The 51,876-nt window shown below is 35.7% G+C and overlaps 5 protein-coding genes across 7 annotated transcripts; all 5 read right to left on the reverse strand.

Annotated features, from left to right (window-relative positions):
• Nucleotides 1–331: 331 nt before the first annotated feature.
• LOC110809826 (GTP-binding family protein) lies at nucleotides 332–11,777 on the reverse strand. The gene is made up of 8 exons (XM_088213700.1): nucleotides 11,053–11,777; nucleotides 10,595–10,684; nucleotides 4,662–4,807; nucleotides 2,430–2,588; nucleotides 2,222–2,292; nucleotides 1,231–1,334; nucleotides 981–1,120; nucleotides 332–754 (listed from the first exon to the last, which is right to left on the reverse strand). Exons 1-8 carry the CDS (start codon nucleotides 11,533–11,535, stop codon nucleotides 670–672), a joined length of 1,278 nt encoding a protein of 425 aa, XP_088069826.1. The 5' UTR covers nucleotides 11,536–11,777; the 3' UTR covers nucleotides 332–669.
• Nucleotides 11,778–12,993: 1,216 nt separating this feature from the next.
• On the reverse strand, nucleotides 12,994–19,231 carry SUF4 (zinc finger (C2H2 type) family protein). 2 transcript variants are annotated; one of them, XM_022045893.2, is made up of 7 exons: nucleotides 18,845–19,231; nucleotides 17,593–17,693; nucleotides 16,777–16,897; nucleotides 15,132–15,535; nucleotides 14,227–14,378; nucleotides 14,084–14,137; nucleotides 12,994–13,371 (listed from the first exon to the last, which is right to left on the reverse strand). In XM_022045893.2, exons 1-7 carry the CDS (start codon nucleotides 19,036–19,038, stop codon nucleotides 13,300–13,302), a joined length of 1,098 nt encoding a protein of 365 aa, XP_021901585.1. In that variant the 5' UTR covers nucleotides 19,039–19,231; the 3' UTR covers nucleotides 12,994–13,299. The 2 variants fall into 2 exon arrangements, with proteins under 2 accessions (XP_021901585.1, XP_021901584.1); XM_022045892.2 differs by having other exon boundaries at nucleotides 12,994–14,137.
• Nucleotides 19,232–22,894: 3,663 nt separating this feature from the next.
• Nucleotides 22,895–24,208, reverse strand: LOC110817344 (zinc transporter 8-like). The gene is made up of 2 exons (XM_022045839.2): nucleotides 23,537–24,208; nucleotides 22,895–23,464 (listed from the first exon to the last, which is right to left on the reverse strand). The coding sequence occupies exons 1-2, from the start codon at nucleotides 24,143–24,145 to the stop codon at nucleotides 23,009–23,011; spliced, it is 1,065 nt and encodes a 354-aa protein (XP_021901531.1). The 5' UTR covers nucleotides 24,146–24,208; the 3' UTR covers nucleotides 22,895–23,008.
• Nucleotides 24,209–35,988: 11,780 nt separating this feature from the next.
• Nucleotides 35,989–38,953, reverse strand: LOC148268866 (Calcium-dependent lipid-binding (CaLB domain) plant phosphoribosyltransferase family protein). Its single transcript, XM_088213701.1, has 2 exons — nucleotides 38,792–38,953; nucleotides 35,989–38,487 (listed from the first exon to the last, which is right to left on the reverse strand). The coding sequence occupies exon 2, from the start codon at nucleotides 38,418–38,420 to the stop codon at nucleotides 36,099–36,101; it is 2,322 nt and encodes a 773-aa protein (XP_088069827.1). The 5' UTR covers nucleotides 38,421–38,487; nucleotides 38,792–38,953; the 3' UTR covers nucleotides 35,989–36,098.
• A 2,183-nt stretch (nucleotides 38,954–41,136) lies between these two features.
• Nucleotides 41,137–51,050, reverse strand: AAH (allantoate amidohydrolase). Of its 2 annotated transcripts, none has more exons than XM_088213702.1 (12): nucleotides 50,763–51,050; nucleotides 50,171–50,259; nucleotides 49,507–49,610; nucleotides 49,346–49,430; nucleotides 49,111–49,227; nucleotides 48,271–48,380; nucleotides 48,081–48,186; nucleotides 47,881–47,967; nucleotides 42,035–42,268; nucleotides 41,822–41,947; nucleotides 41,534–41,695; nucleotides 41,137–41,448 (listed from the first exon to the last, which is right to left on the reverse strand). In XM_088213702.1, exons 1-12 carry the CDS (start codon nucleotides 50,935–50,937, stop codon nucleotides 41,326–41,328), a joined length of 1,518 nt encoding a protein of 505 aa, XP_088069828.1. In that variant the 5' UTR covers nucleotides 50,938–51,050; the 3' UTR covers nucleotides 41,137–41,325. The 2 variants fall into 2 exon arrangements, with proteins under 2 accessions (XP_088069828.1, XP_088069829.1); XM_088213703.1 differs by having other exon boundaries at nucleotides 50,831–51,022.
• Nucleotides 51,051–51,876: the final 826 nt, after the last annotated feature.

Raw genomic sequence — 51,876 nt, forward strand, 5'->3', positions numbered from 1 at the left:
TATTATTATCCTTATGATTTAAATAATTAAATAAATCAATTGTTTTCATTAAATTTATTAAAATTAATTCTAATTGCTATAATTTTTAAGTTTAATAGAATATAAAATATGGAAAAACATAGCTAATAGTTTAGTAATTAAATTGATAGATTATTCCAATTGAAAAAACTCATTAGTTTTTATTTTCTAAAATTTATATACTATGAGTGTAAATAAAAAGTTCTACTTGGAATTTATACACATAGTTAATAGAAAACAAGAACAAGTATAACACTCCTGTCTAGTTCACTCCTTGGACTAAAAGTCTGAGTGATAAATAACAATATGACAATTTATGAATTAGTACACTGCTTGAATAAATTAAATGTATAATAAACAACATTTATATATTACAGCTTTTCGTGTATCTTAAAACTCCGAAGTTCATATGAGAATCTTTTCAACGTAAAAGGGATCTTCTTACTAGATTCCCTAAGCTTTGCTTGCTCAGCAGACCAAATACAGTGATTCACTACCACATGTGTGATCTACTAGGCATTAAGTGTTTAATTTAACAAGCAAGAAAAAGTATGAACCTGAAAGACTTTCATATATACAAATACCCAGATGCTTAGGAGCACAAGAAGGTGACAATGCTTGACATTCAGACTTCAAACTGTCCACATTGCATCATTTTTGCCTAACCTGGAGGATGAGATGCACGTCTCTCTTGAAGATGGATCTTAGCTCCTGATTAGCTTCAACTCCTATTCTCCTGCATTAATAATATCAGCAACAAGAAGCAGCTCAACTTGGTGAATGGGTATTCTGAGATGTATTTTTCAGAAATAAAAAGCAAGAGAGCCATATTCTCATATCATTCCGATGCAAATTTTCCCTGACAATAATGCTTACATCAACACAAAACCCTATATTATTCCTAATACAATCACCAAATATAAGAGCTGGAAGAAAAAAAGGCAATGGAAGAAGTAGATTACCCTATTTTAGACCCATTTTTGCCCACAAGAATTTTCCGCTGACTTAGTTTAGGAGTAATTAAATGTTGCTCAATCCTCAGAGAACCATCTCGTAATTCTTTCCAGTCCATCAAACGATGCTCAATACCATACGGGATTTCCTGCAGTCAAAAAATTATTTGTTGTTATCCAAAACCTCCCTAAATGATCATCTGAAAGAACTTCTCTTCTGCCCCTATCGTGAAGTCAAAAAGAAAAAAGAGAATGATACCTGATGGACATGGTCTAGTAATCTTTCTCGAACAACTTCTAAAGCAATATTTTTCATTACTTCTTCGCTAATGTTTACAGGATCTTCATCCCAAGGTCTTTTAACTGCCTATGTATGAGAATGCATTTAAACACCAGGGTTAGATATATATAAAAGAACAGTCAAGTGTTATCATAGAATTACAATTTCAAAGCAATTCATTGTCTCATGGAGCATGTGCCAAATTCAGGCATTGAAAAGAGCTGGTCAATATACGTCTCTTCATTTCAAGGAAAAATATTCTTTATTTCAGGAAAAAGGAACCAAAAAAAGGCATGTAATCTATACAGGGATGAAACCCAAAACTGATGTTCTAGAAATTTGTTTAAAATGAAAATTCAGTGGGAAAAAGATGGATACTAAAACAAAACAATGGAGAAAAATGTGGACATAAAATGTAACTGACATTTCTCACTAAAAAATGTCTTACATAAGCTAAAGCATATTAAGTTAATTTTGAGCTGCCTCCCAAAAGAAAGTAAATTTTTGAGCCAGGGTTTACCCTAGCAACAGACGGAAAATGGGGTTCAATAGACAAAAACCTTTTGAAAATCTACAACTGATAATAATAATTTTAGCAAGAAAACTTGCATTTGGATGTGATGGTTCACCAAATGAAAGTTAAACCCTCTCCCTCCCTCTAAACAGGGGCTTGACAACTCTGCCAAGCAGGAAACCCCAAAATTCTGCAGAATAAACAACTTATTATTACTTAGTGAGCATTATGTGCGTGCAGATGTGGATTAATTAACAAAATTATTTGATGAAGGTCGCATCTTTAATAAGAAAACTTTGTACAAGGAACATAACTCCATACTTCTTCTACTTGTCACTGCAGCAATCTACTTGAGTTTGAATGGAAAGATACCCTAAAGCAAAACATCTAGTGATCACTCCAAAATGGAACAGTGTCAAGTCCAATTCCAAGTATAAGCCATTTTCAACTAGATACATGCCTGCTCCATCAAATATTGAGTCAGATCCTTCACTCCAGAGCCTTTCATTCCCGAGATCATGAAAACCCTACAAAAGAATGAGACCAGGCCTTCAGAAGCGATTGTAGATTTTTCTTTTAAATCTAAGAAAAAGGCACCAAGGGCATTCAGAATCTATCATGGATAATATATTCCATCTGAAAAGAAGTAATATCAGTCCTCTACCTTTCATATCCAGAAAGATCTTTGAACTGCTCAGCAACCTTTAACAAGTCTTTCTTTTTTGGAATTAAATCAATCTTGTTCATACATAATAGCCGCTTCTGTTTTGGGTGTGCTTGTGCACCCATTCGTTCAATCAGCCTTACCACCCTCGAATCAGGCCTGAATAAATTAAAAATATATATGAAGCAGGGAAATGACAGGGATTATTAAGCACCTAAGGAAATTAAGAAACAAGATTGTATCTCATATAAATTCACAGAGAAAAATGGCCTACAGGTGATATAATAGATTCCATTGTACTCAAAATCTTTTGAGCCAAGTATTAATATGAATGAAGGAATAGGGTATCCAAGTGCGCAAAAAGGCACCTGATTAACATGCCAAATAAAATGTACTTGCAGGATTTTCAGCAAATGCCCCTGAAGCAATACATGCCTGCTTTTTTACTCATGAACATAGAGGATATAACTTTGAGTACATCATAACCAAGTCCTTGGGTAAAGAAGAGTTTCCAAGCTATATAGTTCTTTTTTTGGCTCTTGTTGAAAAATTATCTTTCATTGAACAATCCTATCACCACTACTAACTTAATATAGAGGCACAGAAGATGCCTTACTGTAGATATTCTCAATAACATGCAGTTGGACCACATCTAAGTCAGTAAGTCATGAAGCACATAGAACACTTCTACATCATAATGTGTTCAGAAGAAGCAAACAAGTTACTACCTTTGTTATCAATATCATTTCTTTTCGAAAAAGTTACATTAAAAAAAAACCGTAAGTTTTAGGCAAACTAAAACCTGAGCCCCAAGAATCTTGAAGAGAAGCTGGAAACTCTAAGCAATAGTCAAGCCATTATAAGACAAAAGCTCATGAAAATAAAAATGAGAAATGAGAGGCATGAAAATTGTATCATAAGAGAAACAAGAGAATCTCTGAACTGGAGGCAGATTGAACTCACTCCAGAGATAGAAATCCATGCATTGAACTCATTCCTTGAAAAGGATAAATACTTTGTGCTCAAATTGATTTCCTGGAAACTAACTAATTGAAAAAAACTCAGATACCCGTTGGGTGATCTCCTTGAAAAAGACTTGTTTTAGAAGCTTTCTACCATGAGAAAGCACCAGGTGCCACAACTTACCTATTTCTACAGCGCAAGATGATCTCACAATCATTAATGATCAAACATGTGAGAACAAATTAATAAATGAGGTAATTGAAGAGATCACTATTGACCACCCAACTAATAATAGTAAGTTAATAGGTAAGACAACCAAAGAGATTGTGAAAGATGATGCAAGTTCTATTATACAATGAATCATCTCTCTCAATTTAGTTGCATATGGTGATATTGTCAAGGTTAAAAACTGTAAATTCTCGTTGATTTTAAAGCCTCTTAAGAGGCCTCACCTAAAAACACTATTTCAAAAATTTATTTGGCTCCTGACAGCAATGAGAAAAGTTTGACTATTATTCTTTTTATGAATCTCATATTCCTAGTTGGTTTATTAGGTCTTCAGAACCCTTTAGATTTTAGAAGTATTCATGTCTTCTAACGAAAATCTCAAGTTTCGAAAACTTCAATTATTAAGAAGACAAGTCCCAAATTTGATATTTTTTCGATTTCAACATTTTAAAGCTGAGGCTTTTCCGATTCGGGTAGAATGATGCTGAAAAGGAAGGTCCTAAATTAGACATATTTCTAAAATAAGATACACTTATGTAATTATAACGTTTATGCATTGATAAGATACTTAGATTATTCAGAAATTAGTATCTATATAGAATAAGTTTATTACTTTGGATTTTATTTACCTCTTTGCTACTGTAGGTTATTCTACTTAGCTTATTTTCTTATTTCATGGAATTCTTAAATAGACATAAAAATCACATTTTGATTGTATTTTGGTACCTAAAAATAAGGTACCTTACCTTCGTTATTCAATAAATCATTATGATTATCATTCAAATATTAAAACATTGCTTTCATTATTGAGATATGAGATCCATAAATTTAGTTTTTACCAAATTTTTTCCAAGTTTTGTCTTCAACTCTCTTTCTCCTATATCAAACTCTCTCTTCATAGCAAATATTTTCCTTATGAGGGTTCCAGGACTTTCAACCCAAATCATAAAAGAAAGAAACTTGGTCAGAAAATTTTACCTGGGAGTTGATCAATGCACACTACAATGAACTTTGATATTGTAAACACAAAAAGTTACTTACTTTGTTAGATGTCTATGCACATCAAAAATGACCATGAGCACATCATATAGCTCAACTGAACTCCGGACATTTTCCACACGAGCCTTCATATCTTTGTAAGGGTATCCATTGTTCTTAAGTGTAATCCCAGGGGTGTCAAAGAAACACTGCACATACATGATTGCAATTAGTATAAGAATATCTTAAGATGGCAAAATTATCTGGATTGCTCAAGTGAAAACAAAATTCCTTCACAGACTCAAGTTACATAATTTTAGACTTCAATTTGTTTCCCTTGTGCGATAAGAACAAAAGGTCCATAATAATTTACTTGAAGAGACCATGGCAGTTTCCATTTACTAGAAAAAGGCAACTTCTGCTCAGGGGAAACTATAAACTATGTAGTCCATAATGGCTTTGTTATAGACCATGTTTCCAGTTACTGAATACTGATGAAAAATAGGGTAAGGAAAAAAGGTTTTTAGAGACTCTTTTTGTAAAATACATCCCATAAACACGCACGCCCCAATACATACAACTATATATATTGTCGATTCAGAAGCATAAAGAAAGTGTTTAGGTTAAATTAGGATTTAGGGTTATTTTGGTAGCTTGTTGCTGGATATGCAGAATTTGTTGTTTAGGTATCATCTAATTTCTATCACTTAGGATTTTTACTTATCTCAAAAAAATCACTTAGGATTTTTACAATCTTATTTTGGTTAGTATTGGTTGTCTTTTCTAGTTTGATTTTCTAAGTTATTTATTTCAGTATAATATTCTTATACAAAATGAATCAGCAAGCATTTAAATATTTATGTCATCTGTTGAAAAATGAGATTATCTAGACAGAACAAAAATATTCCAGAAGAAATATTCTCTGTATTTTCCAGGAAAACCAGAATTAAATATCCAGCAATTCGAATTTTCAATCCTGAAATCTATTTTAGAAGTCCATAACCACTTACCCAAAAGCCTCTATTGAAGCTCGAAAAGGACCTAATATTGCGGGCATCCCTTTGCACAGGCTGTTTAACCACACCCTAATCCACCAACTTAGCACCTTCTTTAAATCTCAAAACCCCCAATTCCCCAACTCCTCCCTGCCACGGGAAAAAGAAAAAACTTTGAAAAAAAGCAAACAATGAATGGCTTCTTCCAATCAACTAATGATACCAGCCAAGTTCCAAAATAGAGACGCATATTATAGAGACAAATGAGGCAGAATACTCTTAGTAACAATAAAGCTATCCTCGTCAGATAAGAAGCCTGTTTTCCAACCTACAAGTCTTCTCTCAATTTTAGCCACCACCAGTCCACAAAATAAATGGATCCTTAAACTTTGAACCTAGCAGCAAGCCTTAGTACTTTAAAGGTAAAGACGAGCCTTTACATCCCATTAATGCTACAAGCCTGTCCACGCCACCCCCAAGAGCCACGAGCTCCCATATTAATATTCAGACTAGAAAAAAACTTGAGAACAAAGCAAACTTCATCTGGTATTAAGAATGGATACCCTATAAGGCATATGTAAAAAAGAGAGAACAAACTTCATCTGGTATTAAGAATGGATTCCCTATTAGGCATATATAAAAAAGGAGCGTCCCATAACCACTGAGAAAAACGAGCTCATATTTGCCAATATTAATATTCAGACCATAAATAACACTGAAACCATGGCAAACTTCATCTAGTTTTAAGAATGGGTTCCTGATTAAGCTTGTATAAAAAGAGTTTGCTGTCAGCCCTGAGAGGAAGGAGGTCAAATTTTCTCATATTAATATTCAAATTTATTAAAGAAAGTGTAAATTAAATTAAAGGGTATAAGGTTAAGAATGTTCGGGTGTATTTTATTGAATATCATAGCTATATATAAAACTTGAATCCTAAGTTAAACAAATCCTACACTATTTTACAAACTTTATTTGGCCTTCATTGTCAAAATAGAAAAGAAAGGCCCCTAAACAGGTTAGGCTAGCCTTCATAACTGGTCACTTTTGTCACAACTGCCGGCCACCAGTAGAAGCCAAATTGGGCTTCACCACCAGCACCAGAATCCTCCAGCCGGCCTCCAGTCGCATGGGTTCCTACCCGGCTGCTTCTCCACCATCTATCTACTCACTGTTCATCCCACTCTGCTGCTACTGCTGCCGTTGCCCCAGCCTGACCTTCATCACCGACAGTAACTAGAGTAAGCATAGTTGCAGTCTCCTATGTCATCAGCTGTGCCACCCACTTCTGCCAGTCCTGGAGTTGCACAGTACAACCGCACGAGTAGTTCTGTGTCCCCCCATAGTGTAGTGCTATCCAGTCTCACTGTCTACCAATAGTTGCATAGTCTATCATCCGTCCGCTACTCGAATGAGGTCACGCCACTAGATGCAAGACGCGAGATACCAGACGTGGTTGTGAACTGGCTTACCAATGGCATCAGATCCCGTGGCCACCGCAGATACCATTATCAATAAATGCCATGGCCACCGCTACAGCACGAAATGGTCGAGCGATTCAAGCCATAGAGACCGTTTGATTTAATTGCTTTAAAACCTATAAAAAGCTCCATTGATGTGCTTGTAATCATCAACGAAGAAATAAAATTACCTTATCTGTTTCTCCTCTCTTTCTCTCTTCTTCCTCTTTTTATTTCTCAAGTTTAGCCACCATGTCTAAGGGTGCTGACAAGGTGTTATGAGAGCCAAAGCCGGACAAACCCTACGCCGGTGTCACCTTGTGTTCTAGATCCAAGGGAAAGGCAGTACCTGTGGTAGAACAAACGGAGCCGAGGGTGAAGGAGCTGGACAAATGGTTGGCCATCCTCGTGGCCTAAGTTCGCGAGAATTAGAAAAGACCTCAACTACAATTTGAGTTTCTGGTGGAGATGTTGCGTGGCGGCACACTACAACAGGTGATGGTAAGCTCGGCGTCACTGACCGCAGCCGTCACGAGCAAGCAGCAGGGAGTTCTACCAACTTCCCACGCGCACGAAGAAGAAGAAGTTAAAAAAATCGGGTTGACTAATTCTGAAGGTAAAACAAGTGACGCGAACGGAATCGACCCCAACCGACCCAATTTGTTTCTTGAATCAAACCAAACCCCCAATTTCACCATAAACCTGACCAGTTCACCCCTCTTTAGTCAACTGCCCAACATGCCCAAGGTGGAAATTCCACTTTTTGATGGAACTAATCCCTGCGCTTGGATTCGGAGATATAATAAATATTTTTTAGTCACCGGAAGAACAAAAGATAGAGGTTGCTTCATTTCTTCTAGGTGACATAGCAGACATTTGGTACGACGGATGGTTGACATAAGTGGAAAAGCTTGAATGGAATTTTTTCATAATGGAACTTTGTCAAAGATTTGAGAGTGCTTCACAAAAAATTTTGTTGAAGAATTTAATAAGATAACGCATACCAGAACCGTCATTGAATATAAAAAACGTCTGGAATAATTTCGCGCATTAATGAATGCTGACAACCCCACTCTTTTCGAGAGATTTTTTATTTTCAGTTTTATCAGCAGACTCAAACCAAAACTGCAACCAATGATAAGGCTGCTTAATCCACTATCCCTCAACTAAGCATTTGAACAAGCCTTACTTCAAGAACAATTTATGATAGCAATGTCTCAAACTTCATATTTTTCTAACAAAGTTGTCCAATTTTTGGAAGGATCCGAAATAAAAAATTATGAACAACCGTCCCAAGTTGCGGGAAGAGAGATGAAATCTATAAGAGCAACAACAGTTTGCTACAAGTGTGGAGACCGATATTTCCCAAGACACCATTGCTCAAGTAACACAGTAATAGCCTTGGAAGAGATTGTTACAAAATGAACTCTCCAACAAAAAGTTTCCACAACTCAACTTTGAAGACGAGATTATGCTCAAGGGAAGGGTATTATCACGAAACCCTTAATTGTATATTATAGAAAAAGGGGTAAATGAGGGGCAAATTTGTAAAAAATCGAAGTCAGCTAGGATTAGGGTTGACAAACCCTAACCAACTCCATCAGATCCCGTGGCTGCCGCGGATGTCATTACCAATAAATCCCACCGCTACTGCTGCAACATGAAACGACCACACGATTCTGACCATAGAAGCCGTTTGATTTTACTGCTTTAAAGCCTATAAAATGCTCCATGTGCTTGTAATCATCAACGAAGAAATAAAATTACCCCTCAAATTTCTCTTCTCTGTTTCTCCCCTCTTTCTCTCTTCTTCTTCCTCTTCTTTTTCTCAAGTTCAGTCACCATGTCTAAGGGTGCTGACATAGACCAGTACCACAGCGTTACCATAAATTGCAGTAAGAAATACAACATGTTTCAAGAAGTTTTCAGAAAAAAAAAACTGTGCATATCAATTTCTAGCAGGACTAAATCCTGAATATGATAAAGTACGAGTTAAAATCTTGGGAAAATACAAAATGTCATCACTTAATGAGGTAATTTTCATTGTAATTGCAGAAGAGAGTAGAAAAGGGATCATGCTAGAATCTCGCTCCGCATAGTTCAGCCATGGGCTCATGAGGTTCCAAACCTCACTAACAAAGGACGTGGATCAATCTGGGAACTCAACTCCAGGAGCGGATAATGGGGACAATCTTTGACATATCTTTCTTATTTTGATGTATTTGCTACCTATAAATAAGGTACTTATCTTTGTTTTTAGGTAAACTATTTATAATTATTATTCGAATATTGAGATATTGCTTTAATTATTAAGATACATGATCTCCTACTTCGCTTCTTAATAAAATTTTCTAAGTTTTGATTTCAAACTTTTTTGTTCTACATCACTTAAACTCTGTTTTATCAAGAATATTGTGCCTCTAGTGGACTGTCAATGCCATGAAAAAATCAAGTATTCCTTTCACCCTCCTTAATCACCTCAATTTGTCTCCGCCATACTTCCACTAGAAAACTTAACTTAGCCAAGTTTGATCTCTTTCTGAATTTGCTTGCAAGATTGCAATACCAAAAAGACCAGTTTGAAGTTACTGTGCCATAAGTCTCAAAATGTATTGATTGTGTTCCATTACAATATGAAGCTCAAGGAAGTGAAGATGTGGTAGCTTTTCCTAACCACAAAAAATTAGAGACATTATGAGGCGCCCCAACAATCAAAGTTCACAACCACCTTTCTAAAGAAGATGCAAATGAACGCAGAAGGTTTTAAGGAGTTTGTTCTTGTAACCAAGTTATCATTTATCTAAGGAAAGAACAGTTTCATAAAGGGAATTATCAACACGTTAAGTTCAAAAAGGTTGATCCTTGCAAAGCTGAAAGAAGATCAATTCTACTGCCTTTTACAGTTGATTTACTAGTAACCTGTTCCTTTCTTTCCACTTAACCACCTTGAAGTCTCTCTATTATTGAGGTTCAGTAAATACACTTAACTCTTTGCAAATTTGAAAACATGAACTAACCTCATATTTAGAAAAGAAAATAGAAGCATATACTGAATATCCTCAAACAACAAAGGTTTGGCTGTAATAAGCCCTTACAGTTTTAGACAGAAGTTGCTTTTGTCACTTGAACATGCATTGCTTTTGTCATGTGAACATGCACAACATGGGGAAAAATCAAAGGTGTATCCTTAAAAAGGCCGAACTAAAAACCAGAAGATCACTGTTATTCAGTTGAAGTAAAAAACAACTATCAGGTCTGATGAAATTAAACTATCACACTGTTAACTACGACATAATATCAAACATTTTTTACCTTAAAGATGCTCAAATTAATATTTAATAGAACACCAAATGTCATAACAAACGCTTGAGAAAAACACAGAATTGTAAAGGACATACACGATTCATCTGCCATTACCTCTGTGGTAATTGCATAAACTTCGGGTTTTTTCCAGACCATACATTTCATGCATAACATCAGGACCATTATATAAATTGCACATAAAACAGTGTCAATATATGAAGAAAATCATTAGTGAACATACGATTTGAGTGTCGCCTTTTGTCATTACTCCTAATACTTCGTGAGTGGTTGTATTGGTCTTCCGTGAAACAGCAGCAACCTTTGTCTCAACCTATAATAACAAGGAAACTTACTGAGACATCTGAACAAAAATCATGAGACATCTGAACAAAAATCATGAGACATCATATTTTCTTCATAGGGAGAGGGGAAGCAAAATGAATTTTGGGAATTAGGATTATCAAAAGCCACAGTTACAATTCAAGTTTCTTTCTTTTTAGGGAAAAGAGTTCTAAATAAACTATGTGAACTTTGTGTATTTATTATGTATTCCAGGGACAAAACAGCATCAATATCGCTAAATTCAAAATTAACATCTTCAATACTATAAATAATCGTAACAACAAAAATAATTAAGCCAAAAACAAAAAAGAAGGTAAATACAAAACTAAAGGAGGAAAATTTGGAAAAGAAACAAACCAGGAAATTAGTCAGAGACGACTTCCCGGCATTTGGCGCCCCAATAATCCCTACATTAAGCGACTTCTGGTATTCTTCCTTCACCTCGCCTTCCCCCACTTCATCATCTGCTTTCTCCAGCGCCGCCTGGAGCAAGGCCTTAGCAAGAGCTCTTCTTCTCTCCTCGTCCTCATTCTCCGCAACTCTCAATTTCCGTTTCTGGGTCTCCTCCCCAAAGATCATTCTATCAGCTCTTGCTCTGTATTTCTCATCCCAAGTGGGTTGCTGAGAGTTTTTATCAGAGTCATGTAAATCAATGTCAGGAACTGAGTACTGGGAGCTGTCGAAGACAGAGTTATTGGTACCAAAATCATGGGCAGTGGTAGGATCATCTTCCTGGGGTTGGGCGGAGTAGAATCGATGGAAAAGAGTTGGGTTTAGACGGGCTTTGCGGGATGTTGTTGACAGGACTGTCAGGGCTCTTAAAGTTCTCAAAGCTTTCATATCAGATTTTATAATTTGTAGAAAACATGCAATATAAAGATCGAGAGAGAGAGAGAGAGGAGGGTTGTGTTGGTATGAAGCTTGTGAAAGAAAGCGGCAACAGTTTTCTAGCAGGGACGAGATTGCAGGCTGTTTTTGGGGTTTTGCTTGGGTTGAGGTTTTAGGATTAAGGGGGAGGGGGGGGTTCAGGGGTTGCTTGGGTTGGGGTTTTGAAGTTGGACTTTTTTTTCTCGGATTTCATTTCGTTCCGATTAGTGAGACTCCAGCGGAAAGAGTATTCTTGTCATATTTTATTAGTTTAATTTTATAAATTAAAATATATATTCATTATTAAAAAAAGTATAACAAGAGATGGATAGACATTTAAAAAAAAAAAAAAAAATTCTAACTTTAAAGAAATTAAAAAATTACATATCGGTTAATTTATTTGGTGAAATAGAATTGTAATTTGATAACTATTCAGTAATAATACAAACAGATTGTATCATTAAATTATATTGTTTGGTTTTCCAAATAAGAATAACTCATAATAATATTAGTTATTAATATTAGAATAGATATATAAATAGTTATGAATGTATAAATTTTTTTTATTTTATTTTATTTGATTGAAAATGTACTTAAATTTAATTTTATTATTGAACAGTAAATTTAAATTTGAAAAGATAAGGCTCCTCTTCAGTTTTTAATACATAAGTAAGTGAGATTTTGCATTTTTTATTAACAAAAAATATAAATTATCATATACATTCCACTGTCCCAATCGTAATTATAAGAATGATGTAAATTGGAAAAATAATTGACTCACTCGAAATAAATAAATATGTACTTACACAGTGCTCTTGATTCATAACCTCCTAAGCATTAATGGTTATTAAAGCATATGTGATAATCATAATCTTACTAGGAGTATGATTCAACAAACCAAACCACTAAATTAGTGTTGAATATAATCATACCTAATAAGCTAACCAATCAACCTTCATGGCAGTCTTAATCTCCCTAATCTAATAATAATAATAATAATAATAATGTGTATAAGCCAAACTTTCAAAAATGTTTTTTTGAGTACCTTCTTTACTTGCAGTCTCAAGAGTACCCCCTTTTTTTCTTTTTTTTCTTTTTTTTTTTCAACTCGACCACATCCTTTCTTAATGTAAATATAAAATAAAAAATACCTCTTGTTGGATAAATACTGAAATGCTTAAATTTATAAAAAATTTCTTCCCCCTTTTTACCTTATGGCTCATTTTTTCTCCTTTTTTCTCCACCTTTCAAACAAAAGGACGAAACTATAACACCACCTCCTTTTTCTTCCTTCCCTTTCCTAGCTCCCAAACATGGCTTTCAGGATTAGACAGCAGAATGTGGTAGAGCAGATTCTGGCAACAAACAGTGACACTAATGAGAACAAGTTACTGGGGTAACATTGTTTCTAAGCTAAGATTTAACTCCAGGTACAACGCAAAAACTGTTCTCTAACATGTTATTAAAACAATGAAATCCACAAAAACCTAATAATATCCAAAGGTCTTTTGCTCCTGACAACCCTCCATTTTTTCTTGGGTCGGGGGAAGGGAGGAATAGAAAGATTAATCCTCCAATCTCCAATCTTTCAAAAAAATAATGACTCCCCTACCTCACTTCTTCAAAGAATAACAACAAAAACTCCTAAACATCTGGACTCTCTATTGTAAGGTTCCTGCTGAGGAATGAGCATCTCTGCAAACCCCTAGCATCTCTGCAAACCCCTCCAGTGTTAAACTAAAATGCCATTCGACCAGCAAGCCTGCTTTCTGATATCCTTCTATCAATAGCTGCATCAATTGAGCTCATCTGAAACAGGACCATACATACATTATGATCAGAAAGGAATTATTGAAGCTTCACTGTCGGCATGTAATAAACTTTGATCCTATGCAGGAGATAGCAAACTTATGCAGAAGAAGCTGACCTGGGCCAAGTCTGATTTCACTGTGCGATCATAAAAATAATTTGCAAATGCAACGGGTGGACAAAAATCTTTCTATGATCTTGTTCCAACCCAAAAATCCCACACTTTTTGAATCAAGCATAGGGAGAATAAGAAATCATTCCAAATTTTAAGAGCAAATACATACAGTTGCGTCTTTACTGAGTGTCATGATAGACGGGAGAATCCCTCAGGTCGATTCCAGCAAGCTTGTCAAAATTGTAAATGACTACTAATTACCAGCAAAAATAAAGTAAATACCTACTTGAATCTTTTCACGCGCACACAGTTGAAGGCATTGCGTGCAAACCGGAGATATGGCAGTTTTAATTAAACAGCATGCCCATCAACATCAGTTTGAAATCAAAAGAAACTTTATTGAAACGCTCAAATATTCCACTCTATTTGTTTTCATTTTGAAAAAAGGATGAAACAAATGGGAATTCATATAGAAATACCTCTCTAATAATGCACTGAACTTAAACAATTGTATCTGAGAACACAAAGCATAACACCTACCCATCTGGTTAGATGCTCAAAGCAACTCCATACTTTAAAGAGGTAGTTATAACTTACCTGGCTAGTTTCATCATGCACCTGATACTTGGATAACGACATTCTTCTTTCTTCCTGAAAACAAAGTACAACATATTAGAACCAGAAGTAACAGGTTTGCCAAATTGCTAGGGGGCCCTCTTGCACATCATTAAATAACTAACCATGGACATTGCCTCATCATCCCATACTAAATAGACCTCATTGACAGCAGGTTGAGTAGCAGGAGCTTTGTTTGCAATCACAGGGGGTGGTCCAATTGAAGGACCACCTGTATTTGGACCCGAAGCATAAGAATGTGAGTTGACTAATGTACCTGCAGTAAGTGAAAGCATAGAGAATATTAGTGAAAATAACTATAAATATCAAATAATTGGAATGAAAGGAGAAAAAAGGTGCAAATTATAGAAAAATAAAAAAAAGCACTTTTTTATTGAACAAAAGAAGGCACTTACTAATACCACAAAAACCATTAAACATATTGCAGTAAGTGCAAGGAAAACTATTAGTTCATGAAAGCACTTATTTTTATTCTCAAAAAGAGTGCAAGGAATAATGAAGAAAAGATGATATCCACAGCTGTGATCAGTTGATGACATCCTTTTTTTCCCAGAGTAGGGGATAATGCAACTGGAGGGAGGTGCATCAGAGACACCACTCACAAAAGGAAGCCAAGAGAGCTGTTTGTTTTTGCGATTGACTAAGCCATAAATGAGAGTACTTTGAAAGATTACTCAAGAAAGTACTTCAAAAGATAACTCAAGAAAGATATCACTAATTTTTCCTTTCCCTTCTCTCCCTCTCCCTTTACTGAAAATAGCTATGGAAAAGTTCCATTTAATCCATTTCTAATATTTAGGACTCTACAAATACAGAAAATCAGTTCTCCACTGTATTCCTGTCGCTAACCACCCTCCTACCTGATTTCAAGGGGACACCATATCCAAAAATATACACACATATATCTATATATGAATTCTAAAACATCTCCAAAAGTTTAAGAGTAAACAAACACATGACAAAAAAGAATATTTGCATAAAGCAGTTACTTGAATCAAACCTTAAATACCTGGGGTATGGTAGCCACTTGTGACAGTAAAGTTAACCGAATGCAGATCAACTGAGACTTTGACTTCTGCAAGTGAGTTTGGTGGAACAGTTGTCGGCAAAGGAGCTGAAAATGGTGAACTTTGAGTAGGTATACTGTTGCTAACAACAGGGAACAATGGTTGTGCCACAGGAGCAGGAGGTGTAGATGAGGGCAGTCCAGGAGGAGTAACTTGTGAAGGTTGGACTGCAGGTGAAGAAGTTGATGGAGGTGGAGCTCTAACATTTTGAACAGGAAACAATGGTTGTTGAGCATATCCTATTGGAGCAGGTGGAGGAACAGAAATTGTTGGAGGCTGTGGGTACCATGGTGGACGAGGAGGAACTGGCCAACCTGCAGGGGGCACAGGTACTGTAGAACCATAACTGCAACAAAGCATCTAAGAAAAAGTTTTAGTGCCTGCCCATACGTTTCCCATAAAACAACCAGAAGAGATATCCAACAAAGCAAGCATGCAAAAACATGTACGCGAATGTAGTGTCTAGAGAAACAAATGTGCCCACCTTCTGAGGTTCTGTTTGGCAAGTAATGGTAAAGAACAGAACAAAAAATTTAAACTGCAAAGAATTAAATGAAACAAAAAGGTGATTGGAGTGCATGCATCAGACAAAACAAATACGTTATGTTTAGGACATATATATTGTATAATTACCTAGATACTCTAATAATGTTTGAGGCTAATTTATGTGTTTCTAAGAGTTCTAAATTCAAATTTGCATAGTTTTAAACAATAAAATTAACTTAAACGCAATTGTTTAATTAACTATCTAATAAAAATATAAATTAATAAATGTAATTTGTTCGAATTTATAATGATAAACTAATAATTAATGCTTGAAATAAATTTAAGTTTATTGATCGATAAAACTGTTTATGAATTAGTTGTTAATTTCTAAGAAACTAAATTAAAATATAATCTTAAAAACACTTACTTAAAATAGTAAGAAAGAATCAAATGCATTATGGTAATGATGGAGGTAATCTTGGAAAAACTTTGCATTTTGATGTGGTACAAAATAGTCCCACCATTTTTTAGCAGCAAATTTGTTCCTTGAAAGTGTTTTTTGTGATGTTTTGTCCCTTCCTTTTGCCACTAAACAAAGGGCTTACACTACTTTCTAGAGTCCAGCCTTACAACTTTTAGGAAGCCAAATGCTACATAAGTCTTGAGTTGGCACACATATCCCAACAGGAATTCTTTTTTGTTTCAGGTGGGGAGGGAAATAGTGGGAACGACAATAACAACATGTGCTACAGCATAAAAGCCCATTCCATACTCTAATGAAAAATATGAAGACATATTAAATTGGAGATAAAAGGAGGTAACTAGATTTGCTAACTTGACTCCCCAATATCTGTTTAACATTCAACTCCAGGGACAACTTGGATCAGAAGCCCCTGAACTTTACACATTAAGATAATTCCCTGAAAAGCAAAATGAAGGTGATAATGATGCAATAGGAATTCACTTCATATCTTCTGTCAGAATCTTCAGGTAAAAAAAATTTAAGAGTTGACAGTTGGACATGGATTTCCTTTTGGAAGACACCAATTCAGTGTGAACGCAAAAGTGAGTTTCAAATAACGATATGTGATGAAAACATACATTGGTTGCACTGCAGCAAAAGTTGATTGAGGATATGCAACACCAAGTCCTGGCACTGCACCACCGATGAGCTGAGCAGATGGAAAATCCACTTTGGGAACTTTTGCTGGTGCATCTTCATCTGCAAGAAACTTTAATGTTGTAAACCTTGGAAAGTTGAATATGCACAAATCCACAATAGAGGTACTGTTTTTCATTAAACATCATCCAGACAACGTGCAATAACTCCATTATGACTAGTTTAATTTAAACCTATATGAAACCAGAACTGAAAAGCAACTAGTAACAGTTTTCACTACCTAGCAAAAATTCTTTCATGAATATAACCTGACAACCATTGACACAGACCAAAAAAAAGAAAACACACACAATAATAAACATAAAATTTTATCATGATTTCATATGACATGAAGTTCAGCTTGATAGACAATTGGCAAGGAGGCTGATATTTAACTCTCTTCTTTTTTGCAAACACTTTGTCCTCCATCATTTATTAAGACAGAAAAATTTATCATTCTAACTTAAAGATCATGCTACCTAATCCATTATTCAACCAAAAAAAAGGGAGAGAAAAGATCAATTTTACTATTTACAATGAATTGGAAAAGGAAGATTCTAGGTTAATTTAATAATGTGACAGTGTTTTTTCAACAAAATAATGTGTCATCTTTCACATCCAACATAAAAATATAATTTGGGTCCACCCAAGAAGCAACTAATTTGCAAAGTGTTGTTCACACTGCCTCAGATATGTTTCCATTTTACATCAACTGACAAGAAGCATTGAGGAATAATTGAAAAATAGCGAGGTCCTACCTTCTTCTCCATAATGAGCAGCCAAGATATCGGGTGGGATTCCTTGCATTCCATATATTTCAATATCGGTTGACTCTCTACCAGGTTTTGCATTAGGAACCCTGTAATATCACATTTATAAAATCAGTAGGATCCAGTAATCATCAAAACAAAAACATAATGGTTCCGATCATAATCTAAATAATGATCTCTCCCGGAAAATTTCCAAAACTAAACAAAATAAACCTAGAAATGGAGGACCTCATTACTAACTTAAACAGTAGCAACACAAGTGAAGGATACCAACAACATTATAGCATGCATTATTTTATAATTTTACAAAGCGACTCCGACACTCATTCTCAATAAATAGTTTGAACGAACATGACCTTAATCACAAACTTGTACATCATCCAACCCCCTTCCACCTTTCTCGTTCCAGAAGACACCACAAGACAGCACCACGTCCAAATAGAGATCATAGAGAAAATTTTAAAGTAGTAATCCTCTCTTTGGGTTAGAAATTATTAGTAAGATAATTATCACATTTCATGCAGGCCCAGACCAGTGCCTAACTAGATGGCAACTGATGCCAAACATATATGACTAGGCCCCCTAGAGTTAACAGTTGATTAGATTTTTTAAAAAAAGTTAACATTTCATTAGATGATCCACAGATATTAAACAGGGTTTATATTACTTGATTTTGCAACGAGATGCAGAAAAGATATTTGCAAACAATAACTAAACAAAGAATATCCACAATTCGTGTTATATGTAGAGTAAACCCACCCTTCATTTTTATTATAGTCTTAATATCCTCATTAAAATATAAGCTTTCATGTTTGAGCTACTCACATTCCCAAATTGAATTCCATGTTTAGCTCTTCTCATTCCCACATTGAATTCCTTCATCTAGAAATTCAGATTCAACTTCTCAAAAATGTAAATTATGTTCACATATCACGACTGTTATGAAGATGAACGATTGGAAGCAGTGAGGACTTGAGTGAGAAGTGAGTGAGTTATCACTAAAAAGAATTTGCAATGACACTAACCCCCAGAGCAATCGAGCGTGTTTAACTTAATTATTTCAATAAAACGAAAAATAAATAACACAAAATTATTCCCTACCAAAAAGACGAAGCTTGGAATCAAATTAGATTTAACAAGTCCAAACTGACCGAAAGAATCATTAAAAAAAAAAAGATAGAGACACAGGTGCGTATATATATATAGGTTAGGGTTTTTCGAAAGAGGGATAGAGAGATACTTGTTAACGGCCTCTTTATGGACCTGGAGGACGTGGATGGCCATGCCACCGGCCGTGGAGAGCTTCTTGTGGCAGACATGGCACTTGAAGTGCTTGGCCTTCTGGTGCTGCACCAGAATCTTCTCGTCGTCGAATTCCCTGTCGCAGTAATAGCACCAAACCTTGGAGGACACTCTCTTCTTCTTCTTCCCCATTTAGCTTCCCTGGGTATCAACCTCTCGACGGTCCTAAAATTAATAGCTTGTATAATTCTCTCTTATATTGGGATGGGTGATCTAAAATTTCATTACTAGGGTTTCTGTTTCTCTGAATCCTGAGGCTGGATCTCTGAATTTGCTTTTATTTATTTATTTTATTCCGTTGGTCACGATTGGCTTTGAATGACCGTAGGGTGATCAAAGTTGGGTACTTATAGTGGGGTTTCTCTGCCCAGTCGGATGCCACGTAATCCTCTTGTGGGAACCACTTAAAAAAAGAAAATTATATTATAAATTATCTACCAACATATTATTTTTTTTTCTTTTTTCCTCTTTCTTCTCGCTTTTTTTTTTAATAATAATAATTATTATAATGTGATTGTTAATTTTGATAAATTAAAAAGTATAAAAATTGAAGAAAAAAAATGGTGGTTTGAGTTGCCAAATAAATAGACTTAACACATGTAAATACATTGGCATATAATTAGTATTTAGCTTTTTATTCTGTTTTTTGTTTTATTTATTTATTAAATGCTTAACGTTTATGATTATATACAAATTTTTAAATATCTAATATGTATCATTCACTAACCATTACAGACACCACCCTGTTCAAGCTTTGCTCCTGGATAATTATTATTTAACCCCTAATTAAGTCTTTAATTATGTTTAAGTAGAAAGAGATATTAAAATTTGTTGTCTCTAAATTACCATCTTTATGTCAACTGCTGCCAACACTACTTTTATAATCAGAGTGAGAGTACAAACACCAAAATTTTTCTATAAATATTATTTGATAATTAATATAAATAAATAAAAATTTAATTGATTAATTGAATATATTTGGACTATTGTAATACCCAATTAAATTTAATATATTTAAAATTAATTTATAAATATAATTTTTTAATTTTAATTTAATATAAAATTGAAGAAAAATAAGTAAATGATGAAATTAAAAATAATTTTAGTAAAAAATGGTAAAAATTTGAGTTCTTGAGGTACTTTTAAAAGAAAAATTAGAAACTGGATGTCAAAATATAATTTAAAAAAATTATAACACGTAGGACGCCCAGTCAGCACTCCCAACGAAGCGGAGCACGTCATGTGGCAAGGGACGCTGACGTGATGTCACGCTGGCGAACCGCATGCTCGCGATCGGATGGTCAGATTTAAACGAGATCAACGGTCCAAATCTACTTCTTATTTAAATGCGATCGGACAGCTCAGATCAGATCGCGATTGGACGGTTTAGTTCAAACGCGATAAACCTTCCAGATCGCGATTGGACGGTTTAGTTCAAACGCGATGGACGGCCTAAATTAAAATGAACGAACATAAATAACCCGATTCACACTAAACCCTAACCCTAGCCGCCAAAACCCCCCCTCCTCTCCTCTCCCGCCCCGTCGGAGAAGAAGACCCAGCCGCCGGAAAGGAAGCTGCAGCCACTTGCCGTGTGCAGAAGCCACTTCCGACCGATAAAAGAGGTAAATAATTTTCATCTTTGCTCGAAATTCGATTTTAAATGCCCTCATGCCCAAATTAGAGCAAAAAGTCTGGCGGATTGGCCAAAAACTGCGGGTAAAGTCCGGCAGCTCCGTCGCGAAAAAATACAAAAAGCGCCTCTGATGAGACCCTTCCCGGTCCCTGTTCTGCGTAATTTTTTTACCATTATAATCACCATTCTCTTCTTTAGAGTTTGACAGAAGTAAAACACACAACCACGAAGGTGAACCGGCGAAGTTGCCACACTGAAGAACCCCACCACGGATAAGTTTTGATTTTTTAATTTTTTTCGGCCAATCGATATCCCTTAACGTGTTTTATCCCAGGGATTGATATAAAACTGGCCAAATTTGGCCAAAAACAACCGACCCTAGGCAAACCGCCGTAGCTGCAGTGCCATCGTTGGAGCACGGCGAAGCCACCATGCCGAAATTTCGGAATTGGCCAAAAAGGGGTTCTAACACCGATTTTAGGTTTTTTGAGATATTTTTAGGTACTTAAAACGCGTTTTAATCTCTGAAAAAAAATCAAAAAATTCGGGGACCGTCAGTAGGTACAGTCAACAAGTCTAGCATTTTGGGCATCAATTTGAGTAAGAATCCATCATATTATTCTCTGTTATAGAATTGAAGTATAATTAATAATAATAATACGGTATTTTATGTAATTTAAAAAATACTCATAATTAATTACAGGTTATTAATGGAGTCAAAAGCAAAAATTATTCATTGTTGATTCTGTTAATTTATTTTACAGTTTGAATGCATGATAATACTTTATTGATTGATCTTATAGTTTGAATGCATATATTGCTTATTTCATGTGATTATGGTTGAAATGAAAAACTGAAAATTAAACGAAGTTGGGAAACTGTTTGATTAAGTGAATAGATGAAACAGTAGCCTTACTGGATATCCTGAGAGATGGTGGACGAACCCAATACATAAGGAACCCTATCATGAACATTACCTCATACCGGATAGAGTATCGAAATTTGGTAATTTTGCACTCATACTGGACGATGTATGGGGACGGTCCATTTTACCCTCATACCGAACAGGGTATTAAAGTTTAATAATTTGGTGTTCATACCGGACGGCGTATGGGGACGGCCTGTTAATTGAAAATATTAAAGAAAATAGTTCACGCATTATGGGTTTATAAAAGAGAAAATTGTTGTTCCAACCGATTGCGTATGAGATTATAAAATGTGTTACGTTATTATCTCTATAGGTTGTTTTTTAAAATCTCACTACGGTAAGTAGGCGGTAAATGATTTTATTTATAATAAACGATTTTGCTTAATTAAGAGCTCCATTAGTTGTTTTTATAATTTCTACCAACCTGCATTTCTGTGTCGGTGAATAGCGTAATATTCTTACGGGTTAGTGTAGCTCATTCCTTCATTAACCATTTCAGATCAAAAGAACCAAGATTCAGAACCATAACGCACAAGAGAATTGCGAGTAGGAAGTTCAGTCGTTTACTTTTAATTCATTTCCTGAGTTATTAATTGTTTGTTTAGAATGGTTATTCTCGTAAGTCCTATTTGGTACTTTCAGTTATTGTGTAAAGAATGTAAACTCTAATTATTTATTTCGCTTCCACACTAAATTTATAATTTATTTTCTTTGAAATTTTCGAGATCGTTACAACTATATTCAATTTTAATTTAATAAAAATGATGTTTAGTAGATTTATGAGTCACAAATGTTAGACTAGTGTCCAAGTTATGTTAATTTAATATTTTCTTTAAAACAAACTCTTGCCACCTTGTTGTATCTATATAAATATATCATTACTTCTCCTTGAGCTTCTCTAGAAATCTGTTTAAGTTTTTTAAAAATGTTTTGACTTTCTTCTTTCTATTCAAGATAGCCTTTAACTTTTTTTTTTTTTTTTTTTAAGAAAGGTAACATTCTGTAATAATATGCTTTTTAATCTAAACATGAGAAACCAAGTTTGTGAATAAAATTAATTTCTCATCTTTACCGTCAACTTTTCACTATTATTTGGAGCTGTTACTGTTGCGTCCACTAGTTCATAACTTCTTTTTATTAAAAAGAAAATGGAAGGTTGAGATCAAAAGCAACTCCACCTTGGATGCTCACCATCCAATTCTTCTTCTTTCTTCAAAAGATGAAATTCTCTTTATTTTCTCAACTGCTTCTGACTCTCCCTTTCCTTGCATTTGTCCACCATATTCAACGACTGAAATTCTAATACTCAATAGATTTTTATATATTCAACAAGATATTACTATATACACCCAAGACTTATTTTAACCCCAACAACAATATAACTAAATCATACCGCATATATACACAACTCCAACAAACAGTGGTGCCTCATCATAAGTTTCTTTACTTTTTCCTGCGTATTAAGAGACAGAAAGAAAAAGAACATTGTACATTTACTTGCTTACAAGAAGAAAATAAAAGAAAAAGAAAGAGAAACATTAGGCCCATTTAGCCAATAAAGACATAGATCCAGCACCCAGAAGAAGTGAAAGATTACTTCCAAGTTGCAAGGTGAAGCTGGCTTGCATTTTGGGATTCATGAAATCTGCCGCAAGAAGATCAACCAAAGCCATGTAAATTAAAATCCCAGCAGATGCAGAATTGAGAATTCCTTCAACAATGAGGGCTGTTGGGCTGTTTTCGTTGTAGATTTCTGATATTCCGATTCCAATTGCAATACCAACAGGAGTGGTGAGTGAGAAGAAACCCACCATGATTATAATCGCCTTTGTTTGGAATTTGGCCTGAGAGATACAACCCCCTAGACCCATTCCTTCAAACAGCTGATGAAAGGTCAATGCGGCTACAAGAGGTCGTATTGTTTTTGCACTTTGAGAAGCACCCAAAGAAATCCCAATTATCACTGAATGAACCACTATGCCCAACTCCAGTACCTGCATGCAAATCCACCGTTATTCCAAATATCAACAAGCTTGCTAAATCTGACCCAAACAAAATTTAATTACCTGGGATACAATTTTGTGTCTGATAAGATCAAAGTCTTGTGATATAAAGGCAGCAGATCCATGAGCATGGCCATGAGTGGGATGCGTGTGAACATGAACATGACCTTCATGTTCGTCTCCATTCTCCTCATCACCATAATTGAGTACAGGCGAGGGTTTCTTGAAGTGCGAGCGACTAAACCAACCGGTAGCGGATGAATCAATCATGAGAGTAAGCATAGCGGAAAGCATGGCGATAAACCCTGCAAAGGGAAAATTGCCCCAAGGATTTTGAGCAAGACAAGGACTTGTCAAACTCTCGTAGGCATCAGGTAGAATGTGGACAAAACCGGTGGCAAGAATAACACCAGCCGCAAAAGCTTTTACGAAGAAGAAAATATTGTTTTCGGGCCGAAAAGTTTGGATTTTCTTCCCAAGAATTGGAAGGCAAACTCCTATAGCGCCTGCTAACAAGATTGTGGATATCGCAACAACTTTGTATTTCAAAGCCTTGGCGGTATCCCCTGTGAGGTTCTCGGATTCGCAGCCTGAGTCTGCAGAGACTAAAAGAGGAAGAAGAAGGAGGAGGAGGAGGAAGAAGAAGAAGAGGTTGTTGATAAACCCTGACATGGTTTGAGAAGAGAGAGGATGGTGGGTGAGATGGAATTGAATTATGTATGGAGAGGAGAGGAGAGGAAGAGAAGTGTGAATATATATAGGGTTATGGGAGAGAGTGACGACATTTAAGTGCGTGAAGGGGTTTGTGTGAGTGAGTGGAAATGACAAGTGTTTGGTGAGTCAACCAGAATGACGACATTATGGACTAATTGTTAGTTAATTAAGGAAGGAGTTCAGTTTGGCTTAGACTCCATATTACTTTTATTATTATTATTATTTTTTTCTTTTCTTTCCTTTAATCATTATTATTATTATTTAATGAAACTTTGGGGTGGGGGGCTACACATGTTACATGCACCACTATTTTAACTTTTTGTTTTATGTCGCTAGTATTATATAAATATATGAGTATATATAAATTACTCATCATAGGTTCATTGGGCATTTAACATTTTAAAATCCTTAATTCCATGTTATATTCAATTCTTTTAATTTTATTTTTTTTTTTGAATCTCTTTTATATTTGATTAATCGATTCTAACATTAACCATGAATATTGAAACTCACTCACTTGTTGTTCTTGATTAGTCCTCCGACAATTGAACCATTTATTCAATGGAGTTTTTAGCACCACCTAAAAGAGTTTGTTTGTTTATCAAACTAAATACAATTTGAACTTGTAGGGTATCCATTTCTTCAATTAATTTTGGTAAATTTTAAAATAAATTATTTTAATTAATATCGAAAACTAGAGGCCTAGGTGGCATGGCCTTTCTTCCCCTTGCCCCACTTTTATATGCATATATATAATCTTTATATATATAGAAACACTATGAGTTTAGTATTAAAGGTTCAAAATAATAATAAATTCATATTGTTCACTATAAAAATATATATAAATAACATATGTTGATTATAAATCCATTTCGTAATTTCTTATAAATATATTATGTTGAGTTTTATATTTGTAATACAACATAATTTTTAAATTAATAAAATTAAAGAATACAAATAAATTCTCCTATTCTTAATTTATGAGCACCCCACAATGTTTCGAAGCCATATTCTTTCGATTTTTCTTTCAAAATCATGTTTTTTTATAAAATTTCATTATGCACTCTGCGATGTCTCAATTTTTAAGTTTATTTTATTTTCATTTAATTTTTAAATGTTAGTTATTTAATAATTAAAAATTAGTTATAATTTATACATTTAATGTTGTTATTTTATTAAATTAGAATTTTCAATCCACCAATTAAAAGAAAGAAATAAAGAATATATATATATATATATATATGTATATGTAAGATGATATTAGTTTATTAATTATGTATGGAAGGTCCAAACTTGTTATTCCTCTGCTTTAAGCTTTGTCCATACAATTTAAATAATGGAACCTACACAATCCAAAGAATTGTATACGTGCGTGTCTAATTTTTAATTTATATAAAACTGATTAAGAAAGATTTATTAGAGTGTAAAATGGGAGATTGCCGGTTTGGCCCACGCCCATATGGCTTTCACGGGTTTTGAAGATGACCCAGGGCATATAATGGTTGACTATTTTTGACTCTCAAGGTTTATGAGGTATATATTTACAAACAGGGTTTGCATGTAGATAGTCTTGTATTCGTCGCTGAAGACAACTATAAACACACAAAAATTGGGAGCTTAATTTTATTTATATAACAACTACTTGTTTCATTCCAATACATCAGTGAAGTTTATTTGACTTCCTCCTTATATTCTTTCTAAAATCTATAACAATAAGATTAATAATCATCAGCTTTTTTTTACCATTCAAGTAAAAAATAATAATAAATTTTCCTAAAATAGATATTATTATTTTCATTAAATATATATATATATAGCTAAATAACACTACACAGTGTCATTTGATGTAGAGATATCACAAAGTATCTAAAGGATATATGAATTTGGATAAGAAGACAATGACTTATATGTGTCTAAATGGTAGTTACCACCTACTCTAATAGTGGAAATCAACTATTAGATATTATGATCTTTTGGGGGGGATAATTCATTCATTAAACAATAAATATAATAAAAATATATTTATATCTTTTATTTATAATAAATATATTAACACAATTGAAGATATCGAAAAACACTCTTGACAAATTTTATAACACAATTAATAAATAAAATTCAAAGTGGACAATAAAATAAACAAATGGTAGATAAAAATACTAAACAAACAAAACATACGCAGCATAAAGAAATACTTAGCTAGTCATGATTATTATTAATAATTAATTATATTAAGTTAAAAAGTACTCTAATTTTTTGTACTCCCACAAAAAAAATATATATATGATTTCTCTTAATGATATTTTGTCTCAATGAAAATGGCGAGGCTCCGCCGTGCCCGGATGATAACCGGTCGACTAAAAAGGTCAGGATAAGAAAGGAACCCGTTGAACCACCTCTATAAGGACAGGAGTGTGCAGAACAGACGGTGAATGTGAACATGGACGAGGGAAGTGAGATGGACTTGACAACATCTTAGGAGGGTTATCAAGTGGACACCGCTCTAAACAGAGTAGGACAATTCCAAGCTTGGGGACGAAACAAGGTACCGTTCATGGATAAACACACCAACATCAAAGCCCAGGAACATAAAAGAGAAGACTTTACAATTTAGAAATATGATTGTAAAGGTCCAGAACTTAAAAGGAAATAAAATCATAATTTAAATACATAAGCGAAATAATAAAGTTTAGGATTTACATTCATTATACAATAATTTAGAATGCCCAATAGAGTTACGAGAATGTCTCTTTTTAAAAAATAAAAAAAAAATTAAAGAAATAAAAAAAAGACAAATAACTAAGTATTTTAGGACGACCTTCACTAACTTTTAAAAGGAATCCGGGTAGTGAACTATTCACAACCTTCTTGTTGATCGGGATCTGAATCTTGATCCTCTTTATCTGAAATAGTTAATGAAATGGTGAGTTACACTAACCTAGTAAGGATGTCACACTATCCACCAATACAAAAACTGAAGGTTGGTAAAAATTATAAAAACAACCAATGAAGCTCTTGATTCAAGTAAATTCATTTATCAGAAGGAAAACCATTTATTGCATATATTTACCATTTCGAGATTTTCAAAATAAACTTATAGAGACAATAACTCAAATAATATTCCAATCTCATTTTCAAATGAGAAAGAATAATTACTTTTCTTTTTTATTTGTCTACTGATATCTTTGGGGGCTCATAAGGATGTCCTACTACGCGTGAACCAATATTTAACATTATCAACTAACCGACCGTCTCTATACCTCATTCGGCATGAGTGCCAAAAATACTATCCCTCAATACCTCATCCGGTATGAGGGTGAATCGGGCCATCTCTATACCCCGTCTGATAAGAGCACTAAAAATATCATTTCTCGATACTCCGTCTGGTATGAAGCAACGTTCACGGTAGGGCTCCCTATATACTCGATCTGTCCACCATCTCTCAGGATATCCAATAAGGTTACCATTCATTAATTCATATAACCAAACAATTTTTCGTTTCATATTAATTTCAAATTTCACAAATCAACTGTAAATTACGCACGACAAGTAATATATACATTAAGGAAGCACAACAGAATCATTCAACCATTTCAATATATCATCATGTATTTAACGCTGTAAATTCAACAATCAGTTAAACAGAACAAATAAAGAACTAACTGGTTTTGGCTCCATTAATAACCTGTAATTATTCTCGAATTTTTTTAAATTACACAAAATACCATATTATCGATTATTAAACTTCAATTCCATAACAGAGAATAAAGTGAGGGATTCTTACTCGAATCGATGTCCAAAATATTGAACTTTCTATTACGTCTACTAGCGGTCCCCGAGTTTCCTGAATTTTTCTGCGAAAATTAAAACACGTTTCATGTACCTAAAAATACTCTAAAAATTCAAAATCGGTGTTAAAAATTCTTTTCTAACTAATTTTGAGATTTCGGCACGGTGGCACTGCCGTGCTCTGGTGATGGCACCGCCACTTACAATGGTAGTTTGCCTCGACTTAGTTATTTTTGACCAGTTTTGGCTGTTTTGTCCATTTTTATACCAATCTCTGCGAGAAAACACATTAGGGGGTCTCGGTTGGTAAAAAAAATCAAAAAATAGAAACCTACTAGTGGTGGAATTTTCTGATGTAGCAGCTCTGCCGGCTCACCTTCGCAACTGGGTGTTTTTCGTTGGTCAACCTATAGAAAATAGATTGGTGAAAAAACGGTGAAAAAATTGCATGAAATGGGAAATGGAAAGCGGCTCATCGGAGGCGGTTGTGGGTTTCACCTGCAGCGGTGCCGCCGGGCTTCACCCATAATTTTTGGCTCATCCGCCGTTCTTTTTACTTCGATTTGGCCATGGGGTTGCTCGAAATTAAATTTCGAGCGGATATAAATTTTTTTACCTTTTTTGGCGGTCAAAGATGGCTCTGGCGCGGCGGCGAATGGAGGGCGGCTCTCTTCTCCAGCCACTGGTTCTTCTTCTCCGGCGGGGGACTGGCACCTAGTGTTTGGGTTCAATGTGATGTGAAATATTTATACATATTTCGCATAAATCATGGATGTTCGTCGCGTTTAATCTCGACCGTCCGATCGCGTTTAAAGATAAAATAAATCTGGACCGTTCATCGCGATTTGATCTCGACCTTTCGATCGCGTTTAAAGAGAGATCAAATATGAACCGTTCATCACGTTTAATTGCGATCATCCGATCACCCCAGAGGAGGGAACGGATCCAGACCGTCCACGTGCGAAGGAACGCTTCTAGGCTGTTTGATCACGGAACACGCCTATAGCCCGAGTGGCCTCCTGCATGGCACCGAGTCAGCGTGCCTTGCCACGCGGCGCACTCTGTTTTGTCGAGACTACTGACTGGGTGGCCCTACATGGTATAATTTTTCTTAATTGGGTTCTGATCCGCAGTTTTCAATTTTTCTTTCAAAAACACTATCTCAACTAAAATTTTCACTTTTTTTTCTCAATTTCGTCATCAACCTATTTTTTTCATAATTCTACATTAAATTAAATTTTATTAATTTTAAAATTTGATTTTTATATATGTTTTTAATTTTAAAATTAATCACAGGTCAAATTTTAGGCCCGGGTATTATAAGGATGTGGTGGCCGTGTCGAGTGGAGACTTTTCCACTATCTCATTCTCAGACAAAGTTCACATCTACCTATCTCAGTCCATAAAGAATTCTGTGATCATCATATTACTGGGTAGAACAATCGAATACAAGCCCCTCCTTAGCCGACTTCAAAGTCTCTGGTAACCAACAAGGACCTTCCAACTGGTGGACCTAGAAAATGGCTACTACCTAGTCAAGTTTAGCGATGCAGATGACTTTACACACACTCTAACCAGTGGTCCTTGGGTCATCTACGGACACTATCTAACTGTATAACCATGGATGTCGTCATTCTCAGTGAGCGATGATCGTGTGGCATTGGTGGTTGCCTAAGTCCAATTTCTTGGACCGCCAATCCAATATTACCATAAAAGCATTTTGTGGGCAATTTCTAAGGTAATCGAGACGGTTGTCCATATTGATTACAACACAAAAACCACTAAGATAGGGAACTTTGCCAAGCTGGCCATTTTGGTGGACCTCACAAAACTATTTATATCCAAAATTATGATCGAATGGCACTTGCAATGGGGTGAGTATGAGTGTCTTCCTGTCATCTGATTTGAATGTGGGTGTTATGGCCATCTTTAAGAACACTACCCTATGATGGCCAAGGACACCCCGATGAAAGGGGAACGGGGGAAGGAAGCGACCAGTAAACCTACAGCAACCACGGTCGCGCCAGAAAAAAAGTTCAGCCCCTGGATGCAGGTGACCTACCGGGGAAGGAAAGATACCAGAAAAGAAAACTTACTTGGGAACAAGGAGACTTCCATTAATCATGAAAGAAATGGCCCTGGATCGAAATTTGATCCGATTGTCGAAATGGGCGACGCTAATCTCGACTCCAACGACCTGTAAGTGAATTCTGCAAGGGTGGACTTTCAGGAATTGGAAGCGGGTATGATAGGAGGAGAGAACGAGAAGAGTCTTAAATACAGGCAGGAGAAATTAGGAGATGGACTATCAGTGATGGGCTAAAAAAATATTGAATAGGCCCAACAAAGTATATCGCCTCAACTGTCAACCTAAACCAAAATAGCAGGTCAGTGACAAACTCGAGCTTGATTCAAACCTCCTCTCAACAAGTGACGACCCAAATTATCTCGACTGGGGTAGGCCAAGTTAAGGAGATTAATATGGGACTGCCTTTTAACCCTAGCCCGCACGTGACGATCCAACACATCAGTTCCATCCTCGACAAGTAGAAGCATTCTGGAATCTGAATCGAAGAGAACTGGGTCAGGCAAGACAACGACATCGCACTGGCTTCCACTTCTAGTTTCAACGCTAAGCTCTCGAGCAACACCTTCTAGAAAGCTTCTTGGCCACCAGACAAGTGTTTGTTTGACATCAGAGTTAACAAGGCCTCCCGTCACGATCTGAAACTAAAGAAACATCACGATGAGGTTACAGAGTCGTCGAAACTCGCAGTCGCGTCTCTTTTGGGTGGGACACATGAGGGATTTGATATGGAGACTGACACCGGCTCGCTCAACGAGCCTATAAGCACTGCGATCTGATATGGTCATGCTAGATTTTGCCTCCTACTCGATTCCTTTAATGTTCTCATTTGGCTGCCTTATCTCCCTTCTAGTTTTGTCCATGGATCACAAAATCCTCACATGGAATTGTCAGGGTGCGGTGAGCCTCGATTTTGGCCGGGTTTTTTAAGCTTTTACCCATCAATACAGGCCTGGGATTACAATCCTTATGGAGTCGCATATTTTCGGGGATTATTCGTAACTTGGGCTTTGGCTCCTCTCACCAGGTGGAAGTTTTTGGGTTTTCTAGTGGTATTTGGCTCCTCTGGAATGACCCTTATCAAGTCAATATCTTGGCTATTAATAGTCAATTCATTCACACTAAGATCCACCGGAATGAGGATTGTCGTAAGATTTTGTTTGTGGTTGTCTAGAAGAGCCCCCAAGGACAAAAACGCTGCCATTTATGGGGCTTTCTCAACCAGCTTATACAATTATTGATGGCCCTTGGTTGTTTACCAGCTACTTTAATGTGATTTTGAATAGTTCGGACATGAGGGGTGGGGTTAAGAAAAATTGTAAAGGGTGTTTGTATTTTTTCCAGTTTATTAGCCACAACACCCTCTCTCAAGTGAACTATGTAGGCCCTACTTTCACCTGGCGCAGAGGCACTCTCCTCTAACGTCTCGACAGGGCTCTTGCCAATATGGCATGGCTAAGTACCTTTCCCGAGCCTTTAGTGCAACACCTGCCTAAACTTTAGTCGGATTATCGACCATTCTTGATTAATACTAGGGTGAGTCACACGCAAAGCTAGAAACCCTAACCTTTTCGATTTCTTGCAGCGTGGCTTACTCATCCCGACTTCCCTACGTTCGTCCATAACAATTGGCAGAAAGATAACTCTTTCCAGGCCACCCTCAAGCACTTCTCTAAACAGGCCAAGGATTTGAACACCATCGTCTTTGGCCATATTTTCATAAAGAAGAAGCATTTGTTGACCTGTATCGCTGGCATCTAGAAGATAGTAAAACAAATATACTTTGAGTATCTCATCAATTTGGAAATCGACCTACACAAAAAGCTTGAGGAAGTGTTGTTGCGGGAAGAATTATTTTGGATACAAAAATCACAGTGTGAGTTTATTTCACTTGGTGATAAGAACATGAAATACTTCCACGTATATACAATGGCTCGCTGTCGGTGTAATAAATTGTTATGTTTTAGGATGCTGAGCGGAACTAGGTACCCGATGATGGTCATCTCAAGCACATGGTTGTGAGTTTCTTCAAAAAACTTTACTCCAGAGACACGTTAGAGGCTCCGATCTATCATATAAGGGGTAGATTCTCGCCTTGTATGACGACCATGCTGAATATGCTTAATGCCCTTGTTACAAAAGATGAGGTTCGTCTAGCCCTGTTTGCCATGAAATCGCTCAAGGCCCCTGCACCGGATACCTTCATGCGGTCTTTTTCCAACACCACTAGGTGGTTGTGAGGGGCTCGATTTATGAGATGGTGATGAAGGTTTTCCAGGGGGCTGATCTGGATAAGAGTATTAATAGGACTTTAATTACTTTGATCCCAAAGTTGGCTAGGCTCACTTCCATCAAGGACTTTCGTTCTATTAGTCTCCTTAATATCTCCTACAAGATTATTACCAAGTTGATTGCCAATAGGCCCAAGAACATCATGCCTAGTCGCATCAACGACACACAGGCTAGTTTTGTGGAGGGTTGGAGTATCTTGGACAATATTATTGTGGCCTATGAGGTCATTCACTCTATGAGGCATAAAATTGGCAAGGTTGGTTAGTGGTGATCAAAGTGGACCTCGAGAAAGTCTACGATAGACTCAGTTGAGATTTTATTGAGGATACCCTCTATAATGTTGGTTTCCCACAGGCCCTCGTCAGAGTTATTATGCAGTGCATTTGCTCGGGTTTGATGCAGTTGTTGTGGAATAGAGAGCCATTGAAGAATTTGTATCCTCACGTGGCATTCATCAGGGTGACCCTCTGTCTCCCTACATCTTCATATTATGCATGGAGTGCCTCTCTCAATACATTGATTAGTTGGTTAATTGTAAGGTATGCCTTCCGATTTCCCTGAGTAAGAGGGACCCTAAACGTTCACATCTTTTTTTCACTGATGATTTGATTCTCTTTAGTCGTACGTCACTTCCGATTTTCCTGAGCAAGAGGGGCCCTAAATGTTCACATCTTTTTTTCACTGATGATTTGATTCTCTTTAATCGTACCTCAGTTAGACAGGTTCAACTCATCAAAACGGTGCTTGATGAGTTCTACAAGAGCTCCGAGCATAAGATCAGCACTCCCAAGACCCGTATCTGTTTCTCTCATAATGTTGCGACTAACGAAACAATTGAGATCAATAATGAGTTTGGTTTTCAGGTCTCGGTAGATTTGGGTATGTGTCTTCGGGTGCCCCTGCTCCATGGTAGAATCATGAAGGACACCTATAGGTATATCCTTGAGAAGGTGCAGGCGAAGCTCTCCAAGTGAAAAGCTAACTACCTCTCCATAGTCAGTCATCTCACTCTCGTCAAATCTATGCTCATGGTTATTCCTGCCTATGTTATGCAGACCGCTGCCCTTCCCAACTCGCTCTGTGATCAAATTAATTGCCTATTGCGGGAATTTGTATAGGCCTCTTCTAGAGAGGGGAAGAGGGTCAGCTTGGTTACTTAGTATGAGATATATCTCATGGTGGAGGCGGCATCCCCAGTCTCATAATGCTTAACAAGGCTTTTCTCATTAAAGTGGACTTTTCTATCCTAACCAAATTGCACCTTTTTTGGGTTCAAATTATGTTATAAATATAATTGGGACTATCCCTACAATGCCCCCCCCACCCCCCCAAATCGACTACATGTTCCAGCATTTGGAGGAAACTGAGTGGTCTTGGGATGATTTTACCCATGGGTTGGCCTGACATATTGGAGATGGGAATACTGTAAGGTTCTAGGGTGATAATTGGTTAATGAATTGTAGCCCTCTGAAGTTCCTCGCCTTTCAACCTATCACGGATACACAGGGTTCCATATGTGTTAAGGATCTGGTGACCTCGACTGGCCAATGGGACTAGAATCTCTTGCATAATTTACTCCCACACAATGTTTTACTTTAATTGGCTGCTGTTAGTCCCCCACAGGATGACTGGGGGGCCGATGCCCCTTATCCCAGCCTTTTGTCTGACAATAAATTTTTTGTTAAATCTACTTATCATATGTTTACTAACATTTCTCCTCTTTTTGCAGATAACAAGTAGGACATGGCGTGGAAGTGGTTAGGCACCCAATGCATTCGTCATTTTCTTTGGATGGTCTTACAGAAGGGCCTCCTCACGAACGAGGAGCGGGTTGGCCAACACATGGTGAATGATCCTCGCTACATGGTTTGAGGTACTAATATTGAAGACCTCAACCATGTATTGAGGGGTTGTCATGGGGCACATATTCTTTGGAGCAAGATCATTCCTCAGTTGGTGCACCTACTTTTTTAAGTGCTCCTTTTGATGCCTGGTTTGCTGCCAACATGTAGAATAAGTTCAACTGGTGCTCGTCCTTCAAGGATTGGAAGATTGTGTTTGGCATTACCTATTGGCTTCTTTAAAAATAAAGGAATGTGCTCATGTTTGGGGATAGCTCTTCCAGTTTAGAGGAACTGAGACACGAGATCTTCAGGTTGACAGAGTACACCTTTCAGGCATTCGCCATTGAGATGACCATATATGGCCATCGCATTGGTAGAGTGGAGAAACTTATCAACTAGACCCTGCCTTTTTACCATTGGATCAAGATCAACACTGATGGCGCTCTCCGGGGTAGCACTGGTACGACTTGTGCAAGTGTCATTGGTCAGGATAGTAATGGTCAATGGCTTGGAGGCCGCATCATAAATATTGGCACCTACACCATTCTCCAGGTCAAACTATGAGGTGCATTGGATGGTCTTGAGCTGGCTTGGAATTTAGGGTCATGTCATGTGATCTTGGAAATTGATAATGCCCTTACTGTTCAGCTTCTGGATTGTGCCTTCAACAAGGAGCAGATCCCCACCAACGCGAATTCTCACCTGGCATTGGCTATTCAGTTTTGGCTGGTGAAAGATTGGTACATCGTGATCCAACATGTTTATCGCGAAGGGAATTATTGTGCAGATTTCCTGGCCAACCTGGCCTATATTTTTTCTTTCAAATCCTACTATCTGCAGCATCCGTCCACTGAGCTTCTGAGTATCCTTATGAAGGATTTTACTGAAATCTTCTGGCTTAAAATATGTACTATTTAGTTGTATCTCTGGGCTTTTTTCTCCTTTGTATCCAAAAAAAAAAAAACTTATGTAACATATGTTCACTATATTAGTATTTTTTAAATTATTTATAGTAATTGGCATGTAATATGTATTGAACATCCTATATAAGTAACTTTACCTTATATGCATATATATATATATATATTTGTTAACTTTTAGTAATTCAAATGGAGAAGTTATACAGTAGGCTTATAGAGTTTAGTAATATAAATGAAAAAATAAAAAATAAAGAGAAAAAAGAAAAGAAGTTGCAGTTCCAACAACTGTTAATATCTTACCATTATGATTAAGCAAAGCAATCGAACGATGTTTAGGCAGCATTTATTTACATACATTTAATGCAATAACTTCTATTTTAATTAATTAAAAATATGTAATCACATCAAATATATATTTGTTTAATAAAATTTGATAATTCCAATTGAAATCCTAAAAAAACAGTTACTCAAAATCTCTGCGAGATTCAAAATTATGTTGGTAATTAGTAAACGTTATAAAATGCCATTAATGACTTAATTAACTTTTATATCAATAATCAATTGTTGAGATTGTTTCAATAATTAGATCCTAAATTAATGGCTATTTTTATAACATAATCAAATCAAGTTTCACAAAAAGAAAATTTTGAGTTTTTGAAGATTAAAAGTAATCCAACTGACTTTTTAAATGGATATTTCTATAATTTTCTATAAAGATATAAATTTGAATTCAAAAATTATATTATATGTACTCTCAATAATAAATTATATTTCAATTAGTGTGTAAATATCAAATAACAAAATGTATAACTTTATAATTTATAAAATTATTCAATTATGAAGTAAAGAAGAAAAGTAAGGTAACGATTGATGTAAATGGAAATGAAGAAAAGAATAGCTTGAAAGTTAAAACAGTAACTCAGAGTTCATGAAACAAGAAAAACAAGAATAGGAAAGAAGGAGAAGAAGACAGACATGGTTGGTCACAACATGCTATCAGCTCTTGTAGGCAATCTCCTGAAGAAGTTTTTGGGTATCGAAGGAATATCAATACGCAACCTTGGATGCCTCATTGCATAAAATCCATGAGCAATTATTAAAGTTCTTAATGGGATGAGAGAAAGCAAAATACAAGCAACTAAGCTGAAGATAATGAACACTGAAGTAGCTCTTGGATCACGCCAGCTTAGCAGAGACTGAACTCGCTCCCCTTGCGTTGCCAAGTCTCCAAGAACTGTCATCATCCTCCCTGCAATGCCTCTTAACCGATCGTATCTCATTCTGAGAACATCACCTTTTTTAGAAGATGGAAATGTATCAAACTCTTCATCAAGTTCATCACCCTGCACTGACTCAGCATTAGACATTTTGATATCGATCTGTGGAGGATGCCTCGGCCTTCTCCGGTAACCTACAATTCCAACCACGAAACACCATAGAAACACAACAGGCAGCACTCTATGAGGGAAAAATACTAGAAGAAGGAACAAGACATGAGTCAAAATTGTTGCAACAGGACTTTTCCATTTTCTTATCTTATCAAACCATTTCCACGCCCCAACAATTCCTTTGAAGAATGTCAAGAGTCTTTCAAAATTTGTTCTGCCTCTTCTCAGGCTCCACATATGGGAACCCACGTCAAGCATGTACTCAACAACTTCTTTCCTCAAGGGCGGCTCGTTTCTGGCCAGTTGCAGAGACACAATGTGAGTCGCCTGGTGCCTTAAACTATCAAGCTGATACACAGACAATGGCTGAACATAATGCATTGTGGGCAACAAAGGCTGCATATATGCTTGAAGCATGTCAAACATTGATGAGCAAGTAAATCTCACAGCCAGTTGAATTTCTCCCATCTTCTTCACTCCATTTGGTTGTAAGACAATTAGTGGATAAGAATGTGTGTAAATCCTGTCAGTTTCTAGTGTAGACAAGCGAATCCTGACCTTGCCAATTCTTGGGTCCTTTGTTGTAGCAGGATTACCCCCACCTTGTAGATGGCAGTTGTCAAAAACTCCAATTGTAATAACTGTATAAGGATCATAAACTTCCCAAGTGTATTGCTCATTCCATTGTGGAGCAAAACTATCTACAATTGTTCTTGTTCTAATCCACTTATGCCCATATTTGGCCACACAATATGCGTCTGTTGTTCCACGCCCATCTCTCGACTTCATCGGAAGCAATCCATTGGCGTTTAGAATCCCCAATTCCAGGACTCCAATTGTAGGTGTCCATAACAGCTTAGCTGAAGCCCTGTAGTCACTGATATAGTGAATTGATTCATCAAAAACATGATACCCACCATCAAGAGAAACTCTCATGTGGAGCCTACCGGCAAATTTAACTTCCTTCTTCCCGTCACCTGCCTCTACAAGCAAATCAAGATTATACCACAAAGCTGTGGCTGGAACAGGCAGAATTCTTCTCTCCACCTGAGATAACTTAACCTCACATCTGCCAATACATTCCTCTTTGTTACCTCCCAACTTATCTTCCACACTCAGAAGAAGAGCATCATCAAAGGGCTCCACAGCAACAAACATCAAGTCCTCATTCCATGTGGGATTCACACTCTTATTTGGAGAAACTCGACTCCTCAAAACCAAGTTGCCAAGAACAGCCTTGATGCAAACTTCTGGGTTTCTGTTCTTCTGTCCAGGAACCAAATCCTGAGCCTGAATAATGTTGACTCTAAGGTACCAAAGCTTAGGTGACATATAGACTTTTGAACGAGTGTTTATAATGCTCTCACCACTCACAGTGGCTGCATCTGAATGCCAAGCATCAGGAAAAACCTCATCTGCTTGAGTCCCTACCCAGACAGACAACATGATCTCTCCTGCAATTTTCTTGCCATCCTTGCCCTCCAATCTATACCATTGGGGTGCCAATGGACTATCAGGTGGAACACGAAGAGGAACCTCAAAGATATCAAACTTATGTTTACCAATATACTCATTATTCACAAACCCTTTTTCTCTGACACTAACTTCAACTTCAGTACCCTGTAACCTGTTCTTGGTGAATGCAAACACTTCGTTCCATTCTGGGTTAGGTTTCTTCTCCAATAATTTTGTTACTCCCTTATAATTGCCTATCTTCACTTCAACAAATGGATCACAGTTAGCCTTCTCCTTGTTCAAACCCAAATTTCTGGCTTTCACTACTCGCACATATAAAAACTGCATTTGCTCAACCAGGTCGAAGGAGGATGTGAGCTTTTCGCTTCCTGAAACTCTCCCTCCGCCAATATTTGGGGACGTCTCTTTAAGAGAAAAGTCTACATGCACCTTCTCCGCCATGCTTGAAGCTGTAAGAACCCGAGCTCTTTTGATGTAAGAACCCGAGCTCTTTTGATCGTTTATACAGCTTAAAAAACAAAGAAAGACTGAATTTCAGTTGAAAATGACACCAACCTTGCAGGCCACTAGTCTAGATGACCAGATTGCAAAAGACACCGCCGCATTATTTAATATCAGAGATTTCCCGTACACATAACAATAATTCACAAAACCATGATAGAACTACATCTTAACACTAGAACATATGAAATGCAAGAACATATAATAGAGACTAAAAAATACAACATAAAAAATAAGGAAAAGAAACTAATATGCAACCATGAAGAACAAAAACACAAAGCACACAAGAGAAGAAGAGTTGGGGCAGTTACCTGTTAGAGAATGAGATGGGTGGAGGAGGGAGATTCAGAAAATTGACAGAGTATAAGACTTAGTTTTTTGTTTTTTTTTTGAAAGAGGTTACAGGGTGGTGGTTGGTTAATGGAATCTTCAATGATAGGAAGAGAAAAGTTTTGATTTTTGAATTGTTGAGAGAAAACATGAATCAGATTGTTTAGATGTAAAGTTTATAAATTTGAAATGAAAATAAATACAAATTATTAATCCCACGTAATTAACCTCTCTTTAAATATGTTTCTAATAATTATTGAGGGGATTTTAAGTGATAATAATATAAAATTAGCATAATGGATTTACCAAAATACACCAATAATATCAGCAACAACAACTTAAAAAACTCCTTTCAAAATCTTTTTTTTTTCTCTTTTTTTTTTTTTTGTGTGTTTTTCATATTTCTTTCCTTTAATATATTCCTTATTTGGGGGTGAAGACGTTATGATTAGTTTAATTATTTAAAGAATTGGTCAATTGAGTCAACGGCTTAAAAAATTCATTTGTTACTGCTGACTTTTTTTTTTTTTTTTCTTTTTCTTTTTTGCCTTTTGAAATTTGGATATTTGATATATTTGCCTAGCTTTTAGGATTTATTTGATTTTCAAATAGGGTTTCTTCTTAGGTACAAAGTGAAGAGTTTTACTCGAGGGGTGCATCAAAGTAAATGAAATATTGAATTGTTATATGTGATTAATGTTTGTTCCATGGATTGCGAATAAGATTTTTTTTTTATTTTTTTATTTTGTATAATTCAAGAATTTAATTCAATTCTCTTTATCAAATGACATAAATATTTTAATAAAAATAAATTAAAAAAACGATAAATAAAAAGTAATATCAGAAGAGAAATTGATATTCATAATTTCTTACTATTTTTTTTAAAAAAAAAAATCATGTTTTAATAAATTTATGAAGAGAAAAGAAATCAAAATATTTTTACCAAGTTTCCTAGAAAGAATTATTTATTGAAGTTAAAGGGAACAAAAACAGGGGATGATGAACATGATCTCTCCTAATTTGTGTGCAATTTCATCATCATAATTGATAGTTCAATTTTATTAAAATTTAAAATTATATAATCTATAACAGGCATGCAAAAAGAAATCTATCAAGATAACTGACTGAAATAGTTTGTACCAACTGCATTTTATATATTGCTTATGTTTTATATTTTTACAATTATTTAAATATTGTACCAACATCTGTAAAACTGGAAAAAAAAAAAAAAAAAAAAAAAAATATAGGTAAACATGGTGAACAAGAAGAGGTAAACAGTTGTTAAATTTTTTTTTTTACTTATTTTGTATATAAACAACGAATGAATATATAAAGATTTATTTATCTGTTCTATAGTCTGTCATGTGAAATATCTTTTTTATCCTCAATCTACCATCTAGTTTTAGTGGGGAGAAAAAAAAAAAAAAAAAAAGAAAAGAAAAGTTGTAACCTCTTTTTTTGTTTTTCTATTACCCCCATCCTAACATCATTTCTAAAACCAGTCAACTTAAATGTCCTCCTTAAGTTTATAGTTGGGGACAACTCCCATAACCTTGTCATCTACGACAAATGGAGAACAGACTGTTTTAGCTCCTGAATGTTCGCTTAACTCCTAATTAAATGACAGCATACTTGACCTTCCTTGTAAGCAGTTCATGACAGCAAAAAATCACCCAGAAGAAGAACGATGCTTTCTTCTATTACTTAAGTAGTCTAATGTCTATATTAACTTTTTCTTAATCAAGTTTTATTCATTAATACAAGCAATAAAACTCAAACTAACAATGTTAGACAAAAACATATTATTTCTAAACAATCAACAGCAGAAACGTCAAACAGTAATGCTCTTCCTTGATAATTTTGGTAAAAATACCAAGCAACAATCTTAATGTTTCAAACTTGGACCTTGGCAATCCCTTTGGTGAAACTGTCGGCCATTTGTTCCCTGGACCTGCAGTTCAGTAGGGTGATCTCCTCATCCTTTCCAACTTCCCTTACATAATGGTTCTTGATCTTGATATGCTTTGTTGAAGCTGCCCATGACAACATTAAAAACCAGACAAAAAAAATGCTTTGATAACTTAAGCCATCTAAAGTCTACACTAATCTTTTCTAATTAAATTTATTCACTAATACATACAATTATCACTGGAATAACCATTGTAAACTGAAGAACATTGAACAAAATCATAATTCTATATAATTAACAACAAAAGTGTCAATCACTAACATAATTCCCTGATGCGGGCGATTGCATGAGCTCTTTTATTTGCACACCAAACTTCAAGAGCCGACTTAGAATCACTTGTCGACTATGGAAATGATATCAGAACAAAACTCACTGATTTTATTGAATTATATTCGGAGGAGTTAGGGAAAAAAGAAACTGAAAAGTAATAGGAGTTGCTTATTGTCTAGCAATGAAGCTGTACAATTGACGGATACAAATACAACTAAATTAAACTAGCTAAATATGACTACTATGTACATAAGCATTGGGATAGGAATGTTCTAATTACACGTGGCTTTCAAGGAATTCTAAGACAGCCAAACCAGCAGCCCATACATCATCATCCAGTACATGCTCTCCAGGTGAATGACTTACACCTCCACGACAACGAACAAATAGCATTCCAGTCTATTGGAAAATCACGTGAATTAGTGTTTGATGACAGGGAGGATTTATGTGGTGCAAATTATAGACAAAGCAAAGGATGTCAAACCTTTGTTAAATGGGACATTGCCATGGCATCATGTCCTGCTCCACTCATTAGAACTGGAACTTCATCTTGGATTTCACCTGTCATTCTTTTGAGTGCGGACTGGGCTGCAGACTTCAGTTGCAAGCTCAATTCTGGATCAGAGATTACCGCATTTGCATCATGCTGAAATGATCAACCAAGCCAGCTATTTTGATTCCAATAATATGATAATATATATATGGAATAGTTATAGAGATAGTATAATAATATATGGTATAATAATAGAACTACATACGATAATGCTCTCACCTTACGGTCAATTTTGCAAGAAACAGATCGCCTCTCACATATCTGATACATCCTATTAGATAATTCAAGAAGTACAGCCTCACGTCCAATGTCATCCATTGTTCGCAAATCCACAGTGAATGTTACCTGCAATTTGAAAGAGTTTATTGTATAAAACACATTAACAGTTACTTATCAACAGAATATCAATTATCTCCCTGCAGATAATCTTGCCTGGCCTGGAATAACATTGCTTGCACTTGGCCAGGTTGAGATCTCTCCTACAGTGCATACAAGGGAACTAGAGAGGGATTCTACATTGCACTGATCATGGTATGATAGAAAATCTCCAGGTCGTTTGCAAAGACTTTCTAGCAACACAATTAATTCAGCAGCAGCAGCCATAGGGTCCTGACGCAATGACATGGGAACTGTTCCAGCATGCCCTTGTGAACCTCTCACTGTAACCTGCAAAGTTGATCCATGGATGAAACATATTTAATGTCTTAGTAGACAAGTGCTTGTCATGGAATTACGTCAAAAGCTCACATTTATATCATGCATATCAAAAATCTCGGGATGGCTATACACTGTATTACTTCTACATGGACATTTCACCTTCTTTGACAGACAGAAAGCAGAATCTACTAAATCTGAATTCGTAGATAATCCAGAAGACACCAATCTTTTATTTAATGAAATAACCCTGTGATCCCTTAAATGAAATTTTTGTGTTGACCTGATAAAAAATTCTCGGCTCATATTTCCATTTGAACCAGTTCACATGCACAAATGTATTCCAATCTAGTGGTATAAAAGACAACTATTCTGATGTAATCCACAGTACATAAGTGATAAAACCCAAATAAATGAATCCAAAAGTGTGATACCAACTCTGCGTTTTACAAGTAGGTACAAGCCAACCAACTCATAATGTTTAATTGAAATAGAATAAGATGCCATACAATATCATCTTCTTGTAATATATAGTCTTTGGAAACTTCATGCGATTGCATATCTATTTGCATGTTGTAGTACCAATTACGTTCCAACAGGACATTTAGAGTTAACAAATTCTAGAGGAAACAAAAGGTGCTGCTAGCATAAGATTTTCAATCAGCTTAAAGCCAAGAAATGCAAAATGTTAATTACCATACAAACACAAAAGAGATTTGTTAAGAATAATTGAACGTGTATTTTATTGAATATCATAACCTTATACATACAGATATTCTAGAGTAGAAAAAAGAAATAAACAATTAATTACTTAAGGTGTATTTTACCTTAATGCCCTTCAAACTAATTTACATAAAGTACACTCTCTTTAACACTCCCCCTCAAATTGATAAATAAATATTATTTATCCCCAGCTTACCAACGATAGTTTGAAATATTGGACTGCTCAAGTTTTTAATCAAAACATTTGCTAGTTATGAACTGGTTAACGTGTACGGAGTACATGTTAGGTTGTTGTCGAGTTTCTCTTTAATAAACTATCTATTGACCTCAATATGTTGGGTCCGGTCATGTTTTTACCGAATCGTGTACAATACTTATGGTCGATTTATTATTGCAATATAGGCGTATAGGACTCTCTCACTTGATTCTCAAATCTTATAAAATTCTTTTTAACCATAGTGAGTCAGATAACCCTTGAACCATATCTCAAAACTCTAATTCTGCATTTAATATTACAACTGCATTTTACTTCTTAGTTCTCCAAATAACCAAGTTACCCCAAAGAAATATACAAGAACTTGTGGTAGATCTATCCCCCACTAAACTTAATTTGCATCGCTAAAAACTTCTAAGAGCAACCTGTTACTCTTTCTGAACAAGATCCCTTTACAAGTGACCTTTTTACGTAATGCAACACTTTGCAAGCTACTTGTAAGTGCATTTTTTTAGAATTGTGCATGAACTAACTTATAACATTTACTGCATATGCTTAATCTTTAGTTTTGTGAGGTACTCAGTCTCCTTACCAATCTTTGGTACATCCTCTTATCCACTAGCGTATCTTCTTTTGTCACTCCCGATTTATGATGGAGATCAATTGGAGTACTAATTGGTTTACATGCTAGCTTGTTAGTATCTCTTAATAGGTCATGAACGTAATTTTGTTAAGATATGAAGATTTCATAATTTGAACGAGCAACTTCAATTTCAAAAAAATACTTCAATTTATCGAGTTCTTTGCTTTCGAACTCTCTTATCAGGTATTGCTTTAGCGTCAATTTTTTTCTTTTCATCATCTCATGGTAAAATAATGTCATCAACATATATTAAAAGAGTTGTAACTCCCTCTATCTTTGAGAACTTGATAAACAAATTATAATGTTCCTGAGCCTACTTATATCCCAAGTCTACCATCACCCTTGCAAATTTGTCAAACTATGTCATAGGCGATTACTTGAGTCGATAGAGTACTTTTTTTTAGTTTACAAACTTTATTTGGTCCTGCTTCTCTGAAAAAACTTAATAAAATTTTCATATAGATTTCTTCTTCTAGATCTCCATGCAAGAATGAATTTTTCATATCAAAATTTTTGAAGTTACCAATCAAAAGTAGGCAATTAAAGACGCCAAGATTAAAACTATGTTCATCTTGGCTACTGTTACGAATATTTCTTGGTAGTCTATCCTATAAATTTGTTACCATCAGTCTTATTTTATATCTCTCGATTATTCCATCTGTCTTGTATTTGATTCTAAACACTCATTTGAATCCTACAATTTTTTATCCTTTTTGTAGGTCGACCACTTCCCATATTTACTTTTTCTCTTGTACCTGTAATTCCACATTCATAACATTTCCATTTCTTATAGGATAATACCTCATATACAATGTTAGAGATAGACTTAGTATTTAAACTTGTACCTATATTTTTATGGGTTTTTGGTCACTTATTAAATGATAAAAAATGTGATATAGGATAAAGAAGACGTTTTACGCATTTTCTGGTATCTTTACGAAGTGCAGTAGGTATATCATTGTCTCAGTTCCAGAATTAAGGTTCAATGATTGGACCGGCTTCGACTCAGAACCCAGATTCTTCTTCCTGTATACACCTACGTGAATCTGAAGTCATGTATGATTTCTTGAGTGGATAGTAACACTTTTACCCCTTTTTAAAGGAGAAGTATGTTGGAAACATACATATTAAGACATTGGGATCAAGTTTCCATCTTTGATAAAAGTAAATATGAATGAATGCTACACTCCCAAATATTTGAAGGATCACATGGTTTTGTAACACTTACTTTTTGGTAAAACTTGGAGAGCACTTATAGAAGACTTTTGAAATCTAGAAGACTCGAGAACAAATAGTTAATAAGGTAGGTAGCTGTAAGGACTGCTTTACTCCAATATTGTTTTTGGGACATCGTCTTGGAAGATGAAGGATTTAGTGGTGACTAGAATGTGATAATTCTAGCATTCCGCTATTTCATTTTATTATGGAGTGTGGATGTAAGATAATTCATGAACAATCCCTTCTTGGTAAAAAAATGATGAAAATATGTAATTAAAAGTCTTTGTATTGTTAGTTCGGAATCTTTTTACACATGTTCTAAATTGAGTTTTTATCATATTACAAAACCGATGTATTATGTGGTTGACATCTGATTTGGATTTGAGTAAGAAAAGTCATGTGACTCTAGTGCAATTATTAGTAAATAACATAAACCATCTACCCCTAAAATTATTAGAAATATAGGATGGTCCTCAAATGTCTTTTTTTAAAAAAAATAAAAAGTGTGTATTATATTAAGGCACTAAGGAGGTGTCACCCATTTACAAAAATTTACATGTTAGTAAGTAAATCTAAAATGATCCTAAAATCATTTATTATGTAAAGATCATGCCCCAAAACTAAATAACCAAAATACTGAAGCCACCTACTTCTAATTGTGACAATCTGTTCTTCCCTCCTCTCAAAAGCCCTATTGTTTCTCTCTTTCTAAATAACCTAAAATATAAAGAAAGGAATAAGACGGAATTCTTAAAAAGCCCCTCCCAAGCCAATAGCTCAAATTTCACTGACCCTGCCATAGTCCAATTGATTATGAATTAATGAAAATGGAAACATACTTCTTTTGTTGTCATTTAGAAATGTTACACACTTATATTTGGCAAATTTCACATACATCACAGTGTCAATTTTTATCAACTGAGTTTTTAAATAAAAAAGCAAACATAACCTTCAACATTGAAAAAGTTGGGTGTCAAAATCTTTTGCGGTAGAGTCAAAACTTCTCGATAGAGTTTGAAGTAGTGGCAGAGAAAGATAACTCAAGTGCGTCCAAGTAGTATGATCCATTTCAGGCTTCAGCATGCCCAATTGTCTTCCTCAAGTTCTGATCTTGAAAGTCACAGTGAAAAGGGAAAAAGGTAACACATTTTCTAGAACCAGAGTAGGACTAAACTTAATGTTGCCTGTTCCTGCAATAGTGTCTAGCGATCTCTCAGCAGCAACAGTTTTTCTACTCCTTGGACATGGAACATAAGTGTGAAAATATTTTGAAGAGTTGGTCATATGGTCAATGGCCCCTAAGTGTATAATTAATGACCTTTCAAAAGGTCAATCAAGAAACAAATGTGAGAAAGAAAACATACATGAGCATATTACCAAGCTTGTACCTACGGATTTTTGTGGATTAAGCGAAGTGGATTTTATATTAATAACTTCAGATGAAATCTCTGACATGACAACTAAATCCAATTAAATAGAGCAAAATTTAGGGATTACTGGGCTGAAACAGAATTTCTAAGTTGTCGTAGCTGAGGGCTAAGTGTGTGAGGAATTGTTTGTGCTTGTGGGCTGTGCGTAGCAAGCAGACACAGCCTGTGGAGGCTGTGCACCTGTTGACCGCATGCAGAAGGCCAGATGGCAGCTAGATAGATCGCATTGCTGAATAGAGGCACGGGTAGAGGCGCCAAATGCGTGGCCGGAGGCTCTGATTGGGGCTAGCACAGCAGAGGGCAGCTGCACTGTGACAGCTGTTTCCCGCCTACTATGGTAGCTATTGCAACAAGTCTACAGCTGGTGGTGCAGTTGGTCGTTGTGACTATAAGGGATAGTAGCTGGTGGCCCATGCTGCAAGGATTGGCCGTGGCTGTTTGCACGGTGCAGATCTGGCTGCTGGGAGGAGAAGCAGTAGAGGTTCGACCTGCGTACGGATAGATGCTGGTGAGGCAGGCAGGAGCAGCGGCAGGGCCGACTGGCCAGCATGCGGAAAAAATGATGGATGTGTCGCTGGACAGAGATGAACATGGCTGGAGGATTGTGGTGCCTGCAATGAGGCTAGTCTTGGAGCTAACAGCTGGATGGTGGTGGACGGCAATAAAGCTGGCCCCTTAGGATTTTGTGTTTTATTTCAGCAACAAAGGCCGACTACAGTTTGTGAAGGAGGTCTAAAGTTTTTTCCTAGAACTTTGATAATATGTTAAGAATGATTGAAGGTGAATTTTATTAAATATAACAATTCTATATATACAGGTTTTCTAAATTGAAAAAAAATAATTAATTAATTATATAGGATGTATTTTACCCTAATACCTTTTAACTTAATTTATATACATACACTCTCTTTAACAAGATTTTTTTATGATATTAATGAGTTAATTTATATACATACACTCTCTTTAACAAGATTTTTTTATGATATTAATGAGATTCCTTAACATATTATAATATACTAAGGATATAAATACATTGTACAGTTATCATATAAATTTTCTCTGTTTTTGCCTTACTTCATGCTACAACTACTAAGAGTCAACAAAATCTGTTAATTTATTTATGTTGCTGCCAAAGTTTTTGGTACACTAGTCAGTTAAGATTCATAAGTGGTTAACTTTACCAAATTTGATAAATATAGTTTATCTAAATCCAAAAATTTACTATTGATAATATGTTAGTAACTAAAAAGTTTTTCCCTTTCTGTTATCTGCAGCAGGTAATTAGCAAAAACAAGGCACTGACTTCAGTTACCCTACTTCATTTTTGCTTAGACTACTTTATTGAATAGATATTAACAAAGGTGGTTCCCGCATGTATGTTTTAGACAAGACATACCTTCAGTCTTGTCTGTCCAGCTATGCCTTTAACTACACCAAGAGGAAAACCAACCCACTCTAGAACAGGCCCTTGTTCAATATGAACCTGCATCAGAAAATAAACAAAATGTTAAATCTTGAACAACCAGATTTATTAAAACTCATAAAGAAAAATCAGCCAGCTTAGTTCTAAAGGCAACAAGGAGCACGCTGATATACCTCAACATAACCCCAAACAGATGATGGGTTATATTTGAGCTGTAACAAACGTTCCTCTGTAATATCTATGGCATTCTCCTTAAGAGCATCTTGAACTGTTATATTACTGATCAAGGAATACAGGTAAATATAATGACAATAGTTTTATAACAAAAAAAAAAATGAAAAGCTGTCATATAGTTAGAGAAACCTTTTATCAGATATCTGCAATGCAGAAACTGGTAAAATACCAGCCAGGGCGGCACTGCCCAAGAAAGTGGACTGAAACCTTACTCCCTCCTCATCACTAAATGCAATTATCTGTGACATCCAACAGTATGAAAAAACATAATAAGAGGAATTATAATTGATACTAAACCACCACTCAAGAAATTTGACAACAACAACCTGAGGCCCCAGATTCTAGCTTGGCAAATGCATGATATGCTGTGTGAAAAATGCTTAAAGAGAATATTAATCTACCATCCTCCCCAAAAATATTTAAATAAAAATATGCTTTAAAAATTTGGACTTACATTAAGACTATGAAATATTCATACTTTTGTTTTATGTCCCAGGTATTCAATTTCACTGTATGTCATCCAATACGGAAATTTTAGTTGTGCGACACAAGATGGAATGTTTTTGCACTTTGCATCAGAACCAAGCATTCTACTCTTACACGTAGATAAAATTGCCAATTGCGTCATCCCTGAAGTCTAACTGACCAACAGGTGATGTAGTTACATTGTTCTTGGTTTCATGAATCCAGAAGATTTCCAGTGAAAATTCTTTTCACCCCACAATTCTAGATGCAATTTCATTCGATATTTTCTTACTGATCTAGGGGGAAGAAAGTTAAATTTTCCAATGAATTTCAATCAGAATGAACAGGCAAAAAATGGTTCTTTATTTTTCTAGTAAATACTATATTTTCCCGTTTATTGGAATCAAAAACAGAAATTCTGACCCAGATAAAGAATAGACTATTCAATTAGCATTTCAATAAAAAATAATGTAGTATTTTGTAGAAAGCTGGTGTTTCACTAACCTCAACTGGCCGTCTTAGTTCTCCCAACTTCTCATTGCTTTTCAAAGCTTTTACTGCAGATACTGCTGATATTATACCTAATGATCCGTCAAACATTCCAGCATCAACAACAGTATCCTATTAACAGAACCCATTAACTATCAGCATTTACTTATTTCAATCACAACCTCGTCAGGGTAGTGCACATAACAACAAAACTTTAAAAATGAAAAGAAATTGGAAAGAGAGACATCACCAAGTGAGAGCCAATTAATAAAGTGCGGGCACTTGCATTCTTTCCCTCAAACCGACCATGCACATTGCCCATGCAGTCCACCCACCTGGAAATCAACATAAGGATTAGCAGAGACTTCCAATGAATGCTAGTTAACTATTGAATAAGGTAAGAAAGCTAACGTTCGCAAACCAGCATCCTCCATCCATCCACGAATAAGATTTCCCGCCCTTATGGATGCTGGACTCATGAATGTTCTTTCCAGATAACCACCTGCATCACTTACCTGTCAAGTCAGACAATTGAATTCTAGATGTGTCAGTTAAAGTATGAAATAAAAGGACATCACTGTTCAAATTATAGATCTAAAAATAATAACTAAAGGGACTCATAAATATTTGTAGGCAGCTGTTCAAAGATTGGCATATATTTATTTTTTTTGGGCTAGCTTCAAAGCTTGGTAATTGGCAGGCAAGGAATGATCCAACAAAGACATTTGCATGAAAGGTGTTGGTATCAGTGATGTGATTAGGCACTGAAGAGGCCAAGATGATCTTAGTTTTCTCATACTGCAAAGAACATTTGCAAACAACGTTTTAAGCATTTTATATTAAAATAACATCTTAAATATTCATAGTCAGGCTTTGTATCTTTCAGTCAACCAAAACCAAAATTTTAAATATCCTGCTTAAATTAACAAGTCAAACTACAGATAGGCAGCTACGTCACTTCAGATTAGAAGGGTGCAATAAGCCCCAGGTATTAATCTTGCAAGAAATCATTTGTAATCTGATTATAACAACATTAAGAACAGTTAGTTAACGGAGTTGTCAAATCAAACAATACCTTCCCAAGCTCATAAAGCCTTGCTACTGCCTCATCCCTCAGGAGTTCTTTGTACAAATCATCCCTTCTCCCTTCCGCATCTCCAATTCCTGTAGTCAGAGTAGGTTTTCTTATATCAAAAAAGAAAGTCACGGTAGGTTTTCCATTTAACAGTCACCATCATAACCAGAAATCGGTTTACATGTAGCAAACTGTCACCACCATCATCATCATAATTTACGCCAATGTTAAAGTCACCAATAAACCAAGCTAATGAATAAAGAAATCGATTTAATAATAATCTTAATATTATTACGAAAGCAAAAATTGTTGTTAGCCTCAACATAAAAATTAAACACGGTTTCATTTTCCAGTTAAAATATAGATGCAGAGACTTTTTGTTTTTTCCTCTCCTAAACAGATTTGTACAAGAAGTGTCCATTTAAGCGTAGACAGCATAAAATCTCATATAGACGCCTAGGCATACAAGTTATATCCATGTTTATTAACATCCATAAACGAGGTGTCGATAACGAAACAAAATTCACTGGAAAATCAAGCAACAGAGAGGCCATTGATAAATGAATCAAACAGAGCAAGGTAAAAAAATTACCGGAGGAAACATAAGAAGAAGAAGAAGAAGGAAGGGGTGATATTGATAACAGAGAAAGTAGCAAATACCAAAACAAAACGAGAGATGAGTAGTGATAATGAAAACAGTGATGGTGGTGGTGGTAATAATTAACAGATGAGTGTGATCTTGTTAATGTGCAATGAGAAATCGCCATGGCTGCGTCTTAAAGCTTGCGAAATAGAAAACCTTGTTCTGTGTCAAGCAAGCTCCAAGAGCAGCCAGGGAAAAGGCAAAACCGATTATCGAGATAATGGGACTCTGTGGTGTTCGTCTGTTTTAAAAGGCCAGGCCAACTTAGTGGTGCGCGTAGGGGGGAACTGGGGGAGGGGAGTGGGCCCTGACAACTGTGGGGACCATTTGAATGACGTGGCGAAATCATGGTGGTGGTCTAGGTTGGAGGCTGGCCGCTGTGATGCAGTCATGCAACTCGTCGAGGCGTAGGCTATTTGGCCACCTCCAGCTGCACAGCAGGTTGGCCTTTTAGGATGGAACCAGGCTCGTGGCCTCGTGACTAAACGGACGCATTGTGGGGCCCGCGAGAATCATGATAAGATACCTTCAATTGGGTCCCACTTCCAATCAACAAGGGCCATGCACGTGATCTGCAGATTCTTCTCTCTCTTATATATTTTTCCGATATTCAAATGATTTATTCTTATTTTTATAGATCTCTAACACTTAGATATAAAATACTTATTCAACACAAAAAGGTGAATCGTTAAATTTCATTTTTATTTGGTAATTACACATTTAAATATGATATCAACTCTCTGACAATTGTTGCATCATAAATTTTATTGATAAAAAAAGCTATTTTACAATAGTGTTTATACATACCACAAAATAATTAATTTATTATATATCTATTATATAAATGTAAAACCTAGGTGATAAAATGGTGAATTCAAATGAGTATTTGGTTATTAATGTTTACTTATAAATAGTCATCAATCTTTTTTATTGGAAGGCTATCTTTGATTTAATGGTCGAAATGAAATTTTAAGTTCATCTTCTCTCTACCTTTAATTTATAATCATACTTTATTATTCATTCTTGCTTACATTTTGTATGTAGTATTAAAATTCTTTCTTAT

This window comes from Carica papaya, chromosome 2 (assembly GCF_054855325.1).
Source record: "Carica papaya isolate Zhongbai chromosome 2, ASM5485532v1, whole genome shotgun sequence".
In the NCBI taxonomy this organism is placed as follows: Eukaryota; Viridiplantae; Streptophyta; class Magnoliopsida; order Brassicales; family Caricaceae; genus Carica; species Carica papaya.

Bases quoted from the DNA above. Each gene is read 5' to 3' on its own strand.
- LOC110809826 (XM_088213700.1), bottom strand. From the start codon at position 11,535: ATGAAAGCTTTGAGAACTTTAAGAGCCCTGACAGTCCTGTCAACAACA. The intron at 2,293-2,429 runs GTAGAGGACTGA...ATTCTTTTGTAG, and splicing joins GATCTTTCTGGATATGAAAG to GGTTTTCATGATCTCGGGAA. The intron at 1,121-1,230 runs GTATCATTCTCT...TTTTGACTGCAG, and splicing joins TACTAGACCATGTCCATCAG to GAAATCCCGTATGGTATTGA.
- AAH (XM_088213702.1), bottom strand. From the start codon at position 50,937: ATGGCGATTTCTCATTGCACATTAACAAGATCACACTCATCTGTTAAT. The intron at 48,381-49,110 runs GTTAGTGAAACA...TGGATGTCACAG, and splicing joins AACTAAGACGGCCAGTTGAG to ATAATTGCATTTAGTGATGA. The intron at 48,187-48,270 runs GTTTCTCTAACT...TTCCTTGATCAG, and splicing joins TTGCAGATATCTGATAAAAG to TAATATAACAGTTCAAGATG.
- LOC148268866 (XM_088213701.1), bottom strand. From the start codon at position 38,420: ATGGCGGAGAAGGTGCATGTAGACTTTTCTCTTAAAGAGACGTCCCCA.
- LOC110817344 (XM_022045839.2), bottom strand. From the start codon at position 24,145: ATGTCAGGGTTTATCAACAACCTCTTCTTCTTCTTCCTCCTCCTCCTC. The intron at 23,465-23,536 runs GTAATTAAATTT...ATTTGCATGCAG, and splicing joins GACACAAAATTGTATCCCAG to GTACTGGAGTTGGGCATAGT.
- SUF4 (XM_022045892.2), bottom strand. From the start codon at position 19,038: ATGGGGAAGAAGAAGAAGAGAGTGTCCTCCAAGGTTTGGTGCTATTAC. The intron at 17,694-18,844 runs GTATCTCTCTAT...GTGATATTACAG, and splicing joins CATAAAGAGGCCGTTAACAA to GGTTCCTAATGCAAAACCTG. The intron at 14,138-14,226 runs GTTAGTTATTTA...CTTTGTTTTCAG, and splicing joins ATGATGAGGCAATGTCCATG to GAAGAAAGAAGAATGTCGTT.